General features: G+C 41.6%; 1 protein-coding gene across 3 annotated transcripts; it reads left to right on the top strand.

Annotated features, from left to right (window-relative positions):
• The first annotated feature begins 33,512 nt into the window (after positions 1–33,512).
• LOC124148210 (forkhead box protein J3-like) lies at positions 33,513–61,816 on the top strand. Of its 3 annotated transcripts, none has more exons than XM_048382922.1 (10): positions 33,513–33,593; positions 42,083–42,157; positions 46,473–46,556; positions 47,174–47,278; positions 52,148–52,247; positions 54,174–54,227; positions 54,565–54,687; positions 56,139–56,288; positions 57,146–57,225; positions 58,817–61,816. In XM_048382922.1, exons 4-10 carry the CDS (start codon positions 47,216–47,218, stop codon positions 58,928–58,930), a joined length of 684 nt encoding a protein of 227 aa, XP_048238879.1. In that variant the 5' UTR covers positions 33,513–33,593; positions 42,083–42,157; positions 46,473–46,556; positions 47,174–47,215; the 3' UTR covers positions 58,931–61,816. The 3 variants fall into 3 exon arrangements, with proteins under 3 accessions (XP_048238879.1, XP_048238880.1, XP_048238878.1); XM_048382923.1 differs by having other exon boundaries at positions 56,136–56,288; positions 57,146–57,180; XM_048382921.1 differs by having other exon boundaries at positions 33,514–33,593; positions 56,136–56,288.
• Positions 61,817–72,089: the final 10,273 nt, after the last annotated feature.

The following is a 72,089-nucleotide window of genomic DNA, read 5'->3' as shown; positions in this document are numbered from 1 at the left end:
TCTAAAGGTCACTATACCATGTAGTATACAGGTAATTACTGATAGACTATATGCTCATCTAAAGGTCACTATACCATGTGGTATACAGGTAGTTACTGATAGACTATATGCTCATCTTAAGGTCACTATACCCTGTGGTATACAGGTAATAATTGATAGACTATATGCTCATCTTAAGGTCACTATACCATGTTGTATACAGGTAATTACTGATAGACTATATGCTCATCTAGAGGTCACTATACCATGTGGTATACAGGTAATAATTGATAGACTATATGCTCATCTAAAGGTCACTATACCATGTTGTATACAGGTAATTACTGATAGACTATATGCTCATCTAGAGGTCACTATACCATGTGGTATACAGGTAATAATTGATAGACTATATGCTCATCTAAAGGTCACTATACCATGTTGTATACAGGTAATTACTGATAGACTATATGCTCATCTAAAGGTCACTATACCATGTATACAGGTAATTACTGATAGACTATATGCTCATCTTAAGGTCACTATACCATGTGGTATACAGGTAATTACTGATAGACTATATGCTCATCTAAAGGTCACTATACCATGTGGTATACAGGTAATTACTGATAGACTATATGCTCATCTTAAGGTCACTATACAATGTGGCATACAGGTAATTACTGATAGACTATATGCTCATCTTAAGGTCACTATACAATGTGGTATACAGGTAATTACTGATAGACTATATGCTCATCTAAAGGTCACTATACCATGTGGTATACAGGTAATTACTGATAGACTATATGCTCATCTTAAGGTCACTATACAATGTGGTATACAGGTAATTACTGATAGACTATATGCTCATCTAGAGGTCGCCTACAATGTAGTAGGTAAGGAGGGATTTCTGGTGATGATTTACCTGATGCAACTAGGATTCGAAACCTTAAAACATGCAAATTCAATAGAATTCCCCCATGGGAATTCAAAAAAATTAAGGGGCGGCAGGGTAGCCTAGTGGTTATTTCTGGCGTCCCCCACAGTGATATTGCTGGAATATTGCTAAAAGCGGCGTAAAGCCATACTCACTCACTCACTCACTCCCAAATCCATACTGTCACAACTAGAGTGATGGAGATTAGGACTGGCAGACTAACATGCTACCGGACAGACTGCCGGTGTGTCTGGCCCAGACACAGCTGTTCACAGGTGGCCTATGATAGCAGTGATGGAGCGACGTGTGATTTATACTAATAATTATAATGAGGTACAATGTATAAAAGTATACTAAAATCACATCATGCATTGTCTATTGTGCTCAGATTGAATGTATTGTTTTTCTTTGTTGTTTAACGCTCAGCAATATTCCAGCTATATGGCAGACCAGACAACCCAGTGATTGACATCATGATCGTCGATCTAGGCAAATGGGATACGTTAATATGCATCAATTAAGTTAGCGAGTCTGACCACCCAATCCCGTTAGTCGTCTCTTATGAAGACCAATTCATACCCGGATCTTCATGGATCTTAGATGTTATGTGATATTGTATAGATTTTGTTTCTCCTGATACCGAACCCAAGACCCTAACAGGGGAGCCCCACCCTTGCCCTGGTTCCCTAACCCTAAGACCCTAACAGGGGAGCCCCACCCTTGCCCTGGTTCCCTAACCCTAAGACTCAACAGGGGAGCCCAACCCTTGCCCTGGTTCCCTAACCCTAAGACCCTAACAGGGGAGCCCCACCTTGCCCTTACTCCCTAACCCTAAGACCCTAACAGGGGAGCCCAACCCTTACCCTGGTTCCCTAACCCTAAGACCCTAACAGGGGAGCCCCACCCTTGACCTGGTCCCCTAACCCTAAGGCCCTAACAGGGGAGCCCCACCCTTGCCCTGGTTCCCTAACCCTAAGACCCTAACAGGGGAGCCCCACCCTTGCCCTGGTTCCCTAACCCTAAGGCCCTAACAGGGGAACCCCACCCTTGCCCTGGTTCCCTAACCCTAAGACCCTTACAGGGGAGCCCAACCCTTGCCCTGGTTCCCTAACCCTAAGACCCTAACAGGGGAGCCCCACCCTTACCCTGGTTCCCTAACCCTAGACCCTAACAGGGGAGCCCCACCCTTGCCCTGGTTCCCTAACCCTAAGACCCTAACAGGGGAGCCCCACCCTTGCCCTGGTTCCCTAACCCTAAGACCCTAACAGAGGAGCCCGAACCTTGCCCTGGTTCCCTAACCCTAAGACTCTAATAGGGGAGCCCGACCCTTGCCCTGGTTCCCTAACCCTAAGACCCTAACAGGGGAGCCCCACCCTTGCCCTGGTTCCCTAACCCTAAGACCCTAACAGGGGAGCCCCCCCTTGCCCTGGTTCCTTAACCCTAAGACCCTAACAGGGGAGCCCCCCCTTGCCCTGGTTCCCTAACCCTAAGACCCTAACAGGGGAGCCCCCCCTTGCCCTGGTTCCCTAACCCTAAGACCCTAACAGGGGAGCCCAACCCTTGCCCTGGTTCCCTAACCCTAAGACTCTAATAGGGGAGCCCCACCCTTGCCCTGGTTCCCTAACCCTAAGGCCCTAACAGGGGAGCCCCACCCTTGCCCTGGTTCCCTAACCCTAAGACCCTAACAGGGGAGCCCCACCCTTGCCCTGGCTCCCTGACTCTAAGACCCTAACAGGGGAGCCCCACCCTTGCCCTGGTTCCCTAACCCTAAGACCCTAACAGGGGAGCCCCACCATTGCCCTTCCCAGAATCTAAGGCCCTAATAGGGAAGCCCCACCATTGCCCTTCCCGGAATCTAAGGCCCTAACAGGGGAGCCCCACCCTTGCCCTGGTTCCCTAACCCTAAGGCCCTAACAGGGGAACCCCACCCTTGCCCTGGTTCCCTAACCCTAAGACCCTAATAGGGGAGCCCAACCCTTGCCCTTCCCGTACTCTAAGGCCCTAACAGGGGAGCCCAACCCTTGCCCTGGTTCCCTTACATGAAGCCCCTAAATCTTAATCTAGTCATCAAGTGTGTTAAAAGTTTGTTCATTCAGGACATGTTGTGTTATATGCTGACACTCTGGGTTACAGCTGATCCCATCAACTAGGGCACATCAACTCAATGGCCAGGTTGTTGTTTGGTAGGTTTGGTCTTTAACGCCGCACTCAGCAATATTCCATCTATATGATGGTGGTCTGTAGATAATCGAGTCTGGACCAGACAATCCAGTGATTGACATTATGAGTGTCGAGCTCCCCAATTGGGATACGACGACATGCATCGACCAAGTCAGCGAGCCTGACCAGCCGATCCCCTTAGTTGCCTTTTACGACAAGCATAGTCTCCTTTTACGACAGACCCGTGAAGATCTGGGGTAGAATAGGTCTTCAGCAACCCATGCTTGCCGTTAAAGGCGACTATGCTTGTACTGTGTACAGTTAGAAGTTCAACAATTATCTTCACAGTAACACACTATTAAATTTATTATACAGGAGAAGGCACGGTAACATATTTGTGTTTTCACAAGCCATTAATCTAATAAAAGCTTCCAGCGTTCGGTTTGATGTAATATATACCCCGGTAAGACGGAAAACATCCTTGCATACAGGTTCCTAGCATTTACGGACCGGTATAACCTGGAACTCATTCTGAACGTATCACATGTTATGTGAATGACAAGACAAGCATAGCCTGTCAGCAAGGGGAGTATTACACTGTCTTATTGTTTCCACAGCCAATCTAAAACTATTACATCTAAGTCTACACGTAACATGTTTATAAAATACTGGAATTTCAGAAGGTACATTTCCACATTAATCATTGATTTGAATTGTCCATATGACTTACATTTTGGATGATACGTCAGAAGCATTATGCCAGTCTTGGCGAAGACAGTTATAATCTCTGTTAAAATAGGCCTGATCCAACCACACCACACCAAATCCATGGTGTCACTGACATACGGGAGATTTCTAAAATCGTAACACCACTGTTCAAGTGATGTAGTCATGGTGATTGTACGACTGCTTCTCCCCAAAACACCTTGGATCCTTTCTTAAGTGAGTGAGTTGGGTTTGACACCGCTTTTAACAGTATTCCAGTTATATCATGGCGTGTCAGCTTAATGTAGGAGGAAAGCCCAAAGTGATGCAGGTCTCAGACATTTACCACTTCGGTGAAACCAACGAGCACAGGTATGGTGCTGACAAACCGAGAAACATAATCGGCCGAACTTGGATCCGAACCAATAATCATAGGTTTCTGGCGTGCCCAAGGGACGAAACTCTGCACAGCGAATGGTGGCGCCTTACACCACTGGCCTACCCGTGCCCTGTTCCTTTCTTAGGATTTATTTCACAGTTTTTTGTTGTCACCCCCCAAAACAGCTTTCCTAAAATCATTTTGTAGCCTCCTGTAAGTGTCAAAGCTAGTACTGGTAGCTCTATGATCCCTCAGGGCTGCAAATGTCTTCTGTTTTAGACACTCTAGTCCAGAGCACAGTCCCACCCATCTTCCGAGGGAAGACCATCCATCCACTAGCCACTTATCTTTTTTGATTGAGTTTCCAATTTAATGCACAAACAAGTGGAAAATGGCTTGGGTCATCCCTTTCAAGATTTTTAAAATCACTAGAATGTTGGATAAATCAGTAGAGGCAAGCATATGGTTAACTACGCCGTTTTGTGTTACACATGTGAAGTTGCCCACAACATCATAGAACAGTCTTCCATTTGGAGCAGGGCGGTGGTGTAGCCTAGTGGTCAAAGCGTTCGCTCCTCACGCGGAAGACCTGGGTTCGATCCCCACATGGGTACAATGTGTGAAACCCATTTCTGGTGTCCCCCGCTGGAATATTGCTAAAAGCGGCGTAAAATCTTACTCACTCACTCTATTTAGAGTTTGAATACCATAAGTACAAAATATGTCAGTAAGTTTAACTCCATCTAACGGGATCGGGTGGTCAGGCTCGCTGACTTGGTTGATGCATGTCATCGATCCCAATTGCGTGGATCGATGCTTATCATATCAATCACTGGATTGTCTGGTCCAGACTCGAATATTTACAGACCGCCATCATGTAGCTGAATTTTGCTGAGTGCGGCGTTAACAACACCAACAAACCACCTCCTCGCGCCACCACTCCACCCCTACCCACAGTATCGGCCACTGACATAAGTCATGTCTGCTTCACAATATCTGGGATAAACACATGCAGGAATACGTAGCTGTAGGTGGCTGTACTTTCTCCGTGACCGCCATTTCCTCCTTACTTCAGGTCACAACAAATGTGTTGTTTGGTAGACTTATTTTCAGTTTTGTTTTCAATTTGCATATTACCGAGTTTTAACGAACAAAACAGACGACATTGATGGGTGCCGACATTGAAATAAATGTAAAGTTTGCATGCACTCTACCGTAAAAGGATAATTGTGTTTGTTCTGAAGTAACACAGAGTGGTGTATATATACACAGTAGTGTTGTTTTTCGTATGTGTACGGTAATGTTGACGCTGGTGCCTCAGGAAGTATCTGTGGTGTGCCAGCTGATATGGTAAGACAAACAATGTTCATTACTTCAGATTACATGATCTGCTCATTGCTTGTGCTTGAAATAAAAGACACGACAATCACAATGTACTTTGAACCCAATGCCAATCATCTATCTAAATTGGAAGAGAGAACCGAAAACGGTGCCGATGTTTGTACCTCGGTCACTGTCGTCTCGCCTCTGGGTCCAGCTTCTGACCAGTATGGCGGCGGTCACGTGACGTTATATATAATTTATCAACGTAATATCTCTTTTTCCTTTTTTATCTCCGTTAAAAAAACATTCCGTGGCCTTATTAATACATATCTATCAGGAGTGAACCTATGACATTTCTTCAATGCCAAATCTGGCCCCATACACTGACGCTTTGGGCAACAAACGTCATCTTTAAGTTGACCCGGTTTTGGCCAAATTCAACAGAAATTTGACTACATAAAGCGTCATTGTCAGCTGCCTGAGGACCAAGGTCACAGAGTTCAAGTACAGAGAGTGTGACATCACCATCGCCAGTTCTGACGTCACAGGTTTCAAGTCGGCTGTAGGTAGTCTAAGCTGGGCCCCGTCTCCCATATCGCAAGTTGACGACGCGCATAGGGAGACGGGAACCAGTGTAAGCTTGGTTCCGTCTATTAACGTCTCAAATTTCGCGCTGGGAGAGAGGAAACCAGTTCGATCCGAGTGGTTTTGATTAAAACATTCTGTGCGCTCTTCTATAGACGTATCCAAGTTCAGTGCCTTGGGGCGGAAAGACGAAATCGTTATTTAATTTTGGTTTGCATTATAGGCCAGCTACATTTGGAATGATATGTACCATATACAGGAAGCTGTATGCATCGTTCCTTCTTTTTTAAATATTCCTTCATACAGATACACATTCATCTACATATTATTTTTATATTACTCACACTATTCAACACACACGCCCCCTTTATCATGAAGAATGCATTACCTGCAGCTCCTGTGCATAGCGTTGATAAAAAAATATATGAATGATCCATGGTAAACCTTTCCTAAAGCTATATTTTCGCTCTGTAAATAAGTGCATCCTTAAAATCCTGAAATTTAATTACTGTTTTAATTGCAAAACCGAATTTAGAGTCAGTCTAAATGTATATAGTAGGACTATATGTTTATATATATGTTTTTATTTAGTACTGTCTTTTGCTATGTCTGTCGTGAATATTCTAAATCGGTGCCACTGATGCCTGGGCCTCGTAGTCCCCTCCGATGTATGTTTCGGCCACGCCCACTCTGAGAAACGCTCCTACGGGCTGTGTTCCATCATAAAATCACCCATCCCCTCCCATGTATGTTTCAGCCACGCCCACTCTGAGAAACGCTACTACGGGGCTGTGTTTCATCACAAAATCACCCATAGTTTAAAAACATCCACCCAGCATTCTGCTGTTTCATAGTCTGACTTTTGCATCTACAGACGATCTGCATTTTCCCAACACCAGTGGTCACAAATGAGCGATGGAGACATAATTTGTACATCCCCGTATGTATTAATTTTAAATCTGTCATGTTCAATTTCTTTCGAGAACCTCCAAAACGTTAAAGTATGTCTAGGAAAATTACATCTCTATTTATGCGTGTCTTTATGGCGCAGACCGTAACGAATTATTGTTTTGAAAACAGAGATCGTGAGTTCAAATCTTAGCTTTATAACATTCTTTTCAATTATCTTTTGTACATATGATACATGCATAGCTCAATGAATCTTTTACCGTGGCTTTAATTTTTTTAAAGACATGGTTCGAGTAGTGGAAAACAGAAGCATTTGGTTGCTACACCTCATACTCAGGCGTCAGGCCACTGCAGCAAACTTGGTTCATGTGAACGCCTGTTTTCAAATATTTCTCTGCCGCTTCAGTCAGTTCTATGATATTGAATATTCCAGCTATATGACGGCTGTCTGTTTATAAAGGAACCTGGACTAGACAATCCAGTGATTGATATCATTAGCATCGAATTGGATGTGATGACATGCATCAACCAAGTCAGCGAGCCTGACCACCCGATCCAGTCGCCTTCTACGACAAGCATAGACGCCTTTTACGGCAGAAGACCTATTCTAACCCGAATCTTCACGGGTCAGTGAGACGATGAATAAGCCTGTCATAGAACAATAGCATTGACCTAGCGACAACCCATCCCAACGCAAAGCAAGCAAGCGAACAGGCAAGCAAGCAATGAAGCAAGCAAGAACGCAAACAAGCAAATCAATCATATACATGTATATAATGCGTGCAGTCAAGGGTGACAAACAAGTGGTCGATAACACGAGCACACATCTATACCTCCAGGATGCACAGCACAGCACACAGTCGCCGAGGTCACATATCTTAGCTGATTGTAAGCTTAGTTGTCTTACGACATTGGGTTCTTGGGTGGCTTTCTGGCCGTGAATCTCAACGGAAAATCTGTAGCAGAAGGTTTGTATTTTAGTGGCTAGCCTCCCATATTTGAGCAGCAGTCGTGACAAAATAGAGTCCGTGTTGTCTTAGAGGGCCCTTATAAAAGAACAGTTGTCATGGTAACGCGTTCCCTGGGGTATTTCAGTTTTTACAAATATATATTGCAGTAATTAAAAATGAGAATCGTTGAACTAATCAATTACCGTAGTTATTTCATTATTTGTTATCATGTAGCTCGTTTGCTTTAGGAAATGCACATCGTTAATATTACATAACCGTAGTCACCAAAATGATCGCTACTGAAACTTTCTATCCTCTCATTTAAAACTGAGCTCTATCGCCTACCGCGTAGGTAGAATAAGTCTTCAACAACACATGCATGCCGTAAAAGGCGACCATGCTTGTCGTAAGAGGTGATAAACGGATCTGGTGGTCAGGCTCGCTGACTTGGTTGATGCATGTCATCGTATCCCAATTGCGTGGATCGATGCTCATGATGTCAACCACTGGGTTGTCTGGTCCAGACTCGATTATTTACAGGCCGCCGTCATATAGCTGGAATATTGCTGAGCGCGGCGTTAAACAACGAACAAACAAACAAACAGACAAACAAACAAATCCTACCGCGTACCTTCGTATCTTTATTCGGATCAATCACCCTGTTATTATATTTACCGTTTTTGCCGAAATTGTTGCGTCCCCTTCGTGATAGATTACCGTAGTCACCCAATAGGATCACTAATGAAACTTAATATCCTCTCTAAAACTGAGCTATATCTCCTACCGTGTATCTTAGTATCTTTACCAAAACTACGCATATGAATGTTTACCGTATTTACCAAAGTAAATGTCATGTTCCTCGTCTGAACACTGCGCAGTTTACCATATATGCCCTATGTATGTATTTCTCATTCTCAATCAAATTGGTGTTAACCTTAATCATACATTCTTACCGTAGTTACCCAAGTAGACACGACATCCCACACATAGAATTATCGTGTAGGTTGTACCCTACATGCTCTATCAAAATGTTAGGATTACTCAATTAATCTCTAAACAAATGTTATTGCCGTTATTACTCCAGTAAGCTGCTCCAATATGTATCCCTTATACAATAATTCTGTGCATATTTACCCTACACACTCCATTATTATTATCATTATTTTTTTATTATTATATATGAATTAATTACAACACACTTGCTTGAATATACCTCACTTTTTGTCAAGGCTAGCTCCCAACAGCTAATTCCCCATATCGAGGCCTTGATCAAGGTCAACGCTGTCTTAGTACAATTAGCAATTACACTCTTCAAAAAAAGAAACGCACACGTAGATTTTTAGTAAATCATTTTATACCCAAATTGACATGTATTGCCACTGGCTGCGTTCAGGCGTGGGGTTTTGGAAGTTATTTCCATCACCTTCAATCTTGCACTTTTCATTATTTGTTTTTATAGTCCTTGTCCATTTTTCCAGTTTCGTAGAAAACATCCAGTCATCATCAGTGTGACATAGGTATAAACAATATATTCTTCAACTGTCATGTAGTTGGAATATTGCTGAGTGCGGCGTTACACAGAAAACAAATAAACAAACAAACTGCATAAACAACATGTTATACAACTGTCATATAGTTGGAATATTGCTGAGTGCGGCGTTACACAGAAAGCAAACAAACAAACAAACTGCATAAACAACATGTTCTACAACTGTCATGTAGTTGGAATATTGCTGAGTGCGTCGTTACACAGAAAACAAATAAACAAACAAACTGCATAAACAACATGTTCTACAACTGTCATATAGTTGGAATATTGCTGAGTGCGGCGTTACACGGAAAACAAACAAATAAACAAACTGCATAAACAACATGTTCCACAACTATTAACCACATTGTCACCATACGCAGACCTATTTGTGGGTGTTGGAATATGTTCATGTTTCACACCCAACATACCTCGGTGACCCTTCATTAAGCACTCTGAAGATACATACATACACTACCGGATTTTCCTGTCTCTAGAGCAAAGTCTGTCCATTCCAGAGCTCCGCCTTTATCTAAATCGGAAAGAAGAACATGTAACATTTGCACACCATATTGCCAAAACATCGAGCCCCATAGTATATGGCATGTCGGTTTTCACACAGAGAAGCACTAGAAAATAGAGGAAATCCTTTGTTTGGTAGATGTGCGAGGTTTCGATGTATGAGTTTCATATACTGATCAAAACTATTGAGGGATCATGAATATTTTGGGGGATATTTCTTTGGTAGTGAAGGCTGGGTTGTACAGTATATATTAATAATTCGTGATCACTAACCTTTTTTGCTCAGTAGATGTATTGAACCATATTCAAGTGGAAATGTAGGAAAATAAGGCCAAACACACTAGTTATATGAAAACATAAAAACCCTGACGCATTCGTCCTGTAATACTGGTGTTAAGAAGGTGCGATTTGTCTTTTTCAGCTGAATAACCCCATCAATACACATTTTAATTTAAAAACCTCATAAATCCACATTCCATCGAAGTTTGAATTAAGTAAAACGTGGATTGATGTTCTGCATAAATAAGCAACATTATATCACAAACATATCAATATAATTAAATAAATGAAGATCCGGGTTAGAATTTGTCTTCATCAACCCATACTTGCCAAAAGAGATGACTCAAGGGATCGGGTGGTCAGGCTGCTGTCTTGATGCACGTCATCGTATTTGAATTGCGTTGATCGATGCTCATGATATCAATCACTGGATTGTCTTGTCCAGACTCGATTATTTACAGACCACAGTCATATAGCTAAAATATTGATGGGTGCGGCGTTAGCAACAAACAAACAAACAAACAAACACTAAGGACAATGTTTGGGGTGCTGAGACTGCTGCAGGAAAACACCCTCTGAGGTCAACTGTATCCAAGTTCTGCAAGGAAGGTGATGTTTTTTTAAGGTTTCTTCAGTAATCATTTGTTGCGGGGACGGTAGACTAAATGTTTTTGGAAAATACGCATACACGAACGCCGAAGTGTACGTTATTGGATTGTGTTTACAAAATGCCGGTTTTGAGACGCCTATTCGATCAGGTATATTTCAAACTCAGCTGCTATACATGCATCCCTGAATTCCTCATACATTTTAGAAACAATGGATAAATGGTCTTTGTCACCAATGCAAATTATCTTGATGAAATCATGCGAAATAATTAGGTATGGAAACGAAAACTGTGCTCGGAAAACTGTACTTGCTGAAATGTAAACAAAGCAAAATTCAGATTTTACATTGTGTAGCATTTTTAGAGGTGCTTTCGTCTAGATCAAATTGTTGCATACATTGGCTCGATCACGCGTTTGAGAATATTCATGGGAAGAGTATCGTTGCACTTATTATGGAAATACACATAATGTGACATATATACGTTACAATGATTCAACAAAAGCGGTTTACAAAAGTTTCCGTCCTGTGTGGCGCCATGACAGACGCTAAATCACGCACAACGATGACGGTAGTTATCTGCATTTCTGACTAATTGTCTTTGTTATATTGGAAAACATGGTAAACAAATAACAGTACGCAGATTGTCAGAATGCTTCTGATAACTTACGTGACCCATTTATGTGTATACGATCCCGCAATCAACGAAAATCCTCCTCTAGAAATCCCGCGTACTGTTGTCAGTGAACACGCCATTTTGTTAAAGTCGGTCACCGGTAGTGATGTCATACGGAAGTAAACATTGTTGTAATTTCTTTGAAAGTGTAAACATTAAACTTGGCACCCAGCCTGTTCTGTGTTTTTGTCTAGTTTGCATTTTCACCATCGCCTTGATAATCCAGATATGACGGAAACCTTTTTGTGTAGGGTCACATTATTTATGAGTAGTAGGCAGCACATAGGATGACGTCACTTATGACAGTGGTGTCATGTATTAATGCGCTACTGCAATAATGAGAATAGACAAAATTCATTGGTTCGATGCTAAAAAGGTGCGATTTTGGGGTGTGTAAGAAACAGATTACTGCACTCGTGCCTGTCAGATACCATTGATCTTACAACTCGTTGTTACAAAGCGTATCTAACGAGCGATCGCTCGTTAGATACGTTTTGAAACAACTCGTTGTAAGATCAATGGTATCTGAATGGCACTCTTGTAGTAATCTCTATACATTGTATAAAAAAGTGTCACGTTCTTATTTCTTCACACAACGTTACAAAATTGTACGAAATAGAGTATCTTAATGATGTCTTTCGGAAAGTCTAAATGTTGTTGCAAAATTAATCGTTGAAAGTGTGAGTAGATCTAGCCCTATTTTTCGTGTTTTTCTGACCTGTTGATCTATACATTTGTGAACTAAGTTCACATCAACTTGTCAAGTCTTTTTCATTGTGTTTTCATTTTCATTGGCAGTTATCGATGTCATCATCGTTCACAAAGGCAAACCTGTCTATACAAAGTCTGGTTTTCGGAAGCCCTCTAACACAGACGTGTTCATTAAATGTGTTCAGGGGTTGAATTATACGAATAACTCTTCATGTCAGTCAGATCTCCGTCCGCTTTAACGAGGTCATTTACTTTGACATGTCTCAAAAGGCCAGCCATGTTTGTTTACAAATGGGGACGTAGTTTTTGTTTTTACTGTAAAATGAAAATCATGTGAAATCATGTTGTTAATATGAAACTATGTGTCTTGTCTTAAAAATCTTGAATCCGTGAGATTGTAGCACGTAAAACATCTGAAGGGAAAGGCGTGGATTTATGAATGAATGGGTTGAATGGGAATGAAAAAAAAGTTCTGTTGTCCAATAAAAAATGATCTTTGTTCCACTAACCAATCAGCTTTGAGAATCACTAATTGCACACTGTACAAATATCAAAATGTTATTACACTGCATATTTGAGCCCATATGGGTAATGAATTAATTTAATTCCTTGCGTGACGATTTTGTTGTTTATTGGCTGTTTGTATGTCATATGATCACGTATATACTCTCATGGAGAGCGATGATTGTCGGTGAATGTTCCCAGTGTACATGCTACAGTGGTTGCACCGGTATCAGTTTTATGCACTGTTTCCGTATTCAGTGTCTAAGTACCGCCAATAACCGTGGTTTTAAGATGTCCTGCAAAAGTATGTATCACTTTCTTGTACTTTATAGGCTATATCTCAAAATCAAAAATGCAAAAAAAGAATGTTGAAAATTTACTTGTTTACACTTTATTTGAGAGAGCATCTGCTGAGATCGAGGGTCGCGTGAGGTTGTTATCCGTGGGAGGTCTTTGACATGTGCCACATCTAGGGCAACAGTACACCTGCCACAACCGAAGGAATGATATGGTAGACATGGCTGCCAAATCAAGGTCGGCATCTGAGAAGAAAGATTTGAAAGTTAATCTGCCTGATGGAACAGATGTGCATTTGTCCTTCCAGAATATAATGCTTAATTGTTTGTTTGTTTTATTTTACTTGTTAACAATACAAGTGTTGTATTTTGATAAAACTCATCTGAAAAGGTTTGCGTTTTGGCTATTCTACGATGATTTAACTGCATGCGTTCCTGTACTATTGGAGGTTGAATATTAGTTGAAAACTATTGGAGGATAGCTAGCACGTGTGTTTTCTTTTGGAGGTAATCAACATGACATTACATGGCATAAAATAACTAACATCTATATAACTTTGTTTTATCAACAATTCTGTTTCAACACTTTCCGGGAATCTTAGGAAACGGACGTAAAATATCTCTGGCTGGTGTAAAATTATGTTATTGAAAATGAAATTCTTAAAGCATTGTGATTTATTCAGTGATTCACTCCCGGGCCTATAGCTATGAAAGTTTGAATGTAAAATCAACAGTTTTTTGTGTGTGAAATCGGGGGAGAGGGTAAACATTAGTCTGTACGAAATTCACCTACTTCGTTTACTTCACTAAAAGAGAGACAAGTCTCTGCCATTTCAAGGAAAGTCATAGCACCTACGCAATAGTAGTACCGCTTGAAAGGGTCTTTCTCCCACTTGGAATAGGTGTATCATATACATATTTACCTAAATGATTGTATTATGGCTTCTTAGGTTATATTCCAAGAATGAATATTTTGCGTCTATTATTCCACGTCCTTCGTAATTCACCAAACGAGACAATTCTATACGCCATTTTACGGCAAGACGTACAAAGCACCTACGCAATAGTAGTACCGCTTGAAAGGGTCTTTCTCCCACTTGGAATAGGTGTATCATATACATATTTACCTAAATGATTGTATTATGGCTTCTTAGGTTATATTCCAAGAATGAATATTTTGTGTCTATTATTACGCGTCCTTCGTAATTCACCAAACGAGACAATTCTATACGCCATTTCAGGCAAGCGGTACATAGCACCTATGCAATAGTAGTATCACTTGAAAGGGTCTTTCTCCCCTTCGAATAAGTGTATCATGTACATATTGACCTCAGTAATAGTATTATGGCTTCTTAGGATATATTCCAAGCATGAATATTTTGTGTCTATTATTACGCGTCCTTCGTAACTCACCAAACGAGACAATTCTATACGCCATTTTAAGGCAAACCGTACAAAGCACCTATGCAATAGTAGTATCACTTGAAAGGGTTTTTCTCCCCTTGGAATAAGTGTATAATTTACATATTTACCCAAAGTTACCCATCACAAACACATGCAAAGACAAGTCAATTGTTTTCACAAACAAACCATCGACACATTTTAGTACAAATATAGTGGTACCAGTCCTCACTATAGCCGAGCATGAAAGACATTTTGTGTATTAAAGACATAGAGGTCTATCAATAATATGTTCCACATCCCGGTAGTACATGCCACACATTTGGACAAATGTACTGACTCATTGCATTATCGTTAATCAGAATGTTTCAACTCAATCTGCATCTATCTGAACTTCACTAACATAATACATGAAATAGCATCCTCAAAACCAATATATACACTTCCCACAATTCAGTCCCTTTGTGGAGCAAATAAATTATAGATGTATAAAAAACAGAGAAAACAGGTTCTCAACCAATCAAAGAGAGACTGTTCGAAATTAAAATTGGAAAACAACTGAGAAATAAAACAAGATATTGTTAAGGCAGCAACAAAATAACCACTTGCGAACATTCGAGAGTACCCTAAAATTAACAAACAAAATACTAGAACCCTGAGGAAAGAAGCCATAAAGGGAATCTCAGAATGAACTTTTACACACAATGTTCCAAACTTATCCACAAACAAAGGAAAAGCTCTCCCTCCTTTCTAAAACTAGCAGCTCCAATCACCCTACAACATTCCAAAACATTATGAAAAATCATCCTAAATACATCCACAAACCAGCACACACGCACGCACGCACGCACGCACGCACGCAGCTGACATGTAATCAAACATTGAACTTACATAAACTACAAACAATAATCAAGAACATAAAGCAGCCTTAGCCACAGGTCTAGATCAGATCAGCTACGTCATCTTTAATCATATTCTCCCCAAATACAAAAACTTTTATCACAGCTGTGTTGCTGAAATAATGCTGATGCGACGTTAAATCTTAACTCACTCACTCACATATAAATAAATCTTACCAACAGGTTCTGACTGAACTAGGGACTTTTATCTATACACTGTTTAAAACGCCACAGTCAAATTAACATGTGTATACTTGTAAGCTGTTTATCTATACTAATGCTTAGTCTCCGAAAATATAAAATTTGGATACAAACAAACAACTGCATTAAATTGTAAAGGAGCCCCAGTGAATTTGGGGGAAATCTAGGATTGCCTTTTTGAGGACCAAGTTATTACAGTAAGGGCTGGGCGGAAGTGTAAATAATATGGATCAGGGACTGTGAGACAGACTAGCTGTGAGCATGTATCTTCAGAACTCATGAACTTTATTAACCCGTCTGGCGAACCATTCCAACAAATATAGCTGTATAGAAGTCCTCTTCGCATCCCTCTTACTTCAACCGTTTGTGGGCTAAAAGTCCGGTACCGACATTGGTGAAACTAGTATATGTGGTAGTTATTACCCATGATTATCATCATGTCATTCGAAATAACCAAAGTCGGAAATATTTTCGTTGCTATTTTGCATGACAAATGTTTATATATTTTTTATTTTGGTTAAGAATACATGGTAGTTCTATCAATTAAATCAGTTAAATCAATTTACACATTATCGATTGGCATAGCAGTAAATACCTTGTTAAATGAGAGTTTGACTTTAGAACGGTAACAGGCGTTAATATATATCCAAGATGACATAATAGAAAAATGTGTTTACATCCAGTAATTAATATGTAAGGGGAAAAAAAAAATTGAATAATTAAATTCAGCAGTTCTCATGATCAAATGTTTTATGACAATAGATACCACTCGGTGACCATCTACAAAGATAAGTTATGATAGCCGGCTGGCAAGTTGTTCAGTTTCTGGGAATCTTATTATCCTTATAAGGAAAAGTACATTTTGCACGTGAAAACGAGTGACCTAGTCGATTAGAGTTAACTGCGTTTATACCAGGTATTGAACTTTGTATAAATACACTGATCATACATTTTATGCAGCAGAAATTCTGCGAAGAGTGTGAGATCGATTTCACACATTGATTAAAGTTATTCCTTTATCAAACTATTTCATGATGTATTTATCCATAGGTTTTTAAAAGGGTACCTGCGTACTGGTACGATTCGGGTGGGAGCCATTACTCGCTGACTTGGTTGATGCAGGTCATCGTTTCCCAATTGCGTTGATCGATGCTCATGATGTCAATCACTGGATTGTCTGGTCCAGACTCGATTATTTACAGACCACCGTCATATAGCTGGAATATTGCTGAGTGCTACGTTAAACAACAAACAAACAAACAAACAAAACGTGAGTTTTCACTTTTGAGGGACGACGTGTATGGACAAATGTTAAAGACTTTAAGGACAAATTAAAAGGTGTATGTTCACTTTGTGACATACAGTTGTCTTTTAAAGGCGGCACCATTACAACGATGAGAAACAATCGACTCTCCTCACTTTCAGGAAGAATATAAGTAGTGGCCTATTACAAAGTACACAGGTTTGACGAAAATAAAGGCACATGATTTATTATTCAACTAAATGACTAATCGAGTCTGAACCAGGCAATCCAGTGATTGATATCATGAGCATCGATCCACGCAATTGGGATACAATGAAATGCATCAACCAAGTCAGCGCGTGGATCTTTACTCGTAATATGAATACTGGATTGTCTGGTACAGTTGCGATTATTTGCAGACGATTGGAATATTGCTGAGTGTGACCTACAATTTTTTAAACTTTGGCCAGGTGTCATAGACGGGGCCAGGTGTCATAGACGTGAATGTCACGCAGCACGTGCACGACAGTCGCTCCGACTTACAGCGGACGGGGAACCTATGGTGTTGCGGCCTTAAGCCAGGTTATAAAACTTGGACAGACTGTAGACAGGAGCGAAAGCCTGTGTAGATGTGATACCATGTGGATGGGGAGGTTGACAAGTAATACACGAATTTGATTCAGGGAATTTGTGCCACCTCAGCTTGGGTGTCCTGTGATATTTTTCAGAATTGAATGCACCGAGATACTATGTCCTTCAAACTACACCTACGTCATGGGCAGCTTCAGAACAAAGCAACTTTGTATAAACATGTTGTTTTATATAAAACTGTGATGAATGATGGTGGAAAAATCAAGTACTCTGTTATATTATGTTTCTAAAATTGAAAAAAACCCGTCTTTGAATGTTATGTACAGTCAAGTTCATGCAAGCTGTAAAAATAAAACGTCAGTGCAGGAGAATAACCAGTCTTGGCTATCAACCGATTCCACTTGGAGGGCAAAATAGCTGGAAAAATTCTATCAATGGACCACTAAGTTTCAGTGACTCCAGGGCCCACTTGCACAAAGGGATCTTAGCGCTACAACTATTGTAAGCCTATGTTAAAGTATGGGAGTTACGATCGCCTTAGCGCTAAGATCGCTTTGTGCAAGTGAGCCCTGGTGTTCGCAAAATAGGTAAGCGTGTCCTGCCTAGCGGTAGCACCTGCCGTTTACATAATTTGCACACTACAGCACGCGCACTACAGTCGCTCCGACTCACGGCGGACGAGAAGCCTGTTGTGAAGCGGCCCTAGCCAGATTATAAGACTTGGACGAACTGTAGACAGGTGCTAAGCCTCTGTAGATAGAACATCGATGTGGATTGGGAAGGTTGACAAGCAATACACAAATTAGATTGCCAGGGGGTATAAAGTGCTCCAAGACCTGGGGTGTCAAAACAAAGTTTCAAGACTGAAAGCATTGAGAGGCCATCTCCTTCAGAACTGCAAATGGTTTTGGAATGTTATGTATAGGTTTATGCAATCTGTAAGAAATGAACACTTAATGTAAAAAGTGAAGTTGGCTAGGTTTGGTTTGTTTTTATGTTGTTTTAACGCAGCACTCAGCAATATTCCAGCTATATGACGGCGGTATCATGTTTAGTGTCACTATATAGCAATGATCACATGTATATGGCCTCACCAAATTGGCATGTAAGATGTAGATTGCACATATTTGAAAGCCTAACAAAGTAGATATTTGTCAACAATATTAAGCTAAACTTTGCGGTTAGCGAGCCAGTTACCTTTGCACCTATTCAATCAGTCCAAGTCAAATAAATGAATAAACTCTTAATAATTCTAATAACACTAAAAATTGAATACTGTTCAATCGTATGCTTGTCATAAGAGGCAACAAACGGGATCGGGTGGTCAGGCTCGCTGACTTTGATGATGCATGCCATCGTGTCCCAATTGGGTAGATCGATGCTCATGATGTCAATCACTGGATTGTCTGGTCCGTCATAGAGCTGGAATATTGCTGAGTGCGACGTTAATCAAACAAACAAAACCATTCAGTTTTAACACAATAGACAATGCAAAGACGGTGGAGTCCTGCACAGTGTCGTATGTGTAACTTCCGACGGAGAACTGGCCTTCAGTAACCCATATTTGCCGTAAGAGGGCACTATAAATGTCATAAGATGCGACTAATATATAATAGCCTGATAGGGCACCCGATCGGGTGGTCAGACTCAGTGACTAAGTCGATGCATGACATTGTATCCCAATCGCGTAAATCGAGTCTGGCGTTAAACAACAAACAAACAATGTCTGATTGCATGGGGTATACATGTTAAACTGCGGCGCTGTATTTTACATCTGCCCGGGGCAAGAGTGTCCACTGGCCTATATCCTAGTCTAGTTTCGGATGTGTTGTCAAAACTGACCTGGCTGTCACAGGGTCCTTGGTGCATGGAAGTCGTTGATGACCAAATTCAGGGCAGATTTTCACGCTTCACATAGCTCTCGGTGTTTGTACAGCGACGGCAGAGTATCAGATGGACCTGACATGTGCGGGTGTTGTCACGTTTCCCTACCCCCAGAGCCTTCCGAAAACAAGTCCCAAGTCACTGAATCATGTTTGTTTATTGTTTAATGCCGCACTCAGCAATATTCCAGCTATATGACGGCGGTCTGTAAATAATCGAGTCTGGACCAGACAATCCAGTGATTGACATCATGAGCATCAATCCAAGAAATTGGGATAGATGGCGTGCATCAACCAAGTCAGCGAGTCTGATCACCTGATCGCGTTAGTCGCCTCTTTCTACAAGCAACGGTGCCTTTTACAGCAAGAATTGGGTTACTGAAGACCTGTTCTATTCTGCATCTTCACGGGTCTGACGTGATGTAATGTAATGTAATGTGATGTGGATGTCATGTGATGTGAGTCTGATGCGATGTGAGCTGACGTAATATGGTTGAGTGAGTGAGTGAGTTGGTTTAAATGCTGCTTTTCTCAGTATTCCAGTTATATCGCGGCGCTTCAACTTAATGTGGGAGGAAAGCCTGAAGTGATGCAGGTCTCAGACGTTTACCACTTCGGTGAAACCCACGAGCACGGGTATGATGCTGACAAACGTAGAAACATAATTGGGGTTCGAACCCACAATCAAAGGTTTCTGGCGTGCCCAAGGGACGCAACTCTGTACAGCGAATCGCGGCGCCTAGACGACTAGGCCACCCGTGCCCCCTGGTTGATGTCATGTGATGTGATGTGATATGATGTGAGGTTATTTGAGTGTGATGTGATGTGATGTGATGTGATGTATCGTGAGTGTGATGTGATGTGATGTGATGTGATGTGATGTGATGTGATGTGATGTGAGGTAATGTGAGTGTGATGTGATGTGAGTGTGATGTGATGTGAGGTAATGTGATGTGATGTGATGTGATGTGATGTGATGTAATGTGAGTGTAATGTAATGTGAGTGCAATGTGATGTAATGTGATGTGATGTGATGTGATGTGATGTGATGTGAGTGTAATGTGAGTGTGATGTAATGTGATGTGATGTGATGTGATGTGATGTGAGTGTAATGTGAGTGTAATGTGAGTGCAATGTGATGTGAGTGTGATGTGTTGTGATGTGATGTGATGTGATGTGATGTACGGTAATGTGAGTGTAATGTGGTGTAATTTGATGTGATGTGAGGTGATTTGATGTGGTGCGATGTGATGTGATGTGATGTGATGTGAGTGTGATGTGATGTAATGTGATGTGATGTGATGTAATGTAATGTAATGTGATGTGATGTGATGTGATGTGATGTGATGTGATGTGATGTGAGTGTTATGTGAGTGTGATGTAATGTGATGTGATGTGATGTGATGTGATGTGATGTGATGTGATGTGATGTGATGTGAGTGTTATGTGAGTGTGATGTAATGTGATTTGATGTGATGTGATGTGATGTGATGTGAGTGTAATGTGAGTGTAATGTGAGTGCAATGTGATGTGAGTGTGATGTGTTGTGATGTGATCTGATGTGATGTGATGTACGGTAATGTGAGTGTAATGTGGTGTAATGTGATGTGATGTGAGGTGATTTGATGTGGTGTGATGTGATGTGATGTGATGTGATGTGATGTGATGTGATGTGATGTGATGTGATGTAATGTAATGTAACGTAATGTAATGTGATGTGATGTGATGTGATGTGATGTGATGTGATGTGATGTGATGTGTTGTAATGTGATGTGATGTGAGGTAATGTGAGTGTAATGTAAAGTGATGTGTAATGTGATGTGAATGTGATATGGTGTGATGTAATGTGCGGTAATGTGAGTGTGATGTGATGTGATGTGAAGTGAAGTGATGTGATGTGATGTGATGTGATGTGATGTGAGGTAATGTGAGTGTGATGTGATGTGATGTGAAGTGAAGTGATGTGATGTGATGTGATGTGATGTGATGTGATGTGAGGTAATGTGAGTGTGATGTGATGTAATGTGATTGTGATGTGGTGTGGTGTGATGTGATGTGATGTGATGTGATGTGATGTGATGTGATGTGATGTGATTGTGATGTAATGTGATGTGATGTATCGTGAGTGTGATGTGATGTGAAGTGAAGTGAAGTGATGTGATGTGATGTGAGGTAATGTGAGTGTGATGTGATGTGATGTGATGTAATGTGATTGTGATGTGGTGTGATGTGATGTGATGTGATGTGATGTGATGTGATGTGATGTGATGTGATGTGATGTGATGTGATTGTGATGTAATGTGATGTGAGGTAATGTGAGTGTGATGTGATGTGATGTGATGTGATGTGAGTGTAATGTGAGTGTAATGTAATGTGATGTGTAATGTGATGTGAATGTGATGTGGTGTGATGTGATGTGATGTGATGTGATGTGATGTGATGTGATGTGCGGTAATGTGAGTGTAATGTGGTGTAATGTGATGTGATGTGATGTGATTTGATGTGGTGCGATGTGATGTGATGTGATGTGATGTGATGTGATGTGATGTGATGTGATGTGAGGTAATGTGAGTGTAATGTAAAGTGATGTGAAATGTGATGTGAATGTGATATGGTGTGATGTAATGTGCGGTAATGTGAGTGCAATGTGATGTTATCTGATTTGATGTGATGTGATGTGAGGTAATGTGAGTGTGATGTGATGTGATGTGAAGTGATGTGATGTGATGTGATGTGATGTAAAGTGATGTGATGTGATGTGATGTGATTTGATGTGATGTGATGTGATGTGAGTATGATGTGAACAGGAACACCACATTCATCAGCAGGAACTCCACATACATCAACTGGAACACCACATACATCAGCAGGAACACCACATACATCAGCAGGAACATCACATACATCAGCAGGAACATCACATAGATCAGTTGGAACTCCACATACATCAACTGCAACACCACATACATAAGTAGGAACATCACATACATCAACTGGAACTCCACATATATCAGCTGGAACACCACATACATCAGCTTGAACACCACATACATCAGCAGGAACATCACATACATCAGCTGGAACACCACATACATCAGCTTGAACACCACATACATCAGCTGGAACACCACATACACCAACTGGAACACCACATTCATCAGCTGCAACACCACATTCATCAGCTGGAACACCACATACATCAGCTGCAACACCACATTCATCAGCTGCAACACCACATTCATCAGCTGGAACACCACATACATCAGTAGGAACATCACATACATCAACTGGCACTCCACATACATCAGCTGGAACACCACATACATCAGCAGGAACATCACATACATCAGCTGCAACACCACATACATCAGCTGCAACACCACATTCATCAGCTGGAACACCACATACATCAGTAGGAACATCACATACATCAACTGGCACTCCACATATATCAGCTGGAACACCACATACATCAGCAGGAACATCACATACATCAGCTGCAACACCACATTCATCAGCTGCAACACCACATTCATCAGCTGGAACACCACATACATCAGTAGGAACATCACATACATCAACTGGCACTCCACATACATCAGCTGGAACACCACATACATCAGCAGGAACATCACATACATCAGCTGGAACACCACATACATCAGCTTGAACACCACATACATCAGCTGGAACACCACATACATGAGCTTGAACACCACATACATCAGCAGGAACACCACATACATCAGCTGGAACACCACCTACATCAGCTGGAACATCACATAGATCAGTTGGAACTCCACATACATCAACTGCAACACCACATACATAAGTAGGAACATCACATACATCAACTGGAACTCCACATATATCAGCTGGAACACCACATACATCAGCTTGAACACCACATACATCAGCAGGAACATCACATACATCAGCTGGAACACCACATACATCAGCTTGAACACCACATACATCAGCTGGAACACCACATACACCAACTGGAACACCACATTCATCAGCTGCAACACCACATTCATCAGCTGGAACACCACATACATCAGCTGCAACACCACATTCATCAGCTGCAACACCACATTCATCAGCTGCAACACCACATTCATCAGCTGGAACACCACATACATCAGTAGGAACATCACATACATCAACTGGCACTCCACATATATCAGCTGGAACACCACATACATCAGCAGGAACATCACATACATCAGCTGCAACACCACATTCATCAGCTGCAACACCACATTCATCAGCTGGAACACCACATACATCAGTAGGAACATCACATACATCAACTGGCACTCCACATATATCAGCTGGAACACCACATACATCAGCAGGAACATCACATACATCAGCTGCAACACCACATTCATCAGCTGGAACACCACATACATCAGTAGGAACATCACATACATCAACTGGCACTCCACATACATCAGCTGGAACACCACCTACATCAGCAGGAACATCACATACATCAGCTGGAACACCACATACATCAGCTTGAACACCACATACATCAGCTGGAACACCACATACATCAGCTTGAACACCACATACATCAGCAGGAACACCACATACATCAGCTGGAACACCACCTACATCAGCTGGAACACCACTTTTATCAGCTGCAACACCACATTCATCAGCTGGAACACCACCTACATCAGCAGGAACACCACATACATCAGCTGGAACACCACTTGCATCAACTGGAACACCACATACATCAGCAGGAGGTTGGGGTATACGTTAAGGACACATTGATTAAATCCCAGTACTTGCATCTGCTCATAAAACAAAATAAGACTATCTATCAGATGTGTCACAAGCCAATCCTTGTGTTTACTTCTCAACACATACGCATGAAACAAACGTTAATGGTAGGTAGCCATATCCCATCCTGGTGTAGACATAATACCTTTGTAGCACCAATAGCCAAGTTATCTTGTGATGAAGACAGATATATATACATATTACAACAATGTGTTTGATCGGCAGTAGAAACCTCATTGGATACAATGTCACACACGTGCGCCATACGTGTAACACGGACCGGGTTTCAACTGAATTTGACAAAAAGTTACATAGATCAAATGAATAGTGAGATCAAACAAAACAATGAGATGTGATCCTTGATTTAATGAGCAGCCATTGACCTGTGTTTACCAGACCATAACAAATGGTCGGCCCGTCGTAATTAGTGTTCACTTGCTGGACTTCTATGCGTGATTCCACTAGAGTCCAGCCTAGCCCTTGTGACTAGCTGGTAGTAGAACAGTAGTGAATTAAGATGCTCGTTCAGGGTGTGTGTGTGTGTGTGTGTGTGTGTGTGTGTGTGTGTGTGGGGGGGGGGGGGGGTGTGTGTGTGTGTGTGTGTGTGGGGGGGGGTGTTTGTAAGGACAGATGGCTGGGCGGGGGTATCGGTACAAGGGTATGGGTAGGGGATGAGGGGTGGTGGTGGGGGCGGGGGTATCGGTACAAGGTATGGGGTGGGGGATGGATGTAGGCACCAGTTAGTCTGCCATTGTAAGCAATGTAGTGTATGTTTTGCGTTGATATGTTATTTTAGCACCATGTGCTTCTAATGTATACTTTTTGTGTTTTAATGTGTGTCCCATAGGCCATGTTGGCCGGACAGTGTACAGCATCTTCGTGATTGGGCGCTGTGCGACACAGAATTTTCCTCTTCTTCTTCTGTGACAACTTCCAGCTGGTGCCATTTTGGTGAACTTGACAAGTGATGATTATTTTTAATATTCATGAATTGTTTGATAGACATTACTTAGAGGTTGACGAATGACAAAGTAGAGATACTGTATGGATAACAACTTCTTCCTATCAATATAGTTTGACAAATTGTAATTAAGACTGTAATATAAATTATTTATATATTCCGTATGGGGAAAAGTCCATAGGGGGAAATGTCAGTGTGGTTTATTGTCCGAGCGTGAAATTGTCCTATTCTCGCGCAAAATATATATTGTCTATGAGTGAGTTAAAATATTATGTCACACAGCAATTTTAGAGCTATATTGCAACGAAATTACTACCAGCTTGTTGGACTACATGTAACATGGCTGCTTTACTTGTATATTTTCTGATGATACAGGTGCTTGAATGCTGGAGTAGTTCATGATCAATTCGGTGTTTTTCTATGTAAACAAATGAGTCAAGTTTTCAACAATAGATGAATAAGCTGGACTGCACTATAATGAATGTTGCCGGGGAACATCGCATACAGGGAGACGACATATAACCAAAGCTATGGTCCTGTTGAGACGATTTACAGTAAGAACGAGGGAGTAAATGAAAGGAACTGAATTCAACATTCCCCAGTGATATTATGAAATACATCATCAGCCATAACCGACCGAGATGAGGCATTCGAGGAGACTTTAGTAGTAGGTTAAAATGCGGGCAGTTGATAGGCTGATGATATGAGTGAGTGAGTGAGTGAGTGAGTGAGTGAGACGCTCAAAGAAGTAGACGATATGATATACGTCCGAGGACCATGGTGGAAAAATGTTGCTTAATTAATTAAATAACCTACAATATACACACAATAACAAGTGTCTAACCTGTGATATTCACTTAATAACCCCATGAGAATGACAAGTACGTTTTCACTTAATCAGTCTGTTTCTATTCAATATTCAACAGGCCAGTTTGCAATTAAAACGTAACAGAGAACCGTTGCGCCTCTGTGAATCGGTAATTTGTGTGAACACGTGATATTTGTTATGACACAGAAAGGGGCTTTTGTGAATGGTTTCCAGCATAACGGTACACATATATTTATTGGCATATCTCCAACACTACTGGATGAATGTTTGTCACTCAACGTAACGCAATGAACTGCCCGGCAGTAGTGAAGGTCTGAAACGTCCTGACAAAGAATAAAGAAATGGCTATCCTCAAAAAGTGTCATGCATTCAGTCCCTTACTCACCCTTAGGAATTCCAAACGGGGGCCAGATAAGACACAATCCATGTCTTCATGCCCCACACATACTTTGATAAAATCGGACCACTGGTTTCTGAGTTCCATGGCAACACAGAGGAGAGGACACCGGTGGTTTCTAGATTTATAAATCATTATTCATACGGACCAACACATTTGCGACAAAGCTGGATAATGCTCTTGGGTCAATGCAACGCCAGTGAATTGGTGTTATTCGTATATTTGTGGGGCGCTTCCTTCAGTATGGGAGTTTGACATGCAATTGAAAATGAAATATAACTGCTTAGCAGTGATACTTAGACACAGACATCAAAGCACAAGCACTGTGCAACATAGACTGTGGACACACTGTGGATACACTGTGGATACAATGTGTATTCAATGTGGATACAATGTGGATACAATGTGGATACATACTGCCTACTTTCAACATGTTCTATGGAGAACAGTTGAAGATACGAGCTGTAGTGAGGAATGAAATGTGTTGTTTTGCATGGAGTCTGTGGTCATATTATTGACCAGCTCATGCACGTTGTGTTTCACAAGAGGAATGTCCCCACATGGTGCAACTTGTGTCACATGTCGCATGTATTTTGTTCTTTGTGCAATTGTGTAGTTTCCAATGATAACCTGCAAAATTCTTCCGGTTCTATTGCGGGCGCTTTGGGCGAATGGGCATTATGCTCTGTTTATTCAAACAATGTGCTTTAAAATTTTGGGTTCTATCTTGGAGCATTAATAAATATTTGTTTGAAAAAATGGTTTTGAAAGCTGACCATCCTTGTTTTCTTTTCGACATACAGCACAAAATTCACAAGCGTATTTCACACACAATGAAGTTCATTCAAAGCAATTTGTAATTGATAGTTAGAATAAAGCACTGAGAAATAGTAGGGTAAACGTAAATATAACTTACCCTATTCAAAAGATATTATTCATATCTAACGAATAGGTTGGCTCTTTATTTTTTTTATCTGTCTTTTATTTGTTAGGCTTCTTTTGCGTATTGAAAATACTAATGTGTAATGTTATGTAATGTGTGGATTTCATTCTAGGCCCCGAGCAGAGCATCTGGTGATAAATAAAGGGAATTGCAAGCCCATAACTAGATATTTCAAGTGCGAATATTGTGTCCCTATTATCCAAGTCCTTTGTAAATCACCAATCGAGATAATTCTGTGCCAATTCAAGGCAAGTCGTACACAGCACATACACAACAGCAATATAGCTTTAAAAATTATATAAGCCATGAGAATTGGTGTATTTAAAACATAGTCACCCCAATGATAGTATGATGGCTTTTCAGGAGATATTCCAAGTATGAATATTGTGTGTCTATTATTACGCGTCTTTCGTAAATCACCAAACGAGACAATTCTATGCCATTTCAAGGCAAGTCGTACACAGCACATACACAACCGCACTTTTCCACTGAAAGGCTATTTCTCCCATAAGAATTAGTGTATCAAATACATATTTACCTCAATGATAGTGTGATGGCTTCTTTGTAGATATTCCAAGTACAAATATTGTGTGTCTATTATTACACGTCCTCCGTAAATCACCAAACGAGACAATTCTACGCCATTTCAAGGCAAGTCGTACACAGCGCATACGCAACAGCACTATAACGCGAAAGGCTATTTCTCCCATAAGAATTAGTGTATCAAATACATATTTACCTCAATGATAGTGTGATGGCTTCTTTGTAGATTTTCCAAGTACAAATATTGTGTGTCTATTATTACGCGTCCTCCGTAAATCACCAAACGAGACAATTCTACGCCATTTCAAGGCAAGTCGTACACAGCGCATACGCAACAGCACTATAACGCGAAAGGCTATTTCTCCCATAAGAATTAGTGTATCAAATACATATTCACCCCAATGATAGTATGATGGCTTCTTAGGAAATATTCCAAGTACAAATATTGTGTGTCTATTATTACGCGTCCTTCGTAAATCACCAAACGAGCCAATTCTATGCTATTGCAAGGCAAGTCGTGCAAAGCACATAAACATCCAACAGTAGAAAGCTAGAGAGGCTATTTATTATATAGTGAAAGACTGATTTTCTGAAGTTGAGAAAAGTAAAAATATCACTTGATATTTCACTGAACTTGTCTCCTTTGTCTCATCCAATATTTTACTTCTAACCTCATATGACACCATACACATCAACTAAAGACACCATAAGTAATAGTCGCTGTACCCGCCCTCACCACCATGTATCTGTACCCACCCACCCCACCCCACCCCACAATGTATCTGTACCCGCACATCTCACACCATCATGTATCTGTACCCTCCCACCCCTCACCACAATGTATCTGTACCCACCCCACCCCTCACCATCATGCATCTGTACCCATCCAAACCCTCACCATCATGCATCTGTACCCATCCCACACCTCACCACCATGTATCTGTACCCGCCCACAGCTCACCACCATGTATCTGTACCCGCCCACCCCTCACCACCATGTATCTGTACCCACCCACCCCTCACCACCATGTATCTGTACCCGCCCACCCATCACCACCATGTATCTGTACCCGCCCACGCCTCACCACCATGTATCTGTACCCACCCACCCCTCACCGCCATGTATCTGTACCCGCCCACATCACACCACCATGTATCTGTACCCACCCACCCCTCACCACCATGTATCTGTACCCACCCACCCCTCACCACCATGTATCTGTACCCGCCCACCCCTCACCACCATGTATCTGTACCCACCCACCCCTCACCACCATGTATCTGTACCCGCCCACCCCTCACCACCATGTATCTGTACCCGCCCCACCCCTCACCACCATGTATCTGTACCCGCCCACCCCTCACCACCATGTATCTGTACCCGCCCCACCCCTCACCACCATGTATCTGTACCCGCCCACCCCTCACCACCATGTATCCCTCACCACCATGTATCTGTACCCGTACACCCCTCACCACATGTATCTGTACCCACCCACCCACCCACCCCTCACCAGCATGTATCTGTACCTACCCCTACCTCACCATCATGTATCTGTATCCGCCCATCCCTCACCACCATGTCTCTGTACCCGCACACCCCTCACCAACATGTATCTGTACCCACCCACCCACCCCTCACGTGGCTGATGTCTATTTTTCCGGTGTGCCTTAACTCTACTTCCGGTGTGTCTGATGTACGCGTCCGTTGTGTCCACTTCCAGTGTGCCTGAAGTCTACTTCAACCGGTGCCTGAAGTCCATTTCCGTGGTTTCCACTTCCGGTGCACCTAAGCACCACTTCCGGTGTTCCTGAAGTTCACTTCCGGTGTTTCCAATTCCGGTGTATCGCAATCCACTTCCGGTGTTCCCGAAGTTCAATTCCGGTGTTCCTGATTTGCATTTCGGGTGTGCCCGCAATCCACTTCCGGTGACCCTACAATCCATTTCCGGTGAGCCTGCAATTCACTTCCGGTGACTCTACAACTCACTTCCGGCGTTCTTGATTTGTACTTCCGGTGAGAATACAATCCACTTCCGGTGTATCTGCAATCCACTTCCGGTGAGCCTGCAATCCACTTCCGGTGAGCCTGCAATCCACTTCCGGTGACTCTGCAATCCCCTTCCGGCGTTCCGGACTTGTACTTTCGGTGAGCCTGCAATCCACTTTCGGCGAGCCTGTAATCCACTTCCGGCGAGCCTGCAATCCACTTCCGGTGACTCTACAACTCACTTCCGGCGTTCTTGATTTGTACTTCCGGTGAGAATACAATCCACTTCCGGTGTATCTGCAATCCACTTCCGGTGAGCCTGCAATCCACTTCCGGTGAGCCTGCAATCCACTTCCGGTGACTCTGCAATCCCCTTCCGGCGTTCCGGACTTGTACTTTCGGTGAGCCTGCAATCCACTTTCGGCGAGCCTGTAATCCACTTCCGGCGAGCCTGCAATCCACTTCCGGCGAGCCTGCAATCCACTTTCGGCGTTTCTGATTTGTGCCTCCGTAGAGCCTACAATCTACTTCCGGCGAGCCTGCAATCCACTTCCGGCGAGCCTGTAATCCACTTCCGGCGAGCCTGCAATCCACTTCCGGCGAGCCTGCAATCAACTTCCGGTGTACCTGAAATCCACTTCCGGTCATGTCATGCTAACATTGTGCAACATTGTGCAACATTGTTGCAATCCAGAGCACAATTAGCCTCCTGACCTGATAGGGGGCGGTCGGGTAGCCTAGTGGTTAAAGCTAAGACCCGGGTTTGATTCCCGACATGGGTACAATGTGTGAAGCCCATTTCTGGTGTCCCCCGCCGTGATATTGCTGGAATATTGCTAAAAGCGGCGTAAAACCATACTTACTCACTCACTCACTCACTCACTCCAAAACTCACTCACTCCAAAATTCACTCACTCACTCACTCACTCACTCACTCACTCTGACCTGATACAGTGAGAGTTTTAGTCACCTCTTCCATTTATATAAGTTAAATACTGAGAAAGACTGCGCAACGTGTTTCAATGTGACATTCTGAGAGAAATATGTCTTGAATCAGTCCTGCACTACATTAATACAACTTACAGCCTACGCGTATTCAATCCACAAACCATCGCTTCTCTTCCTTATTGCACAGGCACAGACCATAGAAAGACTTTATTACTCATGTGTCAAGACTTTCATAGTTATTCCAACACAGTGTTTGTATCAACATGATTAATGAAACGCAATTCATAATTTAGAGTTCAAAAAGTGCGCTGAGAAATGGTAAGATCTATATAAATATAACGTATACTATTCCACAAATATTATTCATACCCAACGAATAGCGTTGTTCTTTCTGTTTTCGAATGAATAAATAGTATCTGTCTTTGTGGTTAAGGCTTTTCTTGCGCATTTACAAAACTGGAGATATCATGCAACGTGCAACGTACGTACGTATGCTATTCGATTTTAGCCCCAGGAACGAAACCCGCACTGGTAGTACACGGGGGGATGCTGCGGGCTTATCACCTGCAAATAAATTAGCCCATGGCCAGACAAACGATGCTGTACATCCATAAGCTAGAACGGTTTAGTTCACAGCGCTAATGTGGCCACCAGTAATCTTATTCATCTCGCGCTATAGCCGAACATTTATTAATAGAAAGGGGGTTTTCCAGACAAGTCGCAACCGTCTGGAAATCCACTTTCGGCTACTTTGGGGTCCTTTCGGAAGTGCTCATGCCTCCAGTTTCGGTCCGCAGCATCCTTACACGGCTCGTTTTGGCCCAGGGGCACCCTCAGAGGCTGCAAACCCCCTTTCTAGAAGGAACTCTTTTTCTAAGAACTACTTACCTATTGCATGAACCCCAAACTCAACTCTCACCCTTCAACCCCCGCCAATCCAATCGCTCCCTTTTCATCGGCCGACGAATCGCTTTTCTCCCTTTCCCTTCTTTTGCTTCGATTACACGGGCCCGCTTTACCCCGCTTCTTCCCCGCTTTTAACGCGCTTTTAACCCGCTTTCGCCCACTATTCCCGCTTCCCTTTCAAACGTTAGCGCAATGTACCAACAAATAGCATCAATTAACTTGTCTTGTCTTTCATTTCATTTCGTCACATTTTCTCAGAAACTTTCACTATAATTTAAAAAATTTTTAAAGTCTTCATTTTACCACTAGTTACGGCTTCGCTTACAAACACAATATTGACAATTAACTTCTCTTGTCTTTCATTTCATCACATTTTTACAGAACATTTCACTACACATTTCAAAATATATATTACAATTTTAATGTCTTCATTTCACTTCCTTCTTCTCTTCTTGCCATTTCCTCTTCTTGCCCTTCCAATGCAGTTTCAACTCTCTTTCACGCAGTCACCATTTATTTTACATCTTTATTACTTTACCTCCACGGCTTTCTGTGGTCTGTAAAACAAATCATTCCATCATTATACTTTATTTTTCAAATATAGCAAATCCTTTTGATTTAGTTCCACTTTTTTTTCTACTTCTTTCCACTTTTTGCACAAATCCACCACGTCACTACACCGGCTACACCCCGAGCACCGACGGCCCAAAAACGCAGTTTAGCAAGACGGTACCAAGCCACTCAAAGGCCACCGGCTGCACCCAGAGCATCTGGGCATTGCACCGACCGCCAAAAAACGCAGTTTAGACAGCCGGCACCAAGCCACCCGGAAGGAAGCGGCAAAGCACCAATCACAAGCGGGATTACGAATGCCAAGGCCGTCATTTCCGCAATCGCTGGCCAAACATGGCCGCGGCGCACCTGACTTCTCGCTGGCTGGCATTACCACACCCAAGCGTGCTCGCTCCGTCGAGTCGCATCTCCATCGACGGACAGGACGATTATGCACATGCATCTGAAGGTAAGTTCATTCATATATTTCACTCCACGTCTTTTATTTCTCGCACAGAGCGGCCAATTCGGATTCTGTCCAACAGGGACGAAGCATGTTCCAAACCTTGTCCTCCCTCGGCCGTTTGCAACTTCTTCTTTCATCACAGAAAATGTCGCCTGTTTTTGCCGCTCTCTGGTGCACGTTGCAAGTGTTTTCGTGGCGAAGAAGCAGGCAGCGCGCTTTCTGTATTCTTGTATGTATGATAAATGCGTACCCTCACGTCCTGGCCACGCCCTATAACAGAGTATACAGCTACCGTATTTCATCTGACAGAAGAACTGCAATTTATTAGCATTAATCAACTTCATCACGTCCCTCAGTGTAAACAAACCTAAAGTTTTTAACTACCGTATTTCCTTCAAAAAACACATCCCTTTATCATGAGTATGCATTCATTATTCTCCATTCATTGATCAAGTTCTTTGTTTATATTCCATTTGCTGCTGTACAGGCCTGCCGAACCAATGCCCCGGCACTCTCCCTCCTGACTCCCTCCCTCCCTCCCTCCCTCCCTCCCCCCCCCCCCCCCCCCCCCAATCCTGTCTCGCTGCATAAAATGCGAAGGAGAACGTTAATTGTCTGTTCTTCTGAAAACCTTATCTAAAAGTAAATAATATTGTTGACATTCTTTGTGTTACCACTTCAGTGTATCTATGGCAACAGTTCTGTAATTATTCCAGTATCATGAACCAGGAAAAGTGACATATATATTGACACCTCAATGCCTAGATTTCCAAGAAGTTGAGTTTTAGTTGGTTTCCATGGTATCAGAGCATTAAGATTGGTGGAGTAAAAGTGTTGTTTATCTTGTTTTGACTGTGAATCACTTGTGCTCATTGTGTTGGACATTGTTGCAGATCCTCTCCAAGATGGCTCCGTGGCCACCGACACAATCTCCTGACACAACTTACCACAGCCCTGATATTTTCCTCTTTGTGGAAGATTGTGAAAGGTAGGCGATTTTATACCTTGGTCTCATTATTCTCAATAATATTTGTCATGTGGTGTCCTGTATTTGCGGTATCAAGCTCCCCGCTCCTAACAGCAAGGATTTATCTAGAATTGCAAACAAGGTGCCCTTGGCAGGCAAACTGGGGAGATGTTGTTCAAACTTTGATTTTTGGAATGTAAAATTTTTGCATTTTCTGAGGAATCGGGAAATTCAGATTCAAATTGGGAATTTGTACAATCATTTGCTGCCAACTTGGGGCTGAATATGGGTCTCTGAGCAAGTCTAGATAGTCCCCAAATAGATTTACGTGACAGGTCCTTTTTTGTGTATATTACAGCAATGGTGAAGGAGTAACTCATCAATGCACTTTACTGGGACCAGCTGATTTAGCACTAATTGGCTCAGGCTGTCGATTGTGGCTCTCACTTCACAGGTCTGTGTTCCAAAGCAATCCTTAGGGCAAGTTGTGTTTGTGTTAACATAGGTTAACCACAACTCTCTATTTAGCCCTTTCCGATCAAGCACCCTTTAACGATCATTAGGGTTAGGTTCCCCTTTCTGATAAAGCACCCCTTTACGATCATTAGGGTTAGGTTCCCCTTTCCGATCAAGCACCCTTTAACGATCATTAGGGTTAGGTTCCCATTTCTTATAAAGCACCCCTTTACGATCATTAGGGTTAGGTACCCCTTTCCGATAAAGCACCCCTTTAAGATCATTAGGGTTAGGTACCCCTTTCCGATCAAGCACCCCTTTACGATCATTAGGGTTAGGTACCCCTTTCCGATCAAGCACCCCTTTACAATCATTAGGGTTAGGTACCCCTTTCCGATCAAGCACCCCTTTACGATCCTTAGGGTTAGGTATGTGGTAGGGCATGGGTTAGCTATCTCTTATAATTGATCCAAAGTTATTTATGTAAAATCCACATAATTTTTTTTGAAGGTTTGAGCATGGCTATGTCTCTGACAACAAATGTAACTTGTAATCTCCCGGGTTCTTACATTTAGTCCTATGTTTATGTTTTTTGTTTCAATTGTCTTGTAACCATGGCAACATATGATACAAAGGAGGAATCTAGAGTTGCCATATTTTGTAGACTTGCTTGGGAGATTTCAGATATTTCAGATATTTCTTCTTCAGTGTCTGTATGAGAGACTTGTGCTGTTGTTCCTGACAAAGTATGACACCTACATCAGAAGTGTTGTCCATACATGTCCGTAACCCATGTCCATATGCCATTTCCATATACCTTGTCCATAACCCATGTCCATGTGCCATGCCGGTATACCATGTCCATATACCTTGTCCCAGACTTGTTTATTTACTGCCTTGGTGATGCTGGAATATTGCTCCAACTTTCAATCACTCACACACATGCTTATAAGACTGGGAGAGTGGAAGGTCGGTGGTTCAATCCCCTGGTGGCCCGTCTCATACCGAATGATGGTAAAGGATGGTACTTGGTGTTAGGATGAGGGTTGGGTTAGGGAAACCTCAACGATGGTTTATGTAGCTGTGTTATCTTGGTTACATACCGAGGTCCAGTTCACCAAGAAGTTGTTCAAAGCGGCATTATCACTCACTCACTCACTCACTCACTCACTCACTCACTCACTCACTCACTCACTCACTCACTCACTCACTCACTCACTCACTCACTCACTCACTCACTCACTCACTCACTCACTCACTCATCCTATACTTATCTCATTCTCAGCCTGTATCCCCTGATGTAACTGGATTTCTGTTAAAAAAATGAATGCCAGATTTACTACTATTTGGGATAGGGTACGGGAGTCGCATTGATTTTGAGTCACATTTTTGGCAAGGGGTCAGCAGTCATATTAATTTGGAGACGCATTAATTTCAAGATTTACAGTATATGTTCCATTCATGGCACAAGACTAGTGGAGGGACTAGTGAGGGCGGTAACTGTAGCAGTCAATGTAGCCGTCGCTGTAGCCGTCACTGTAACAGTCAATGTAGCCATCACTGTAGCAGTCGCTGTAGCAGTCATTGTAACAATCAATGTAGCAGTCGCTGTAGCCGTCACTGTAGCAGTCACTGTAACAGTCAATGTAGCCGTCACTGTAGCCGTCGCTGTAGCAGTCACTGTAACAGTCAATGTAGCCGTCACTGTAGCAGCCGCTGTAGCCGTCACTGTAGCAGCCGCTGTAGCCGTCGCTGTAGCAGTCACTGTAACAGTCAATGTAGCCGTCACTGTAGCGGTCGCTGTAGCTGTCACTGTAACAGTCAATGTAGCCGTCACTGTAGCAGTCGCTGTAGCCGTCGCTGTAGCAGTTGCTGTAGCCGTCACTGTAGCCGTCACTGTAGCTGTCAATGTAGCCGTCACTGTAGCTGTCGCTGTAGCAGTCAATGTAGCCGTCGCTGTAGCTGTAGCCGTCGCTGTACCAGTCAATGTAGCCATCACTGTAACTGTAGTTTTGCAAAAGTGAAGACCACAGCTGTGAGGTGCTATTTAAATATTGGTCCAATATGAGTCTCTGGCTGTTACAAAGACTTTGTTCTTTAAAAATTTTGAAATTTTGTTTTATTTTCTTCTTTCGATTAAATGCGACACCAGTAGACACTGCAACAAACGAAGCTATGAAAGTATTCATGATATACCGGGGGGTATAAGAAATTCCTCAGGTTTTGAGGGGTCAGCATGCTCTCAACTTTTGTACCTTATCTGTACCGTGTACCGTACTGTGGTAACTACCCGTAAAGGGTGGGGCTGCAACAATACCTACCTGTATGACAATGCATTTCAATACAAGTGTCAATGCGAGTGAATTGTGCAATGCTCAACATGCTCAAGGATACAAAATCTTCTTAGCCTTCACGTAATGGAAGATGATTGTATCGTGTCGGCACATGAAAAGTCACGATGCACCGGTGCGCCGATGGATCATTTCACCTCTTTAGCCTAGTGCCCTCTAGCCTGTGTGTTTCATATTGTTACCCTGTCTGGCGCTCGGCATTAAGGGGCTAAAACAAGGACTGGTCGGCTCGGAGTCAGTATACTGTGCATGAGTGGGGTATTCATGTTAAACTGTGGCATGGTATCTCAGTGAGCTAGCACTATAAATCGGCATCAGTCCGGACTAGTACAAGCAGCCACACAAGTGCACACAAACACACACACATACATGCACGTCGCATTATAAGTGCAATAATCTTGGACGCGACGTTAAACCCAATTTCACCTCACCTCGCCTCACCCGTGTGTTTCTGCCCAACAATATCCCATCTGCATCCCATCTTCATCCCAAATTCACCTGCAAAAAGAAACAATATCATCTTATGTAATAAAAAGTACTGTATCAGGATATGAATCGTATCGCACCAGTAGTATCGGGATGCATATCGCGAACCTGCTGTATCGTAACGACTCTAACATTGAAGGCTGCCTATAATCCTACTCGCTGTCGGTTGATTGGCTGAATGTTCAGGACCTTAATTGCAGAAAACAAAATAGTAGCTATAAAATATGTATATCAACGAACATTTGTAAAAGGGTATCCTGAAATCTATAGCATTGTAACCATTAACTTAAAACTGTCACGGACATGTGACTTGATATCTCAAATGGTCAGATAAGCTAAATTGATGGAAATGTCATGGTATAATTGTCAAGATAATGTTTTGATTATTGTGCTAGTGAATCTGATTATTATGGTCAATATAGTCAATAAAATTGGCTTCTTTAATAGAGTAAGTCAGGTAATCTGAACGGTGTGAATCGTTTGTTGTTTGTAGGAGATATTACAGCATAAACCCACAGACTACAACCATTGAGAGATAAAGAGAACATTAGTAATAACTAATCATATACAAACTGTCGAACAGTAAATTATTACCAGGTGATTTCTCCGGCACACTGGCTATATTGACTATCAACATTGATCTTGTGTCACGCATGGCACTTGACAGTTGGACATTCTGACACGTCTAAGTGTCCACAATCAATGGCAGCGGCTCACTGACACAGGCTCCTCGAAAACAATAATACATTGTGTACTTTGAGATGATGGGACGTCATGTTATGGACGCCATGTTAAGGACGTCATGTCAGGGACGCCATGTCAGGGACAACCTGTTAGGGACGTCATGTTAAGGACGTCATGTCAGGAACATCATGTCAAGGACATCATGTTAGGGACGTCATGTCAAGGACGTCATGTTAGGGACGTCATGTCAAGGACGTCATGTTAGGGACGTCATGTCAGGAACATCATGTCAAGGACATCATGTTAGGGACGTCATGTTAGGGATGTCATGTCAGGGACGTCATGTCAAGGACGTCATGTTAGGGATGTCATGTCAGGGACGTCATGTCAGGGACAACCTGTCATGGACCCCCTGTAAATGCTAACATCACTTTGTAGACGGGACCCTTACAAAAAACAAATCTTTAATGCGAAGGTATATTAACATTTTATTTATTGCAATAATTGCTTTAAAATATCAGTATTGGTCCTGTTATAAGTGAAGTAGTGAAGTACAGGTAACCTTTGCAATAATAATAATAATAATACTAATAAAAAAAATAAAAATAATAATAATGAAAATCCAAAATATAATGAATGATACTAATTTTAGTTGTTGAATTTGAAACTATATTTCAGGAAGTAGAATGTCTTTTGGTTGTAATGTTCGCTACTGTTATTCTACTATCATGCCCCGCAGCAATAAATCTTGGACCCTTATGACGATCCTTACCTTATGGGTCGAACTTGAATTAAACCACAAATAGTTTGGTGAATAATAAGTGGCCTGTGTAATCAGCAATTTATAGCTGGGCTTTCAGTGTACATTAACAGCCAAGCAGGTGCTTGTTCATGTCATAGTGATGAAGACTGTTGTTGACACTATCAGTGTCATCACTCACTGATAATATCGGCAACCTGCAGACAGGAAGTGTGTCATTAGATTAAAATCGGGGCTTCTTTCAAGTCCACTTCTTATGGTTTGAGTGTGTTGCCTTGTGAAGTGCGCATTGGTGTACGACAACAGTGATGTTTGAACAATGCAGGTGATCACCTTACCTTGCTCGGATGAGGTAATATGAGGTATTATGAAATAATTAATATCTAATTTGATGTGATAGCAGTTCATTGGCAATTGGGTGGTTGGCCTCGTGATTCAAGTGCTTGCCTGTCACAATGAAGATTTGGCTTAGATCCTCAATATAGACACAATGTGTGAAGCTCTTTCTGCTGTTGCGTCGCGCGATGTTGCTGGAATATTGCTGAAAGTGGTGTGAAAAGTCACTCATTCGAAATATTTGTATTTGAGTGTGTGAGTTTTATTTGATGCTAAAACAACAGCTTAGTTGTACCATAGCGTGTCATATGATGCAATGGAAAAGAGATATTGCTGGAAAGGTTATAAGAGCTAATTGTCAAGCAGAGCAGATTGTGTTTTCAGGCCTACCAATGAAAACTGATAGACTGCAAGAAAAAACTGTCATAAAGTTATGTCTACACACACAAGGAATAGGCAACAGAAAAAGATTAGAACATATGACAGTGTTTTGTTGCAGTCTGTTTTGGTAGACCTGTTTTTGTCCTTGATGGTCTAACAGAGCAATAGGTCTTCAGCAACCCATGCTTGCCGTGAAAGGCGACTATGCTTGTCATAAGAGGCGACTAACGGGATCGGGTGGTCAGGCTCACTGACTTGGTTGATGCATGTCATCGTATTCCAATTGCTTGGATCAATGATATTAATCACTGGATTGTCTGGTCAAGACTTGATTATTTACAGACCGCTGTCATATGGCTGGAATATAGCTGAGTTCGGCATTAAACAAACAAACAAAACAGAGCAGCTTGCCGTTTTCCTTGATGGTCTAACATGACAGGCTCCCAGTTTCCTTGATGGTCTATCATGACAGGCTCCCAGTTTCCTTGATGGTCTAACATGACAGGCTCCCAGTTTCCTTGATGGTTTAACATGACAGGCTCCCAGTTTCCTTGATGGTCTAACATGACAGGCTCCCAGTTTCCTTGATGGTCTAACATGACAGGTTTCTTGTTTCCTTAATGGTCTAACATGACAGGCTTCTTGTTTCCTTGATGGTCTAACATGACAGGCTCCTTGTTTCCTTGAAAGTTTAACATGACAGGCTCCTTGTTTCCTTGAAAGTTTAACATGACAGGCTCCCAGTTTCCTTGATGGTCTAACATGACAGGCTCCCAGTTTCCTTGATGGTCGAACATGACAGGCTCCCAGTTTCCTTGATGGTCTAACATGACAGGCTCCCAGTTTCCTTGATGGCCTATCATGACAGGCTCCCAGTTTCCTTGATGGTCTAACATGACAGGCTCCCAGTTTCCTTGATGGTCTAACATGACATGCTCCCAGTTTTCTTGATGGTCTAACATGACAGGCTCCCAGTTTCCTTGATGGTCTATCATGACAGGCTCCTAGTTTCCTTGATGGTCTATCATGACAGGCTCCCAGTTTCCTTGATGGTCGAACATGACAGGCTCCCAGTTTCCTTGATGGTCTAACATGACAGGCTCCCAGTTTCCTTGATGGCCTATCATGACAGGCTCCCAGTTTCCTTGATGGTCTAACATGACAGGCTCCCAGTTTCCTTGATGGTCTAACATGACATGCTCCCAGTTTTCTTGATGGTCTAACATGACAGGCTCCCAGTTTCCTTGATGGTCTATCATGACAGGCTCCCAGTTTCCTTGATGGTCTATCATGACAGGCTCCCAGTTTCCTTGATGGTCTATCATGACAGGCTCCCAGTTTCCTTGATGGTCTAACATGACAGGCTCCCAGTTTCCATGATGGTCTAACATGACAGGCTCCTTGTTTCCTTGATGGTCTAACATGATAGGCTGCCAGTTTCCTTGATGGTCTAACATGACATGCTCCCAGTTTCCTTGATGGACTAACATGAGAGGCTCCTAGTTTCCTTGATGGTCTAACATGACAGGCTCCTAGTTTCCTTGATGGTTTAACATGACAGGCTCCCAGTTTCCTTGATGGTCTAACATGACAGGCTCCCAGTTTCCTTGATGGTCGAACATGACAGGCTCCCAGTTTCCAAAGCGGGTTAGACCTTGTACATGTAGTTGAGATTTCTTTGGTGAGTTGAACAGAGTCTACTGTAACACAATATTTCCTTTCTTTGACCAGACAAAGATAATTCATCTTGCCTCAAGTCCTTCATCATCCATGCTTGTCACTGAAACCAGAGTTCTTACAGGTGTGAGTCACTATGCAGGCAACGGCAGGGGAAAAACATGTTTCGAGACAGATCAGATAATTCTCACTTTGGGTGTTTTTGAAATCCATCACTGCTCATGCAGATTATGTTCCGTTCATACTTGATACTTGCAGGTCTTACCTCAGCTATTTTTAGCATACAAGTATTTTCCATCAAGTCGTTCAATATCTCTATAATGGAACAGGTAATATATCAAGTCTGTGAAAGGCATTTAGAAGTGATACGCATAAGGGAGAGAACTTATGCATGTCATCTTCTTTATTATGAGGGGGGCCGTCGGGTAGCCCAGTGGTTAAAGCGTTCACTCGTCATGCCGAAGGCCTGGGTTCGATTCCCAAAATGGGTATAATGTGTGAAGCCCATTTCTGGTGTTCCCCGTCGTGATATTGCTGGAATATTGCTAAAAACGGCGTAAAATCATACTCAACTCGCTCATTATTATTATTATGCCTAAATTCTCTATCTTATGTACTTTATCCAGGTAGAGTGTGACATTGAGGGTGAGTGAGTGAGTGTGCAGAGAGAGAGAGAGAGAGAGAGAGAGAGAGAGTTTGGGGATATTTTTATGTGGCTCTAATCACGCTCTCATTTTCTCTCTCGCTTTATTTTCTCACAAAATACACAAATGCTAATTGATATCTTAGACATCATATCTTTGAAAATCAATACATTTGCATATTTTCCCACCAATTTAAAACATAATAGGGGTCAAGTGGTGGTAAATTCAGTTCTTACCCCAGTCTATATTTGTACTCAGAATTACCCAGCCACAGATAACCCTTTACAATCTGTTGCAGGAATGAATGCTGGGTAAACAGATGTGATCCTATTTGACAACAGTTCTTTCAATTTTGAATTACATAAAAAAAAAAATCGTGTTTTCTTTCTTTTGCCCCTCAGGTTATCAATATATTTGAAGAATTGTGAGGTTCAAATTGAAGAGGCTGTTACCATGGTTACTGTTCAACATACTTACATCAAACGTCATTCTGATTGTTATATCCTGCACCATGACTGGGGAATGTATTTATTTTATGAAAAAAACCCAGACAATCCAGATATGTATACAAAAGCAAGTCTAGCCAGCTCTAGCTAGCTCTATTCCACAGCATCGGGAAAATTATCTGTTTAATTTTAGACTCAAGAAGGGTATTGTGTAATATAAGATTTCATAGACTAAATGTTAGTCTACGATTGTTACTGTTGTTGTCATTGATGTTGTTTTGTGTTGCAGAATTCCATACGTCACAATCTGTCGTTAAACAAGTGCTTCCTAAAAGTTCCAAGGTCGAAGGACGATCCAGGAAAGGTACGTTCATGTGAAAAGCGCCCCCATTTGCAACACTGAACAGCAACACACAGTGTCACGTGCACACAGGCTGGTAAAATTACTCATGTGCTTTGAACATGATGGAGACACAGGGAGATAGCTAGGATTTAACACTAAGTGCTCCTGGCAGGCCAATTGGGAAAGAATGGTTGTTTTGTTCAAAATAGGGTTTTTGTGGGGAGTTCTTACTTTCAGAGGTTGCATTTTAACATTGCGTTCATCACAGTCATGTAAAATTATCCCTCTTTCTCTGTCTCCCACTGTTATCAGTGAAATGAATACAAGTTACTTCGACCAAACCGTTACATGAGTTGTAGCTATATTACACGAATTTAGATATTTTAACTCCACTTTGGGGATTTTTTACTGACAATGCTGCAGGCTAGGCTGTGGATGGAGTCTTGTACAGTCATGGTAGCTAGGCTGTGGATGGTGTCTTGTACAGACATGGTAGCTAGGCTGTGGATGGAGTCTTATACAGTCATGGTAACTAGGCTGTGGAGGGTGTCTTGTACAGTCATGGTAGCTAGGCTGTGGATGGAGTCTTGTACAGTAATGGTAGCTAGGCTGTGGATGGAGTCTTGTACAGTCATGGGTCTTTCAGATTTATCATGGAGTGAGTAAGGTTTTTGAAGCAGCAATGTTCTGGCGATATTACAGCAAGATCACTGCAGGGGGACACCAGACATGGGTTTTCCATGTTTTCCAAATTTATGACTTCAACATTAGGGTCCCAACAGCAACCCCATTGATTTCTTTGCTTTCAGATTCCAGGGTAGAATAGGTCTTCAGCAACCCATACTTGCCGTAAAAGGTGACTATGCTTGTCATAAAAGGCGACTAACAGGATCAGGTGGTCAGGCTCGCTGACTTGGTTGAAGCATGTCATCGATCCCAGTTGTGTGGATCTATGCTCATGATATTAATCACTGGATTGTCTGGTCCAGACTCGATTATTTACAGACTGCCGTCATAAAGCTGGAATATTGCTGAGTGCGGCGTAAAACAACAAACCAAATCAAAATCTTTGCTTTCATTTTCCCCCCACTGCAGTTGCCGGTGACTTGTGTAAGGTGTCTATGGCTGTAGGGTAGACTGTTATGTTGTAATGGAAGCTACTAAATTCATCTTGAAGGGCTGGCTTATTATGTTTCGGCAAAAACCAAACTATCATCTTCTCTTGCTGAAGCGTTTCTCCTTTCATCCTTGATTCTATTGAGGTGGTATGGTTTGATCTGGGATAATTAAAGGAACATAAAATTCAGTAATGAATCAAAACTTAAGTCGACCAGTGCAAAAGGAAATTAAGCAGCCAAATATTCATTGAAGCAGAACATCGATAGTAAAGTTAAGCAATGAAATCTAAATGTTGGTATAAGTGAGGAGTGGAGTCAAGCAGTTTGAATTGATATATAACGTCGAGAAAGTGGAGGTGAAAAAGCTAATCAGAATGTACGAAGACCAAGTTAGTTATTTGCTCTTTTAATTGTGTTTCACAGTAAACCGTTCTCACTCCTCTCAAATTAAGCTCACACACCATAATATTGCTGTAGTTCTGTTCAACGTGGGGGGCACGGGTGGCCCAGTCGTCTAAGGCACTGCGATTCGCTGTGCAGAGTTGAGTCCCTTGGACACGCCAGAAACCTGTGATTGTGGGTTCGAATCCGGGTTCGCCCCGATTATGTATCTAGCTTTGTCAGCACCATACCCGTGCTTGTAGGTTTAACTGAAGTGGTAAACGTCTGAGACCTGCATCACTTTGGGCTTCCCTCCCACATTAAGCTGACACACCACAATATAACTGGAATACTGTTAAAAGCAGCGTTATACCCAACTCACTGTTCAACGTGTCATGAAGCCCACCTCACTCACAAGCCCTAGCTACTCCAACTGTCACCAGGCGTGGTTTGTTAGTGCCAAGTCAAAGTGTTTTGGGTGCCAGGATAGCCAAGTGGTTAAGGTGTTAGCTCATCATGCCAGCCACCTGGGTTTGATCCCCCACATAGGCACCATGTGTGAAGGTCATTCTTGTTTTCCTCTGCTGTGATATGGTTGGAGAATGGCTACAAGTGGAGCAGTGGCGGTCGGGTTGCCTAGTGGTTAAAGCGTTTGCTCATCACGCTGAAGACCCGGGTTCAATTCCCGACATGGGTACAATGTGTGAATCCCATTTCTGGTGTTCCCCGCTGTGATATTGCTGGAATATTGCTAAAAGCAGCGTAAAAGCAAACTCACTCACTCACTCACTCACATTTGGAGCAAACACCAACTTACTCAAACAGATGTGTTGTTTCCGGACGGCATGGATCGATGCTCATGATATCAATCACTGTATTGTCTAGTCCACTCTCAATTATAAACATCATCGTATACCCTGAATATTCCCGACATCAGCATTAATCACAAACAAGAACGACGTCGACTTACTTGGCACTATCCTTGCGAACTGAGGTTATGTTTCACAGCTCATTCAGGACGTGACAGTGAGCAAGTGTTTCAGTGCAGCAGTAAAGATTTTTACCGTAAGATTTGTACCATACGAGTAAACATAGAAGTGGGTCAATGGTTAGACTTGTGCAAGTCTCTAAGGCAATAACTATTAGTTTAAATCTTAAGTTCTAGATCATATAAATAATAAGAACAAGTGGTCCCTATAAGAGACTGGAGTCCTCACTGTCCACATATCTAGACTTGACTATTAGGAGGATAGAATTACTACACATCCATGGACTTTTCTTTCAGTACAGCCTTGGAGCAAGGCTAGTCACTGGTAAACCCTGTCGCAGACTGTCCTTGAGAGAAAAGGGACAGTTGTTGATGCTGTGAGATACATGGTCGTAAAGCCTACCTCTGTGTAGCAATAACACACAGATGAGGGCGTGATACAGTGTATGTACTGTACTTTTTACTGGAACAGTTTGGGTGTTGATGTTTCAAGCATATGGACCTCCCATGTTGGTAAAAACGTCCAGATTGTGTTTTGACGATGGTAACAGCTCATTCATTTACATGTGTAAATTGTCATGATGCAGTGTTTGCTGTGGGGACTGCTGTATCAAGTTCACATTATTATTAGGACTGTTGTCTGTGGGAGGTCATTACTCCAATTCACTGTCGATACAGTGGTATGATAGGACCAGGTGATACAGGCTTCTGTTGCAAGATTCTGGTGTTACGAGTCTTAGATATGTCCAGTGGATAGCAAGATTCTGGTGTTACAAGTCTTAGATATGTCCAGTGGATAGCAAGATTCTGTAGCAATGCTGAAGTAGCAGTGTAGGGGGACTGGATGAAGCCAGCAGTGTGTGCTGTATGTAGCAATGATGAAGTAGCAGTGTAGGGGTACTGGATGAAGTCAGCAGTGTGTGCTGTATGTAGTAATGCTGAAGTAGCAGTGTAGGGGGACTGGATGAAGCCAGCAGTGAGTGCTGTATGTAGTAATGCTGAAGTAGCAGTGTAGGGGGACTGGATGAAGTCAGCAGTGTGTGCTGTATGTAGCAATGCTGAAGTAGCAGTGCAGGGGGACTGGATGAAGTCAGCAGTGTGTGCTGTATGTAGCAATGATGAAGTAGCAGTGTAGGGGGACTGGATGAAGTCAGCAGTGTGTGCTGTATGTAGCACTCTGCTAAGTCAGCAAATGTCAGTAAAATTGGAATTACCGTATTCGACCTAATAAGCGCCCTGCTCTAATTTTGAAAGCGCCCAGGGCGCTTATTACGTTGAATACGGTAACAGTTTCCCTATTCATGTTACCAGACTTTTTGTTCTGGCTTTGTGAAGGTAGCTTGTGTATCAATGACAACAGGGCCAATGAAGTGGAAGAGGCGTTAATGCCCAGTTTTACAGTGTCGCACTGAATGCAATAGTAAAATATCCCCAAATTTAGGAAAATTGAAACTTGTTAAAAAATCCCAATTTTGAACAAAAATAATTATTTTCCCCCAATTTGCCTGCCATGGGCACTTAGTTTTAAATCTTGGCTAAATCCCTTCTTCCTGTAAGAGCTGATTGATGAGGATCAGTTGGTTACAGTTGTCGATTGTGTTATGGAGACGGTGATGCTCATGCTGTCAACGGGGCGGTCGGGTAGCCTAGTGGTTAAAGCACCCGCCCATTATGCTGAAAACCCGGGTTCGATTCCAGACTTGGGTACAATGTTAGAAGCCCATTTCTGATGCCTCTACCATGATATTGATGGAACATTGCAAAAAACTCACTCACTCATTCATTCACTCTCACTCTCTCACTCACGCTGTCAACCACTAGTTATGATGATAATCATTGTTACTTTCAGGGGTCGTACTGGGCAATAGACAGCAACCCCCCTGAAGACCCCCTCCCTGCCAGACACAAGAAGAGGCCGAGGCTGAACGATCGGGTGAGTACACAGCTGCTGAAGAACTAAGGGGACGACCATTAAATTTTCAGGGTTGGGTGTGGCAGGGATTGTCATAGGACAAATATTTTATTTATTTGCATGTGAAGGGAGATGGTTGGGATTGCTCCATTTTGAAAACACTTATATTGTTGCGATGCAGTGATCCAAATTGAGAATGACCCTTATGTTAAGAGCTTAAAATTTAGTGTGTTCCTAGATTTAAAAAATCAGTCAAAACTTCTTGATCATCATTTTGAACCTGATAACTATAGCGGTACTGAAAAGAATGTATTTGCAATTAAGGCCATGATAAAATATTAGATTCATCCCAGCCATTATTTATTGTCGCCAAGCAACCACAAATGATTAAAAAAAAATTCTTTCTTTGCTGGATAAAATACATCAGATTCACATTCCAAATATTCAACTGTGTATAAAGCCTGTCCAGTTAGAACATCAATGCCTTGAACAATTTTTTTAAAAGAGTAGTAAAAAAAATAGAATTCCTCCTGCCTGGTTAAAATCTAACCATGTATTGTCGCTGGACCGTGCATTGATATACGATAACAGCCTTGTGTATGACAGCTTGGTCACATGACTGGTATCTGGTATTGCAGGCGTCACCGTACAGTCCGGAGCCAGGGCTTGGTGTCACGAAGATGCCGCCCCAGACGTTGACAGCCGTCAATGTGCAAGTGTCTCCTCCCTCACCTCAAAATCAAGTAAGTTATTTCTCATATTGTCTAACCGAAAAAACAAAACGTTTTAGATATATATGGCATTGTGGTACCAGGTTAGAATTAGTCCCCAGCGCTGCTTGGTGTCGGGATGGTGGTGATGGTCGGGCGATGGCCGGGTGGTCAGGCGATGATCGGGCGATGGTCGGGTGATGGTCAGGAGATGGTCGGGCGATGGTCAGGCGATGGTCGGGAGATGGTCGGGTGATGGTCGGGTGATGGTCGGGTGATGGTCGGGAGATGGTCGGGTGATGGTCGGGCGATGGTCGGGCGATGGTCGGGAGATGGTCGGGTGATGGTCGGGTGATGGTTGGGAGATGGTCGGGAGATGGTCGGGAGATAGCGAAGTGATAGACTTGCTTGATTGCCTGTCCTCTCCTTACCTCAAGGGTGTAGGACATTGCTCATATTACTTGATGCATTTCCTATAATTGGCTCAGATAGCTTTGAAAATATGTTCCTAATCTGGGGTTTCTCTTCTGAACCGGGCTTTCGACATCCAGATTACAGTTGATTTCAACACAAAGTTTCAGACCTGCACTTCAAGTTATAACTTTAATCGTAATGAGTTAGAAATATGGTTCTGCTCTGGTGTGGCATGAAGTACCTGGTCAATCTGAAATAGCGGAAGTAAAGATGTGTGAAAGTGGTATTGATTCTTAATCTACCTTCAAACATACGTCAGTCGTTGATTTGGTACAGGCATGAAATATTAATAGCGATGTATTAGGAAATGTCCTGGAGTGCAAGCAGTATTGATTATATTCCCCTACCTATATACTGTTACAAAGTGTATACTGTTCCACTGGATAAATAGCTGGTGGATTTATAGGCAGATGGTTTGATTCATATTACCTGAAGCAGGACTTGTTTCACAAAGCAAAGCTCAATAACAGGCTTTATTTCCTAGAGGACCAAGGCAGTATACTGACATTTGTCACAGTTAGTACAGTGTGTCAGTTTGACTTGTTTGGGGAAAGCAAAGCTCAATAACAGGCTTTATTTCCTAGAGGACCAAGGCAGTATACTGACATTTGTCACAGTTAGTACAGTGAGTCAGTTTGACTTGTTTGGGGAAAGCAAAGCTCAATAACAGGCTTTATTTCCTAGAGGACCAAGGCAGTATACTGACATTTGTCACAGTTAGTACAGTGTGTCACTTTGACTTGTTTGGGGAAAGCAAAGCTCAATAACAGGCTTTATTTCCTAGAGGACCAAGGCAGTATACTGACATTTGTCACAGTTAGTACAGTGAGTCAGTTTGACTTGTTTGGGGAAAGCAAAGCTCAATAACAGGCTTTATTTCCTAGAGGACCAAGGCAGTATACTGACATTTGTCACAGTTAGTACAGTGTGTCACTTTGACTTGTTTGGGGAAAGCAAAGCTCAATAACAGGCTTTATTTCCTAGAGGACCAAGGCAGTATACTGACATTTGTCACAGTTAGTACAGTGTGTCAGTTTGACTTGTTTGGGGATATTTTATTGTATTTCCCCGTCTAATATTTTTTATCATTTTTTTCTTTATGATTTGTTTGTTTGTTTATTTGCTGTTTATCACGCAATCAGCAATATTCCAGCAGTATGTAAATAATTGAGTCTGGACCAGACAATCCAGTTAATGATATCATGAGCATCGATCCATGCAATTGGGATATGATGACATGCATCAACTAGGTCAGCGAGCCTGACCACCCGATCCCGTTAGTCACCACTTACGACAAGCATAGTCGCCTTTTACGGCAAGCATGGGTTGCTGAAGACCTATTCTACCCTGGATCTTCACGTGTCTTTTTCTTTATGATATAGGCTGGGTGTGTAGAAATAATGGTAAATATGATAATAATGCAAATATATCTCACCCAAAGACTTCCTCATGGAGACCCGTGAAGGGCCAGGGAGAGACTAGGTCTCAGCAACCCATGCAAGAACCTTGATCGTTGGTTTGTCCTGATTATGTGTCAAGGATAATCAGCGCCATGCCTGAAAATGTGGGTTTTATTGCAGTGATAAATGTCCTGCGTCCTAATTATTAATACCCCAAGTTCAGTGTGTTTAGAACTGGCTGGAGTGTGTTCTAACATAAACCTATTCAAACGTACTTACCGGGTAATAAGGTATGCCAAGTGTCTTTATCCCGAGACATGTACCATTTTCTAACTCCATTTGTGCTTTCAGAATAATCAAACAACATAATCTCCCTTTCAGAGTTGTAAAAATAATATTTACTATAGTATTGGCTGAATGCCATTGACTGGGTTAGAGAATGGCAAAATGCCAACAGGGACCCACTTGGTCACATAAGATGTTTATAAAGATCTCTGGGTAGAAAATAGCTGCAAGGGGGTACTTTCTGGGTCAGACATGGCAGGCGGAGGGGAGGTTTTTGTACGACTCAAGTGTCATGGCTTGTGTTACCGGAGCTGAATTAGATTTGTGAATGTACTGTGCGGGTATTTATATATTGAAATGGTTGGTCAGGTAATATTTAATTGAATCTGGAGGCTGAAGTAGGTCTGGTACTCCTGTGTAGGATAAAACACCTCGAAGGGTTTTTATGAGATTTAAAACCCAAAGGCAGTGGATAAAACCAAGGGGCCAGATGTTTTATCCTAGAGAATGAGGTTTTTAAATCTCATAAAAACCTGAAGCAGGGTTAGAAATTGGCACTAGTCCTATAGTCCTTGCCAAACTGCCCAATGGTAAAGGTATCACAAGGACTAGTAGAAAATTGCCATTTTTAAGGGTTTTGCTATATGTTATCATTATAAGGACTAGTGGACGAAAACTGTTAGTTTCTAACTCTGTGAAGGTGTTTTATCTAACTTATAAACTGAAAAAAGAAACTTAAAACATTTATCAACAATTTTTTGGCTTCAAACATACTTTCCATGAACCTCAGGAAACGGGCATAAAATATCTGTTGTTGTTGTATGGTACTTGAAAAAGACGTTCTTAAAAGCATTGTGATTGATCAGCGCCTCTGTGTCCTGGTGGTACACTCACTGGGCTATGAAGGCTGCATGGTCGATCCTCGGGAATATAAACAAAACATTTGTCATTTGATTTTACATTTCATGACATTGTCTTCAAATGCAAAATAAATTTCCATCAATAAACATTCCTATGTTACAATATATACAGAAGTTGTATTATTAAAATTCCCAGGGATATTATGTAAAACTCCCGTGATATTATAGAGTGAGTTAATATTTAAAGTCACATCGGCAATATTTCAGCCATATCGTGACCCGTGATATTATAACATCCCTGTTTATGAGATTAACCCTCATGGAGAACAATAGGATGACATCACTGGAGGTTGGTAGTACTGAGTATAAGGTTTGCTGAAAACACATAAGATAAAGGGATCCTTTTTCCTGAAATCAATGTTGCTTCGTATGCATTAAATATGTTGAAAGAAAAGGGGCATTGTCTGGAGCAAGTTGTTGCGGTAATTATGGATGTGCAAATAGGAAAACATATATCACTAAGTTCTAACATTTACATTCAACATATATCTGTGTTTGGGGAATGCGGAACTTTGTCGGTTGTGAAGCAGGGCTTGATTTAAGCAACTGGATTTAACTTGCACCAGGTGTATGTTGACATGAAAAGGTAGTTGGTACTGATATAACCAGGTTGCACCCTGGTCCCATAATTTTATTAAAGTGGAAACAAAGATGCATTAACTAGTCCTAATACCGTATTCCACATAATAAGCTCCCAGGGCGCTCTCCAAATTAGAAATAGGGGGCTCTTTTATTAGAATATTATTTTGGTGTAAAGTTGAAAGATTGTAAATTTCTTTGTTTATGCTGACAGCCTGAAATGTTTATATACAACAGATGTATTTTTCCAGAATTTAATGTCCCATAATTAAAGATGCATATAACACACGTATTACACACAAATAAATAAGGCATGTGTACATTGATCAATCGGAAGGGGTGCTAGTTGGGATTGTTCACTGGCCAATATATTAGCAAATATCGCCGTGGGCGCTTATCAGAGCGGGGTGCTTATTACGTCGAATACGGTATGTAAAATCTCAAATCTCTGATGACTGTGTCATGTGTCATGAATTACATGTAACACTTGGTGCATGGAGACATAAATATATGATTGCATTTTTCAATACTAGGTAGCACTGGTGCAAGTTCTATATAGCTAAGTTGATACCTGTGATGTAAATACAACAATATGCAGGAGAAACAGACTGTTGGCTTGGAGTCAGTATACTGTGTCTGAGTTGGGTGTGGCTAAACTGCGGCGGGGTGTCTCAGTGGGCTGGCATTAGTCTGGACTTAGTACGAGCAGTCACGCACACATGTGCATGCATGTTGATGTGTAGGTGCAGTAATCTGGAATGTGACATTATGCCCCGTTTCACCTCCCTACACCTCTGACATTTGTGAACCAGTGGTTGATAATGTGATCAATGCCAACACCTTCAGGGTACCGTATTTTCTTGAATATAGTGCACACCCGAGTATAATGCGCACCCCCCTCTAGCGGATTCAGTATTTTGGAGAATATTTTTTAAATATTTTGCGCAGATGAGAAACTTGGTCAGTACAAATTTGAAATTAGAGATAAAAAAAATCACCAGACATGATGATTTACCGTTTAAATTGTAATTTTTGTTCTGCTATGCATTGTTTTAAATCCAGGGATTAAGATTACCTTGTGTATTTTCTCGTAAACTAAGCCACTGAAAGGGAACTTGGTGTTGGTAGTGCTTTTGAAGGGCTGCCATCTCGTCTTTATAATCTTATTTGGTTTTCCTTCTGAATGTGATACAGGTTATGCAACTCTTAAATGCCAGTGTGTTTATATGTTGTTCTATTTTCAGAGTAACTGCAATTTCTCTGAAAGTAACGGAAATCCAGATGACATGAATGCATCATCCAATCTTGTTAACCTCTACAAGTCCGTCTTTGAAAACTCTACAGGTAACCATGGTAACATAGGATTACCAGCACTCTCTGCTCATTTCCTGAAGAAAATAATTGAAATATTAGACGTGAAATGGTATTATTATTAATTGTTTATTGTTATTATTATTGTTTGTTTATTATTATTTGTTTATTGTTATTGTTTGTTTATTATTTTATTATTTTATTATTATTGTTATTATTTGTTTATTATTTGTTTTATTATTTATTTATTAATTATTATTATTGTTATATATTATTGTTGTTTTTGTTTGTTTATTATAGTATATAATATATAGTATATAGTATTCACGACCGTCCGTACGTCCGTCCGTACGTCCCACCTGTTTGTTGCCGCGATATCTCAAGAACTAAACACTGGATTGTCTTCATATTTGGAACTATGGTGTATATACAGACTCCGCAGACACCAGTCGGTTTTGGTGACCTTGATCCCATTTTCAAGGTCACAGCAGACAAATCTGCTTTTAGAGTTGGAAAACGGTGTTGCCGCGATATCTCAAGAACTAAACACTGGATTGTCTTCATATTTGGAACTATGGTGTATATACAGACTCCGCAGACACCAGTCGGTTTTGGTGACCTTGATCCCATTTTCAAGGTCACAGCAGACAAATCTGCTTTTAGAGTTGGAAAACGGTGTTGCCGCGATATCTCAAGAACTAAACACTGGATTGTCTTCATATTTGGAACTATGGTGTATATACAGACACCGCAGACACCAGTCGGTTTTGGTGACCTTGACCCCATTTTCAAGGTCACAGCAGGCAAATCTGCATTTGGAGTTGGAAAACGGTGTTGCCGCGATATCTCAAGAACTAAACACTGGATTGTCTTCATATTTGGAACTATAGTGTATATACAGACTCCGCAGACACCAGTCAGTTTTGGTGACCTTGATCCCATTTTCAAGGTCACAGCAGGCAAATCTGCTTTTAGAGTTGGAAAACGGTGTTGCCGCGATATCTCAAGAACTAAACCTCTCGATTGTCTTCATATTTGGAACTATGGTGTATATACAGACACCGCAGACACCAGTCGGTTTTGGTGACCTTGACCCCATTTTCAAGGTCACAGCAGGCAAATCTGCTTTTGGAGTTAGAAAACGGTGTTGCCGCGATATCTCAAGAACTAAACACTGGATTGTCTTCATATTTGGAACTATAGTGTATATACAGACACCGCATACACCTGTCAGATTTGGTGACCTTGACCCCATTTTCAAGGTCACAGCAGGCAAATCTGTTTTTGGAGTTGGAAAACGGTGTTGCCACAATATCTCAAGAACTAATCGCTGGATTGTCTTCATATTTGGTACTATGGTGTATATGGCGGGGGATATTTCGTCACTCTGTGACAAATACTTGTTTTTATTGTTGTTGTTTATTATCGTCCATGTTCCTGCAAGCAGTTTGTGTTTATCTTGCACGACTGGTTGATTTAGGTTTGTTCTGATAGTTTCATGCAATGAGATGAATCATAATGTTTAGTGACACATGGTCAGGTAATGCTAGTATAGTTATTGTAATGTTATTGCAAAATGCACCGAATATAAATTTAGAAAATTGATACAGAATTAATCCATGAATTGATACATGGTTAGACGTATCGTGTATATAACGTCAGGTGTAGATTGCACTGGGAAACAGTTTTCAGGAGAACTGTTCAACATATATTGTCCTTTGATTAGTCGGAATAAGGCTTTGTCATCAACTAGCCTTGCTCCAAGACTGTACTGAAAGATAAGTCCATGGATGTGTCGTAATACTACCCTCCTAATAGGCAAGTCTAGATATGGGAATCCAGTCTCTTATAGGGACAACTTGTTCTTATTATTTACCTCATCTAGAACTTATGAATTAGACTATTAATTATTGCCTTACAGACTTGTGCAAGTCTACCCAACGCTCTGCTCTGTTTCAGGTAACTTGAATGCTCTCCTCAATGGAAACATCTCACAGAGCCAAAGTGGGACAGGTGAGATGATGATGATGATGATGATGATATAGATGATATAGATGATATAGATAGGTAATCTTATCCATGAAAAGTGTGATTTCCATGACAAACATATTGCTTCAAAGTTTTGTAGGAACCATGTCTTACCCAAGGGTCATTTAGCCATTCCTCCTATCTGACGTAATGATGTTGAATTAGCCAGACTTTGGAATAAACCAGACTTTGGAATAAACCAATCAGGCCTACACATTCCATGTTGTAGATTTTTTACTCCAGTATTTTTTTCTCGGTTATAAATAATAATTCATGGTGCCAAACAGTTTTGATTGAATAAAACATGCTGATTTATTTTCAGGCATTCCAAGTTTGAATTGTTCCACCAGTGAGTGGTTACAGAACCTGGACTCGCTGAAAGAGAGCATGCGATTGGCTGGAGCGGGGAGTGACCTCAATAATATCGACATGACCCAGTTTCAAGGTATTTTTGGGATCTGTGGCTAACTACAAGAATGTTACAGTCATAGAAGGGTTTCAGATATTGTCGATAACAGTGTTCAAACATAACCTACCTCAACAAATAGGAAATTATTTATAATTTTGGATAGTATCATTTAAATACTTACATAACAAATGTTATATTTGGGATAACACTTTCTTAGTAAAGTACAGATTCCAGTACGTTTTGGGGTTGAGTCACATCCGGGATTCGACCCCGCACTGTCAGAGTGAGGTTACATTTGTCCACTTTCTAAATGGCATTGTGTGTTCATAAGTACTTACAGTGCAGACCCGTGAAGATCCGGGGTAGAATAAGTCTTCAGCAACCCATGCTTGCCGTAAATGGCGACTATGCGTTTTGTAAGAGGCGACTAACGGGATCAGGAGATAATCATTGTGTATAATCTATCCATCATGTAGTCATCTGCTCATCAGGAGATAATCATTGTGTATAATCTATCCATCATGTAGTCATCTGCTCATCAGGAGATAATCATTGTGTATAATCTATCCATCGTGTAGTCATCTGCTCATCAGGAGATAATCATTGTGTATAATCTATCTATTGGAGTTCTGGTTCTGGCTTGTCATCTGGAGATATATACTCCTTACCTACTAATATTCTGGTATGTGTGTGTGTGGATTCACCTCACCTGCAGTGTTCACTCTCACGTAACTGAACCTTTGAAACCCATCTCAAATTCAGCGTGACCCTGTCATAGTCTCGCTAGTGCATTCTTCCCATTCATCACCATCTCCATCAGAATGCATACCATAGGTATCTTGATAATGCATAGAGTACTGGGTTCGCACTCCCTTGCAATGGCCTGGAACTTTTGGGTTTTGTCAAAAGTTCTTGAATTTAGATTCTACCATGAAAAGGCCTTGCACTCCCTTGCAATGGCCTGGAACTTTTGGGTCTTGTCAAAAGTCCTTGAATTTAGATTCTACCTTGAAAAGGCTGTAACTGTCCGGAGCAATTCCCATCTCAAGTAAATCTGAAAACTGTTGATATTTTGGAAAATTTAACTCTTGAGTTATCTCCCTTCCAATGTCCTCCTGATTCAAAATCCATAATAAATTGTAGAGAAAGGCCCGAAGCAACACGTTAACATACAAATCACGATTTGTAATTTGAGTATTGTTAAAAGCTGTGAAACTCTGAACCCATTTTCTCCTCAATGTCCAATGCAAGGAACTGTGAAATTATTGGAATTGACACTGAGGTCCACCCCAGCATGTCACCCAGTGTATAGATAGTGGCTAGTTGCAGTCTCAAGCCTCATCTACAGTTGAGCCTCTCGTCCAAAATGGCCGCCTTCATCCGCTGTCTTCACGTCTGAGCTAACCATCACACTTCTGCTTGCATCACGCTCGGTTACTAACACTGACCATTATCATTATATAAGACGTTTTTCTTTGCACAAGCAGGCCTGATGGAGACCATGAAACAGGAGGACCCAGCAAACTGGTCGTTAAAACCAGAACAGTTTGCCGATTTAGCATCTTCTCTAAACAATTTCTTCAATCAATCACTGCTGCAGAGTCAAAACCAGTCAAGTAGTACCAGTGGAATATCAGGTAGGTTTGGGTTTGATTTGTGTTGGTAACTTTTAGTAACATCAGAGTTGCTTCCCTTGTTGTACCAGAATAAGGATAGGTTAGGATTCTAGATTCAACCTTAAGTGAAGCTAGGATTGTCAGCACCATGCCCATGCAAGACCACTTCCTGCTTTTCCCCACATCAGGGGCAGTGGGGTAGTCTAGTGGTTAAAGTGTTCGCTCGTCACACCTAAGACCCGGGTTTGTTAGCACCATCCCTATGCTTCTGGGTGGTAAATGTGCAAGACCTACACCCTTCAAGCTTCTTCCCACATAGGGGCCGTGGGGTAGCCCAGTGGGTAAAGCGGTCGCTCGTCACGTCAAAGATCCGGGTTTGATTCCCCACATGGGTACAATTTGTGAAGCCCATTTCTGCTGTGCCCGCCGTGATATTGCTGGAATTTTGCTAAATGCGGCGTAGTGCTATACTCACTCACCCTGTCTGTAGTTCTTTTCGTTCCTAAAGTGTTCAGAGGATTTCCCTTGTTCCCTTGAGTTTCTTGTCATTCTTATTGATGCTTGAACCACTTGTATTTTATGCTCAAACCATGGTTTTGAGGTAAGATCTATGTTGTGAATTGAAAATAGGATTGACACTCAAACCTGTGTATGGTTGCTAAGCAACTGTGGATAACACATCCCCCATCTGATATCTCCACTTATCCTCATCTGTCCTTGGGAGCTGGGCTTCGTTCCACAAAGCGATCGTAGCATTAAGATGATCTTACTCCCATACTTTAACATTGACTTGTGACTGTCGTAGCTCTACGATAGCCTTGTGGAATGGGCTCTGTCGTCCTCATGGAAGTTCTAAATGTTGTGTTGTCCTCTTTCAGGTCCTGGAAACGGCTTCTGTAACAGCAGTAACTCGGTGAGCAGCAGCCAGCTGAACATGGCCGACGGAGGGCCTCCGTCAGTAAGGGCACCCTTACACTTACCTTAAGAGAGAGAGAGCAGGATTTCATTTTACCAATTTTTGATGATATATTGTTTGTCCCAATTGCTGCCATATGTTGTTCTGTTTACATATGAAATAGGGAAATGGTTAAAAATCAACTTTTCTGAAACAGAAAACTCTATAAAAGAGAAAAAGTGCTGCAATCCTTTGACAGTATTTGATGATCAAGGTTTTGAATCCCAGGCCCTCTTAAGGTGCCCCTTCCTCTTACAGTGCCCCTTCCTCTTAAGGTGCCCCTTCCTCTTAAGGTGCCCCTTCCTCTTAAGGTGCCCCTTCCTCTTAAGGTGTCCATTCCTCTTCCTCTTAAGGTGCCCCTTCCTCTTAAGGTGTCCATTCCTCTTAAGGTGCCCCTTCCTCTTAAGGTGCCCATTCCTCTTAAGGTGCCCCTTCCTCTTAAGGTGTCCCTTCCTCTTAAGGTGTCCATTCCTCTTAAGGTGCCCCTTCCTCTTAAGGTGCCCATTCCTCTTAAGGTGCCCCTTCCTCTTAAGGTGCCCCAATCGTCTGTCAGGATCTATAGTCCTAGAATCGCTCTCATTATGGTCCTGGGTTTGTCAGCACTATACATTTCTACTCCTGGGTTTCCCGTGAAGATGTGGGTTAGTAAAGGTCTTCAGCAACACATGCTTGCCGTGAAAGGCAACTCTGCTTGTCATAAGATCCGACTAACGGGATCAGGTGGTCAGGCTCGCTGACTAGGTTGATGCATGTCATCGTATCCCAGTTGCATAGATCAATGCTCATGATATCAATCACTAGATTGTCTAGTCCAGACTTGATTATTCACAGACCGCCATCATATAGCTGGAATGTTGCTGAGTGCAAACAACAAACAAACAAAGAAACAAACAAACAAATCATGTACCAAAGTGGTGAATCACTTCCATTATTCCTCCACGTTAGGCTGTGATATGACTTAAGTAGTGTCCAGAGCGAATTTAAACCTTACTCACTCACTCACTCCCTCCCCTCAAATCTCTCAATCAAACACCAAACTTTCTCTGATGAGTATGTTGGTATGCCAGTATGCATACTCTAGGGGTCTGTACCAGGGCGGTTATTGGAGCTATTTTCACTATTGCGATTGTGTTGCAACAGTTGTCCACACGCTAACAGAAATGAATAAGGTATTGTGGACAACCTCCAAGTCTATATTCCTCCCTGCCACTACACAAACCAAAGGGAAGTAACTCTAATCTGAAGTTGTTCTAATCCTTGCTAACCAACACGGCAGGTTGAAATTTGCATAAAATATGTATTGAAAACTTATTGCAACTATTGAAACTATCGATTGTTATGTATACTATCGACGATGCTATTGGCGTCTGAAATTCCTATCGATATAGTACTATCATAGAGAAAGCAATTGCGATAGTTTGGTAGTTCGATATATTGTTGCACTTGTCTGTGTCCCAATGTTAAAAGTTTGGAGGATCCCTCGATTCGAGTGAAATTGGCGCAAAGCTCAGGGATCCCAGAAGCCACCTTAATTTTGAGTTATGATGATACTAATAACAAAATAATAACAATAACAAAGCCTACTCTGTTCCAGAATGCTTCAGAAAGCTACTCATCTTGTCAGACCGTGGTTTCACTGCCGTCCGGGACACAATATCACCATTCGGACGACATCGATGACGACTTCAACTGGGACAAGCTGCTGTAGTCGTGTTGCCATCACATCACATCACCTCATCCAATCAGAAGCCTCATTGAAGACCATGTGACAGTTCACATGCTGCTCACAGAGTTAAACCATTTGTTGATATTCATATATACTGCTTATACAAGGAGAGGAGGGTTGGACATAGGGCGTGTTGCCTTGTGGTAGGACTATATGGTGCAATGTGCTTTGTAAATATTCTGTTGATTGTAAATAACATATATATATTCAATTGTTATTGTCTTCTGTTAACCCAGCAAAGATCTTCTATTTCCCTTGTTTTGAAATAGTTCATAGTTTTGCGTTTAGCATTTCAACGTAATGACAAGAAAAAGTCTGTTTGGAGGTATTGTAAGTTTTGAAATGCGAAGTTTGTACGTTTTGTGCATGGAATCAAACTCCATTTTTGTGTTACATATGGATTCAGACTATTTTGGAAACAAAAACTGTGACAGTTTCCATATTGTACGGAGCTACTACCCCGACCTCTGCCTGGTTAAATCTTCGACTCCAGGGTGGTCGGGTTGTTGAGGTGGTAGTTCTTCATGACCAAGTCCTGGGTTTGATTCCCCACATGGGTACAATGGGACCAGCCTATTCAGGGGTAGACAGGGATACTGCTGGAACAGTCCTGAAACTTGCGTCAACACAATCTTACACTCTTACTTTCCATGGGTTTTTTATTTATTTTTCCATTGTTAGCAATGATAGTTGGACATTGTTGTAACTATTTTTCTCCTCCAGTGTTTATATCGAGTCCAACAACACGACGCCAGTCCTATGTTCTGCCTCTTCTCTCCTCGGGTTGTAGGGTTCCTTTGTGTGTCAACCTCGGTCACAGTGTGTGTAGATGCAAGGAGAACCAGGGATGCCAGAGTTAGATGTTAGCCCCCATCAGGGCTACTGTACTAGATAGCTTGGCCCCAACTGTGGATATGTAGCTAATTCTGGTATTTTGTAAAAAGTGTGTAGTGGAGCTTATGTATTGTAAATTGAATTGTGATGGTTTTATTCTGATCGTGTGTGGAAAGTTCGAGTTTGTGAAACTAACTAAGGAAATTCTGTACATTTTATCTAAAATATTCATCGAGATATTCATTGAGATAGGTATGCCATTCTTCAACTCAGAATCTTCTATGCACGAATAGAGAGATTTTGTCATTGCATTCTCGGATGTGACTTGAAACGTGTAGCATAGTGCAGTAGTCAGTTTTTGAAAGAAAAAATATTACAGCTGAAGACGAATGCTGTCATAACTTGTGTTACGATAAACCATTGAATGATCTCACTACGGTAACCATAATGGTCACCTGGAGTTTTTAAATACAGGCTTTGACAGTTTAGGCCGCAACAACTTGATATTAGTTTGTACCTAGAATCTCCAACATTGTTTACATTTTGTTCAAAGAGGAGCACACAAGTCATTTTGTCTATTAAATTACATGACAGAATGCATTCTGCTGTCCAAGGTTTTTCAATCTGGCTGCTCTGTGTCCCCTCTCTGTCGATTCCTGCAGTGTGTCACGTCTTGCATGATGAGAACAAGAGGTTTTCATGAACTGCCAGAACTGGGACCCCAAAACATTTAACAAACAAAAAAATCAATGTTTTGGCTTTTTTGTAACAAGCAGTACCATTTGAAGATGCTCATGGAATTATAGAAACATGTAATATAACATCGAAACATTAATTGTCGTGATATTATTGGATGAAATAGGTCATATCTTGTAGGAGACTGGTGACTGTTTGTAAGTTAGTATTTGAGAATTAAATATTGCCACTTCGGAATGAAAAATGGATGTTTCGTAGCAAGAACAAAATTCTACTGTATATTATGTTGCAGTGATTTTGAACATCAGGTCATTTGTTTCAAGTCCATTTCTTATCTTGTGTCAGCAGACGTCACTTGTGTCGTGTCAATTTCACTCCCACACACTCACGTCATGTCAAATTCAATCCAACTCACTGTGTTAGGGCAATTTCATACCAACATCACTTGTATCAGATCAATTTCATATAAGCTCACTTGTATCAGGTCAATTTCATGCATGCTCACTTGTGTCAGGTCAATTTCATACAAGCTCACTTGTATCAGATCAATTTCATGCAAGCTCACTTGTATCAGATCAATTTCATGCAAGCTCACTTGTGTCAGATCAATTTCATGCAAGCTCACTTGTATCAGATCAATTTCATGCAAGCTCACTTGTATCGAGAATTTCATACAAGCTCACTTGTATCAGGTCAATTTCATGCAAGCTCACTTGTGTCAGGTCAAATCTTAGAGTGTCGATGACAGCTGGCAATCTGATCTTGCATGAATGGACATGACAAGTCAGGTTGGGAATGTACATTTTTATTGAATCCTATATTTGTTTTTATTTATTTCCTAGACGACATTCTGCCGAGAATGAAAATGCTCCATACATTGCTTTTGCCCAGATTGAGTTTATTTTCAATATTGTATATACAATATGACAAGGAATAGGCCTGATTGTTCCTGAGATTGATTATTGTATATATTTCTTGTTTCTTTAGTGTGTTTTGGCTCCGATGGAAAACCTGTTTCAGAACATCAAGTATTAAGAGATGCTTGGATGATGATTTTTAATAATATTAAACAATGTCTGTTTATTAACCTGAAGATTGTTTGCATAGACCATGTATATGTGTTAGTGTTCTTGTAACTTGGCATGAAAGGTTTCATGTTCATTTTAATTTTAATCTTTTTGTTATACTACATCATTAATAACAGGCAAATGTGTCCTTTTTATCCTATATGATCACCCGGGTTCGATTCCCGACATGGGTACAACGTGTGAAGCCCATTTCTGGTGATCCCTGCCATTCTTAATTATTTTCATGTTGATAAAGCTGCGGTCGGGTAGCCTAGTGGTTTAAGCGGTTGCTTGTCACACCGAAGAACCGGGTTCGATTCCCGACATGGGTACAATGTGTGAAGCCCATTTCTGGTGTCCCCTGCCATTCTTAATTATTTTCATGTTGATAAAGCTACGGTCGGGTAGCCTAGTGGTTAAAGCGGTTGCTCGTCACACCGAAGAACCGGGTTCGATTCCCGACATGGGTACAATGTGTGAAGCCCATTTCTGGTGTCCCCTGCCATTCTTAATTATTTTCATGTTGATAAAGCTGCGGTCGGGTAGCCTAGTGGTTAAAGCGGTTGCTCGTCACACCGAAGAACCGGGTTCGATTCCCGACATGGGTACAATGTGTGAAGCCCATTTCTGGTGTCCCCTGCCATTCTTAATTATTTTCATGTTGATAAAGCTGCGGTCGGGTAGCCTAGTGGTTAAAGCGGTTGCTCGTCACACCGAAGAACCGGGTTCGATTCCCGACATGGGTACAATGTGTGAAGCCCATTTCTGGTGACCCCTGCCATTCTTAATTATTTTCATGTTGATAAAGCTGCGGTCGGGTAGCCTAGTGGTTAAAGCGGTTGCTCGTCACACCGAAGAACCGGGTTCGATTCCCGACATGGGTACAATGTGTGAAGCCCATTTCTGGTGACCCCTGCCATTCTTAATTATTTTCATGTTGATAAAGCTGCGGTCGGGTAGCCTAGTGGTTAAAGCGGTTGCTCGTCACACCGAAGAACCGGGTTCGATTCCCGACATGGGTACAATGTGTGAAGCCCATTTCTGGTGACCCCTGCCATTCTTAATTATTTTCATGTTGATAAAGCTGCGGTCGGGTAGCCTAGTGGTTGAAGCGGTTGCTCGTCACACCGAAGAACCGGGTTCGATTCCCGACATGGGTACAATGTGTGAAGCCCATTTCTGGTGACCCCTGCCATTCTTAATTATTTTCATGTTGATAAAGCTGCGGTCGGGTAGCCTAGTGGTTAAAGCGGTTGCTCGTCACACCGAAGAACCGGGTTCGATTCCCGACATGGGTACAATGTGTGAAGCCCATTTCTGGTGACCCCTGCCATTCTTAATTATTTTCATGTTGATAAAGCTGCGGTCGGGTAGCCTAGTGGTTAAAGCGGTTGCTCGTCACACCGAAGAACCGGGTTCGATTCCCGACATGGGTACAATGTGTGAAGCCCATTTCTGGTGACCCCTGCCATTCTTAATTATTTTCATGTTGATAAAGCTGCGGTCGGGTAGCCTAGTGGTTAAAGCGGTTGCTCGTCACACCGAAGAACCGGGTTCGATTCCCGACATGGGTACAATGTGTGAAGCCCATTTCTGGTGACCCCTGCCATTCTTAATTATTTTCATGTTTATAAAGCTGCGGTCGGGTAGCCTAGTGGTTAAAGCGGTTGCTCGTCACACCGAAGAACCGGGTTCGATTCCCGACATGGGTACAATGTGTGAAGCCCATTTCTGGTGATCCCTGCCATTCTTAATTATTTTCATGTTTATAAAGCTGCGGTCGGGTAGCCTAGTGGTTAAAGCGGTTGCTCGTCACACCGAAGAACCGGGTTCGATTCCCGACATGGGTACAATGTGTGAAGCCCATTTCTGGTGATCCCTGCCATTCTTAATTATTTTCATGTTTATAAAGCTGCGGTCGGGTAGCCTAGTGGTTTAAGCGGTTGCTCGTCACACTGAAGAACCGGGTTTGATTCCTGACATGGGTACAATGTGTGAAGCCCATTTCTGGTGACCCCTGCCATTCTTAATTATTTTCATGTTTATAAGGGGGCTTTCGGGGAGCCTAGTGGTTAAAGTAGTGGCTCGTCAAGCCGAAGAACCGGGTTCGATTCCCGACATGGGTACAATGTGTGAAGCCTATTTCTGGTGATCCCTGCCATTCTTAATTATTTTCATGTTTATAAAGCTGCGGTCGGGTAGCCTAGTGGTTAAAGCGGTTGCTCGTCACACCGAAGAACCGGGTTCGATTCCCGACATGGGTACAATGTGTGAAGCCCATTTCTGGTGATCCCTGCCATTCTTAATTATTTTCATGTTTATAAAGCTGCGGTCGGGTAGCCTAGTGGTTAAAGTGGTTGCTCGTCACACCGAAGAACCGGGTTCGATTCCCGACATGGGTACAATGTGTGAAGCCCATTTCTGGTGACCCCTGCCATTCTTAATTATTTTCATGTTTATGAGGGGGCGGTCGGGTAGCCTAGTGGTTAAAGTGTTAGCTCGTCAAGCCGAAGACCCGGGTTTGATTCCTGACATGGGTACAATGTGTGAAGCCCATTTCTGGTGCCCCTGCCGTCATATTGCTGGAATATTGCAGAAAGCGGCATAAAACCGTACTCACTCACACAAGTTTATACAAAATGTGAAATTTATAGATACAGAATCCTTTCATAATTGTTGAACCAAATCTGAAATGGTTCTTCGTGGGATATACATGTACTTCTCCAGATGCTCCCACGTTGTGTGGAGATCTGATCCACAACAGACTTGCATAATCAAAATTGTTCAGTGTCCCTGTGTCGTCAGTGTTGGTGATGCTGCGAGCATCGCCAACTGTGTTGAATGTTGTTGATGATGCACGCATCGCTCACTGTGTTGAATGTTGTTGATGATGCGTGCATCGCCCAATGTGTTGAATGTTGTTAATGACAAGAAACCTAACCTACTGTGTACCACTATGTGAAACAAGTCACACTGAGGTCATTAAGTGGATATTCCGTTGTATGGAATGAGAGAAATCCTGTGTCAAACAATAGTTACTGATCTTTACTTTGTGTCCATTATCATGGTAATCCATTGATAATTATCATCTTTGTGCTTCATGTTCATGATGCTTGCATGATCCAGAAAAACTGGAACTCTGGATTCATTGTTTGAGTAACTGAATTGTCCTTTATAGTTTTGAGTTTAGATAAGATAGGTGCTTAGGAACATGCTAGGTGAAGGTGACAGTGGCATATGTCTTACCATGACAAGTGTCAAGTGTCGTGTATGTTCTGGGTGTGTTAATGTGGTCCCAGTATGGAGATGTGTGTTGTCTCAACAATATATTGTAGTTCCATCGGGCAGTGAACACCTTCGTGTGTCTCCTTCGTCTTATGACTTGGTACATTAGACAAATACATCTTCAGGTCACTTAGAAAGATGACTGGAAAGTAATTATTATTTCAGGTCCCAGAAAGGATATTTTATGTTAATAATGTTTTACTCTAAATTTACCAAAGATGATAATCTGACTCACTGTATGTTAAGCTAGGGTGACAAGCAAACAGTCAAACAGTCGTGTTGACGGCGATGTCATGGATGAAATTATTAAATGTATCAATAGTTTTTCTGACTTTTCAATCTATAATTTTGTCTTTGTGAACAGAATGTATTTGGCCTAATAAGTGCCCCACTTCATAAGCACCTAATACTTGATAAATGTCTCATTATTTTTTCGAACTACAGTATCATAGGAACACTAACATACAATTGACAAGCTTCAATGGATATTTACTACAGAGATACATGACATCAAACATTTGGACTCATTTTCCGACGTATAACTGTTTAAGTAATACTTGCAGTTTTTAGATATAATGTCTGATTAATTGAAAGTACTTCCAGGTCAGAATAGGTCCCCAGTACCCTTGCTTGTCTCTTGGCTGAGTGTGTGTCACTGGGCTCTGACAGGATGGATGCTGGTGCCTTCTACCACGGCCCACACTTGGTTGTCTCCAGGCCACCATGGAGGAGCTGATAGTGCTGATTGTGTCGTAAAACAACATTCACTCAGCCCCCCCCCCCCCCCCTCATTCATGATGATGATGATGATACTTATACATGCTCCAGTCCTGCAGAAATGAAAGAGATAGTACTACATGTGTGATTGTGGACTTTCGCTGAGGCGCTGCAGTAACTGTCTACAAATAATCCTATGAAACAAGTAACTCACCAGTATGAGAGGGGTGGTTGGGTAGCCTAGTGGATAAAGTGCTTGCTCATCAGGCCAAAGACCTGGGTTTGATTTTCCACTTTGATTCAATGTGTGTCCATTTCTGGCGTCAGCTGGCAGAGGTATGGCAGGAATATTGCTGAAAGTCGCCTCGTTTCACTCTCAGCCCTCCTGTTATCATGTGAACCAGGGCGCTTATTTGGCCAAATACGGTAAATAGAACTTGAACTTTAGCCTTGTTTATGTGAGTGTTTGGTGCATACTGCTGTCAGAGCCTCCCAGTGATCAGCATTCCCTCTCTGTTTTACATGTGATATCATGCTAACCGTCCATAACTAGCACACCAGATCATCACCAGAAATTAACGCGGTGATCTTTGAATCCAGTCGAACTCTCAGTTGAACTCTTGATTATATCAGTGTTCAAGTTGGCTTTTGCATCCACATATAATATTATTTTTCTGTTTATTTGAAATTTGCAGGCTGTTTCTATGGAATGTAGTTCCAACTGCTTATTGGTCAAAGGGAGGTAACTCCTCGGTTTAGTTACTACCCCTTTGTGCCATAAAATCTTTGGTAAATCATTTGTTTGCTGTAACAGTTCATTCACACAAATATATGTGTTTTTAAGTAAATATTGTCACAGCACACCTTGTGTTGGCCGTCGTCTGCATCATGCTATTTCCGCTAGCCATCACTTTTGCTATTATTTATCATTAGCCATTACAGATGCGATACATTCCGTTAAATAGTTCAATTATCTAACAGACTATATTTTCTTAGTTTACAGCAATCATTAAGTGTTTGAAGTAAGCCATTGATTATAGGGTTGATGGTACAGATTGATATTAAACAGATTGTAATGTGGTATGGAAGGTAGTATTTAGGTTTGATTGTGATCGTACTACTTCCCTGACCACATTACATCACCTCAACTTACCTCCAGCTGATCATCAAGTCAAGGCCCTTCATACAGTTGGTGATAACGGACATATTTGACACTTTGTTTCCAGGACAAAGACTGAAATCTTTAAAAGCACCAACATTAGTTTTGTTTATTAAAAGGGACATACTTGACACCCAGTGATTTGTTGACTAGAATTGGCTGTAGCTTCAAACTAGGTTTCAATCTGTTTTATGTGAAACTTGCTACACATACGTCAGTGTTGTTGTGTCCTTGTGACCTTGACCTTGGTGTTCCCTCCATTTAATTTATTATCTGTTAGCCGTCCATAGTTTTGTCGTTTTATACTGTACATAGATAGATTCAGTGTTTGTGACACACTGAATCTCCATGCTTTTTCAAAATATGTTAAGTATATTTGACTTCTTTAGAATATACTCTTACATTCTTATCGCTATACATTTGTCACATGGCGTAGTCCCAATTTGCATAATATCAATCAAAACCACATACATGCATATTTTGCATGGGTAGATTACTATATTCTTGTTACAGAAAGTATTTGTGTGTTTAAAATCGTTACTGTGTGGACCACAGAGATATATTCTAATTTAAGAAGTTTTGATATAATTGTCTAGAACGTTTTGTGTAGTTATGAACAAATCAGGTTCTATTTCCGTTGTCAAGCTTTCTTTTTGCTCCAGGAAGGAGTTTAATGGCTGACATTCACTGTACACAGTTTACAGTTTAATTTGTTGTAGGATATATCTGGAATATATTCAGGATCTTTTAGGGAAATTCTGAACTAAACTAATTTTATGCACACTTTTATTTTTAAACGCAGGTACGTTTTTCTGCTCAATAAGCTCTTTGATAGCGTTCTCCGACCGTGATGGACAACCAGGTGTACTTTGTGTGTTCTGTATTTCCTTCTGTCTTTAGTAATACCACATACTGCTCAACTTTTGGTTGGGATTTTAAGGGGTAAACTTTGCAGTGGACTAACATTTACTCCCAGAAATCTTTTTCAAAAATATATATGTTCAAAACACAAAATATTATCCAAATGGGGCCCAGAACAATGCTGAATGTCAGGAGGTGAGGCAATCTAGACTTGCCAAACCACTCTAGACTTGAGTTGGATTCATTTTATAATTTGTTCTCAAGGGTATGACTAACCTTGCAGGCTGTTTCACAATCTCATTAAAATCAGATCTTAGTTTTCGCTTCCCCTAAACAAAGATCTGAGGACATCCCAAACCCTGGTCACGCCAGAACGACCTTTCGCTAACTATGACAGACCAATGAAATGACTGACAAGAAATCAACACTAGCCAACCAGAAGTCAGCTTTCTCAAGCTTTACGACAATAGTTTCAAACTGGCAACTGTGCTTCGAAACATATTTTGATGTATTCTCAATTCTAAGAACATTCTGGAATGGCTTATAGATGACCTAAATTGTATGGATATAATCATAAAACCCGTAACTGTTGTTCGGAATACCTTCTGTTAAATATTTCTAGGTAGCATAATTAGAAAACACATTCCGACTGTCACTTTCATGATCTGGTAAGCAACGCTCTGATTGGTTGGATGAAAGGTCGTTCTGATGTGATCCGTAATGGGATGTCCTCAGATCTTTGTTTAGCGGTAGTGAGAACTAAGATCTGATTTTAATGAGATTGGGTGTTTCACAAAGTGATCTTAACCCTGTGACTGTTGTAATTTTATGTTACAGGAGGGGAGCTGTGATTGTCATCGTGCCCTGTTAAAAACATCCAAAATAATCGGCTTGTTTTGGCATTCAATAATAAGACTATCCCTTTCAAAAGTTGAGCAGTATGTCTTGCACCGTGTACTGGCTGTGTTTCTTAAGTTAGTTTGAGAGGTATGTTTGCAATAAATCATGACTTGTTGAAATAGGCTGGGAAATTCAGCTATGAGGGAACCAGGGGTAGATATCATGTTTCTTTGTGATTATTTTGATTTACAAGTGCTCTTAAATCTACTTATTATTAATAGTATCAGTTTTAAGATGCAATGGATATTGTGTGTATTTAACAGTATTTGTCCGTCCATATTTAAACCATCCACATTTATAGATGAAAAAAAGGATTTTTAATTTCACCATGATTTTATAATTATTTACACATTGTTTCATATGAATTGTCCATTGTCATGATCCCACAACTCTCAAGTCATGGTCACAAATATGACGTGTATAGAGAAATAATATATATCTACGTTTGTTGTTAATTTTATTTGTTTTTTATCGGCAGTACATTTAGAGAATACTGCTTCTGTGAGATCAAGTAATGTATTGCATTCATATTTCAACATGTATTTCATTTGATGGAACATTTTCATCATTGAACGATGTTATTTCAATGTTTCCCGTTTGGCTCATGAACAAATGCAGTTATTGTTAATGACATAGAGAGGATGATTATACCAATTGTAACAGTGTATCTTATTTATTCAATAGCCTCAACAGGAAGTATAACTTTATTAAATCTCTTTCTTCAGTGGTCAGTATTTTATACAAGTCAGGGCTAAATATAGAACTACCATGTATTTTCACAACTGGCTTATATCCTCTTAAGGGGCGGTGGGGTAGCCTAATGTTTTAAGCGTTTGCTCGTTACGCCAAAGACCTGAGTTTGATTCCCCGCATGGGTACAATGTGTGAAGCCCAATTCTGGTGTCCCCTGCTGTGATATGGCTGGAATATTGCTGAAAGCGGAATAAAACCCGACTCGGCCTCAACTATATCGTCTTAAAAGTAGTGCTAAACTTCACTTACTCACTCACTCACTCAATACTGCAGATGTTACAGCTGGCCCAGTGATCTAAGCCACTGCAGTTTATTGCAGGGTTGCTTCCCTTAACTGTGTCAGGATCCACTGATTGTAGGTTTGGATAATTATGTCAACCTGATTATGATCCTTGGCTGTGTCAGGATCCACTGATTGTAGGTTTGGATAATTATGTCAACCTGATTATGATCCTTGGCTGTGTCAGGATCCACTGATTGTAGGTTTGGATAATTATGTCAACCTGATTATGATCCTTGGCTGTGTCAGGATCCACTGATTGTATGTTTGGATAATTATGTCAACCTGATTATGATCCTTGTCATGTTAACATCTTGCCATGCTTGTGTGTTTCACCAAGTGGAAATATCTAAGACCTGACCTTCTTGGTCCAGTGGTTGAGCATTCCCAGTCGCGTCATGCCAAAAGACATTGAAAGATGGTACTTGTTGTTACTCTGTCTCGCGCTCGGCATCAGGGGCTAAAACAAGGACTGGTCAGCTCAGAGTCAGTATACTGTGTCTGAGTGGGGTATTCATGTTAAACTGCAGCATGGTATCTAAGTGGGCTAGAATAATAAAATCGGCATTAGTCTTGACAAGTACAAGCAACAACAAAAACACACACACATGTGGATGCATGCCTGTTGCTATTTAAGTGCAATAATCTTGAACGCGATGTTAGACCCCATATCATCTCACCTCACCTCACCTCACCATAAAAACAATATCAATATACAATATCCCCTGCCCCCCCACCCCATATTACTTATGTCATACTATGTTACTTATGTCTCTTCTCGGGGGGGGGGCACGGGGGGAACAGGGGGCCCAGTCGTCAAAGGCGCCGCGATTCGCTGTGCAGAGTTGCAGAGTTGCAGAGTTGCATAGTTGCAGAGTTGCGTCTCTTGGGCTGCAAAAAAGCTATGATTGTGGGTTCGAATCCCGGTTCGCCCCGATAATGTTTCTAGGTTTGTCAGCACCATACCCATGCTCGTGGGTCTCACCGAAGTGGTAAACATCTGAGACCTGCATCACTTTGGGCTTTCCTCCCACATTAAGCATGACACGCTGTGATATAACTGGAATACTGTTAAAAGCGGGGTTAAACCCAACTCACTCACTCACTCTGTCTCTTCTCACTTGTTACTCCAGGGCTGTACTGGGGAAGTTTCAACCAGTAAGCATGGCCATACCCTCCTTTGCCAGTATGATGAACATTACAGCTTCCAGCAGAGAATGTCGCACCTGCCAGTTTTCTTGGGCACCATGGACACTTTATTCACTCCTGCTCACCGTGTGTTGAATGTTATCATGAGTCCTCCAGCATGTCATTTACAATAACTGTTTATTAGCTCATATTCTTGCATCAGCAGATTCTAATCCGTCCTGTATAAACCTGTACATTTGGCATCCATTTTCTATCATGTTTTAGTTCCCACTTGTGACAGTTCACTAACTATAGTTAGCTGCAAAGGCAATGTCAATGTAAAATACTATAACAATGGAATGAATAAACCTTGAAATAAGACTTTGTTTATTTCTTGACAGTGATCACTTCTACTCTGCTAGGGGGCTGCTAGCCTTGTGGGTAAAGGTTCGCCCATCATGCAGATAGGACCAGGTTTGATTCCGCACTTTGGTACATTGTGTGAAGCCAATTCTGGTGTCAGGCATGGTATTAGTGGGAGATTGCTAAAAGCCTTATAAATCCAGATTCATTCACTTGTTGCAGACATCGAATATTGAATTGGCATGAACAGCATTTGGCATGATATTGGTGGAATATTGTGAAAAACTTTATTATACCAAACTTACTCGCTTGTTGCAGGACATGGAATATTGAATAATGTACTGATGGGGGAAAATAAGGGAACAGTGACTGGCATAATATTGGTGGAATATTGTGAAAAAATAATTAACCTTTATTAAACGATACTCGCTTGTGGCAGGACATGGATTTCTGAATGATATACTGATTGGAAAAAATAAGAGAACAGTTTTGTGGCAGGAAATGGTTCCCAACAATGTGGTATACAGGTAATTACTGATAGACTATATGCTCATCTTGTCACTGTACCATGTGGTATACAGGTAATTACTGATCGACTATATGCTCATCTAAAGGTCACTATACCATGTGGTATACAGGTAATTACTGATAGACTATATGCTCATCTAAAGGTCACTATACCCTGTGGTATACAGGTAATTACTGATAGACTATATGCTCATCTTAAGGTCACTATACCATGTGGTATACAGGTAATTACTGATAGACTATATGCTCATCTAAAGGTCACTATACCCTGTGGTATACAGGTAATTACTGATAGACTATATGCTCATCTAAAGGTCACTATACCCTGTGGTATACAGGTAATTACTGATAGACTATATGCTCATCTAAAGGTCACTATACCCTGTGGTATACAGGTAATCATGATAGACTATATGCTCATCTAAAGGTCACTATACCCTGTGGTATACAGGTAATTACTGATAGACTATATGCTCATCTTAAGGTCACTATACCCTGTGGTATACAGGTAATTACTGATAGACTATATGCTCATCTAAAGGTCACTATACCCAGTGGTATACAGGTAAT

This window comes from Haliotis rufescens, unplaced genomic scaffold, assembly GCF_023055435.1.
Source record: "Haliotis rufescens isolate VD_foot unplaced genomic scaffold, xgHalRufe1.0.p SCAF_42, whole genome shotgun sequence".
Classification (NCBI taxonomy): Eukaryota; Metazoa; Mollusca; class Gastropoda; order Lepetellida; family Haliotidae; genus Haliotis; species Haliotis rufescens.
Note: the sequence above shows the minus strand (reverse complement) of the source record. Positions and strands in the feature narration are given on the sequence as shown.

What these genes read in the sequence shown, in the direction of transcription:
- LOC124148210 (XM_048382921.1), top strand. Translation starts at nt 47,216, where the DNA reads ATGCCGCCCCAGACGTTGACAGCCGTCAATGTGCAAGTGTCTCCTCCC. An exon ending in CGTCTTTGAAAACTCTACAG is followed by an intron (nt 52,248 to 54,173) that starts GTAACCATGGTA and finishes GCTCTGTTTCAG; the next exon opens with GTAACTTGAATGCTCTCCTC. An exon ending in ACAGAGCCAAAGTGGGACAG is followed by an intron (nt 54,228 to 54,564) that starts GTGAGATGATGA and finishes ATTTATTTTCAG; the next exon opens with GCATTCCAAGTTTGAATTGT.